The sequence below is a fragment of the Gorilla gorilla genome, chromosome 15 (assembly GCF_029281585.2).
Source record: "Gorilla gorilla gorilla isolate KB3781 chromosome 15, NHGRI_mGorGor1-v2.1_pri, whole genome shotgun sequence".
NCBI classification, from domain to species: Eukaryota; Metazoa; Chordata; class Mammalia; order Primates; family Hominidae; genus Gorilla; species Gorilla gorilla.
The window spans coordinates 121,851,977-121,908,547 of NC_073239.2; the positions used below are offsets into that span (position 1 = coordinate 121,851,977).

The 56,571-nt window shown below is 58.5% G+C and overlaps 1 protein-coding gene across 5 annotated transcripts; it reads left to right on the forward strand.

Annotated features, from left to right (window-relative positions):
- Positions 1-13,712: 13,712 nt before the first annotated feature.
- On the forward strand, positions 13,713-44,774 carry CEP170B (centrosomal protein 170B). Of its 5 annotated transcripts, none has more exons than XM_055361719.2 (19): positions 13,713-13,810; positions 17,589-17,720; positions 25,154-25,243; positions 26,765-26,843; positions 27,323-27,381; positions 29,167-29,305; positions 31,570-31,674; positions 31,876-32,349; positions 32,672-33,390; positions 33,834-34,007; positions 34,505-34,595; positions 34,740-36,443; positions 37,981-38,224; positions 40,990-41,149; positions 41,537-41,680; positions 41,775-41,863; positions 42,311-42,404; positions 42,563-42,614; positions 42,737-44,774. In XM_055361719.2, exons 2-19 carry the CDS (start codon positions 17,616-17,618, stop codon positions 42,982-42,984), a joined length of 4,770 nt encoding a protein of 1,589 aa, XP_055217694.2. In that variant the 5' UTR covers positions 13,713-13,810; positions 17,589-17,615; the 3' UTR covers positions 42,985-44,774. The 5 variants fall into 5 exon arrangements, with proteins under 5 accessions (XP_055217694.2, XP_018865564.4, XP_018865563.4 ...); XM_019010019.4 differs by lacking the exon at positions 13,713-13,810 and adding an exon at positions 14,443-14,661 and having other exon boundaries at positions 38,086-38,224; XM_019010018.4 differs by lacking the exon at positions 13,713-13,810 and adding an exon at positions 14,468-14,661.
- The last annotated feature ends 11,797 nt before the right edge of the window (positions 44,775-56,571 follow it).

Here is a 56,571-nt window from a genome sequence, read left to right on the forward strand (position 1 = left end):
CACCACCCACCATTTCCATGCTCCATCTCCACCATCCATCACTACCATTCATCTCTGCTGTCCATCACCACCCTCCATTTCCACCCTGCATCTCCACCCTCCATTTCCACTGTCCATCTCCACTGTCCATTACCACCATTTATCTCCACCCTCTATCACCACTCACCATCTCCACCCTCCATCCACCCTCCATCTCCATCCTCCATCACCACCCACCATTTCCATCCTCCATCTCCACCATCCATCACAACCATTCATCCCTACTGTCCATCACCACCCTCCATTTCCACCCTGCATCTCCACCCTCCATCACCACCTTCCATCTCCACCCTCCATCACCACTGTCCATCACCACCCTCCATCACCACCCTCCATCTCCACCCTTCATCACCACCATTTATCTCCACCATCCATCACCACCTTCCATCTCCACCCTCCATCACCACTGTCCATCACCACCCTCCATCATCACCCACCATCTCCACCCTCCATCACCACCCTCTATCACCACCATCTATCTCCACCCTCCATCTACCCTTCATCTCCATCCTCCATCACCACCAACTATTTTTACCCTCCATCTCCACCATCCATCACCACCCTCCATCTCCACCCTCCATCACCAACCTCCTTCACCACCCACCATCTCCACCCTCCATCTCCACTGTCCATCACTACCCTCCACCCTCCATCACCGCCATCCATCACCACCCTCCAACTCCACCCTTCAACTCCACTATCCATGTCCACCACCCATCACCACCCTCTATCTCCACTGTCCATCACCACCCTCTATCTCCAGCATCCATGTCCACTGTCCATCACCACCTTCTATCTCCACTGTCCATCACTACCCTCTATCTCCACTGTCCATCACCACCCTCTATCTCCACTGTCCATCACCACCCTCTATCTCCACTGTCCATCACCACCCTCTATCTCCACTGTCCATCACCACCCTCTATCTCCACTGTCCATGTCCACTGTCCATCACTACCCTCCATCTCCACTGTCCACGTCCACCGTCCATCACTACCCTCTATCTCCACTGCCCATGTCCACCATCCATCACTACCCTCTGTCTCCACTGTCCATGTCCACCATCCATCACTACCCTCCGTCTCCACTGTCCATGTCCACCATCCATCACTACCCTCTATCTCCACCGTCCATCACCACCCTCTGTCTCCACTGTCCATGTCCACCGTCCATCACCACCCTCTATCTCCACTATCCATGTCCACCGTCTATCACTACCCTCTATCTCCACTGTCCATGTCCACTGTCCATCACTACCCTCTATCTCCACTGTCCATGTCCACCGTCCATCACCACCCTCTATCTCCACTGTCCATCACCACCCTCTATCTCCAGCGTCCATCACCACCCTCTGTCTCCACTGTCCATGTCCACTGTTCATCACCCCGTCTCCACTGTCCACGTCCACCGTCCATCACCACCCTGTATCTCCACTGTCCATGTCCATTGTCCATCACCCCCTCTGTCTCCACTGTCCATGTCCACCGTCCATCACCACCCTGTATCTCCACTGTCCATGTCCATTGTCCATCACCCCCTCTGTCTCCACTGTCCATGTCCACCGTCCATCACCACCCTCTATCTCCACCGTCCATCACCACCCTCTATCTCCACCGTCCATCACCACCCTCTATCTCCACTGTCCATGTCCATTGTCCATCACCACCCTGTCTCCACTGTCCATGTCCACTGTCCATCACCACCCTCTGTCTCCCCTGTCCATCAGTACCCTCTATCTCCACTGTCCATCACCACCCTCTATCTCCACTGTCCATCACCACCCTCTATCTCCACTGTCCATCACCACCCTCTATCTCCACTGTCCGTGTCCACCGTCCATCACCACCCTCTATCTCCACCGTCCGTGTCCACCGTCCATCACCACCCTCTGTCTCCACCGTCCATGTCCACTGTCCATGTCCACCGTCTATCACCACCCTCTATCTCCACTGTCCATGTCCACCATCCATCACCACCCTCTATCTCCACTGTCCATGTCCACTGTCCATCACTACCCTCTATCTCCACTGTCCATCACCACCCTCTATCTCCACTGTCCATGTCCACCGTCCATCACCACCCTCTATCTCCACTGTCCATCACCACCCTCTATCTCCACTGTCCATGTCCACCTTCCATCTCCACCCTCCATCTCCATCCTCCATCTCCACCGTCCATCACCACCATTCATCTCCACCATCCATCACCACCCTCCATCACCACCTTCCATCTCCACCCTTCATCCACTCTCCATCTCCATCCTCCATCCACTCTCCATCTCCATCCTCCATCTCCACCGTCCATCACCACCATTCATCTCCACCCTCCATCATCACCCTCCGTCTCCACCCTCCATCTCCATCCTCCATCACCACCCACCATTTCCACGCTCCATCTCCACCATCCATCACCACCATTCATCTCCGCTGTCCATCACCACCATCCATTTCGACCGTCTATCTCCACTGTCCATTACCACCATTTATCTCCACCCTCCATCACCACTCACCATCTCCACCCTCCATCCACCCTCCATCTCCATCCTCCATCACCACCATCCATCACCACCCTCCATCACTATCTTCCATCTCCACCCTTCATCCACCCTCCATCTCTATCCTCCATCTCCACCGTCCATCACCACCATTCATCTCCACCATTCATCTCCACCATCTATCACCACTCTCCATCACCACCCTCCATCTCCATCCTCCATCACCACCCACCATTTCCATGCTCCATCTCCACCATCCATCACTACCATTCATCTCCGCTGTCCATCACCACCCTCCATTTCCACCCTGCATCTCCACCCTCCATTTCCACCCTGCATCTCCACCCTCCATTTCCACTGTCCATCTCCACTGTCCATTACCACCATTTATCTCCACCCTCTATCACCACTCACCATCTCCACCCTCCATCCACCCTCCATCTCCATCCTCCATCACCACCCACCATTTCCACCCTCCATCTCCACCATCCATCACAACCATTCATCACTGCTGTCCATCACCACCCTCCATTTCCACCCTGCATCTCCACCCTCCATCACCACCCTCCATCTCCACCCTTCATCCACCCTCCATCTCCACCCCCCATCACCACCCTCCATCTCCACCCTCCATCTCCACCCCCCATCACCACCCTCCATCTCCACCATCTATCACCACTCTCCATCACCACCCTCCATCTCCATCCTCCATCACCACCCACCATTTCCATGCTCCATCTCCACCATCCATCACTACCATTCATCTCTGCTGTCCATCACCACCCTCCATTTCCACCCTGCATCTCCACCCTCCATTTCCACTGTCCATCTCCACTGTCCATTACCACCATTTATCTCCACCCTCTATCACCACTCACCATCTCCACCCTCCATCCACCCTCCATCTCCATCCTCCATCACCACCCACCATTTCCATCCTCCATCTCCACCATCCATCACAACCATTCATCCCTACTGTCCATCACCACCCTCCATTTCCACCCTGCATCTCCACCCTCCATCACCACCTTCCATCTCCACCCTCCATCACCACTGTCCATCACCACCCTCCATCACCACCCTCCATCTCCACCCTTCATCACCACCATTTATCTCCACCATCCATCACCACCTTCCATCTCCACCCTCCATCACCACTGTCCATCACCACCCTCCATCATCACCCACCATCTCCACCCTCCATCACCACCCTCTATCACCACCATCTATCTCCACCCTCCATCTACCCTTCATCTCCATCCTCCATCACCACCAACTATTTTTACCCTCCATCTCCACCATCCATCACCACCCTCCATCTCCACCCTCCATCACCAACCTCCTTCACCACCCACCATCTCCACCCTCCATCTCCACTGTCCATCACTACCCTCCACCCTCCATCACCGCCATCCATCACCACCCTCCAACTCCACCCTTCAACTCCACTATCCATGTCCACCACCCATCACCACCCTCTATCTCCACTGTCCATCACCACCCTCTATCTCCAGCATCCATGTCCACTGTCCATCACCACCTTCTATCTCCACTGTCCATCACTACCCTCTATCTCCACTGTCCATCACCACCCTCTATCTCCACTGTCCATCACCACCCTCTATCTCCACTGTCCATCACCACCCTCTATCTCCACTGTCCATCACCACCCTCTATCTCCACTGTCCATGTCCACTGTCCATCACTACCCTCCATCTCCACTGTCCACGTCCACCGTCCATCACTACCCTCTATCTCCACTGCCCATGTCCACCATCCATCACTACCCTCTGTCTCCACTGTCCATGTCCACCATCCATCACTACCCTCCGTCTCCACTGTCCATGTCCACCATCCATCACTACCCTCTATCTCCACCGTCCATCACCACCCTCTGTCTCCACTGTCCATGTCCACCGTCCATCACCACCCTCTATCTCCACTATCCATGTCCACCGTCTATCACTACCCTCTATCTCCACTGTCCATGTCCACTGTCCATCACTACCCTCTATCTCCACTGTCCATGTCCACCGTCCATCACCACCCTCTATCTCCACTGTCCATCACCACCCTCTATCTCCAGCGTCCATCACCACCCTCTGTCTCCACTGTCCATGTCCACTGTTCATCACCCCGTCTCCACTGTCCACGTCCACCGTCCATCACCACCCTGTATCTCCACTGTCCATGTCCATTGTCCATCACCCCCTCTGTCTCCACTGTCCATGTCCACCGTCCATCACCACCCTGTATCTCCACTGTCCATGTCCATTGTCCATCACCCCCTCTGTCTCCACTGTCCATGTCCACCGTCCATCACCACCCTCTATCTCCACCGTCCATCACCACCCTCTATCTCCACCGTCCATCACCACCCTCTATCTCCACTGTCCATGTCCATTGTCCATCACCACCCTGTCTCCACTGTCCATGTCCACTGTCCATCACCACCCTCTGTCTCCCCTGTCCATCAGTACCCTCTATCTCCACTGTCCATCACCACCCTCTATCTCCACTGTCCATCACCACCCTCTATCTCCACTGTCCATCACCACCCTCTATCTCCACTGTCCGTGTCCACCGTCCATCACCACCCTCTATCTCCACCGTCCGTGTCCACCGTCCATCACCACCCTCTGTCTCCACCGTCCATGTCCACTGTCCATGTCCACCGTCTATCACCACCCTCTATCTCCACTGTCCATGTCCACCATCCATCACCACCCTCTATCTCCACTGTCCATGTCCACTGTCCATCACTACCCTCTATCTCCACTGTCCATCACCACCCTCTATCTCCACTGTCCATGTCCACCGTCCATCACCACCCTCTATCTCCACTGTCCATCACCACCCTCTATCTCCACTGTCCATGTCCACCTTCCATCTCCACCCTCCATCTCCATCCTCCATCTCCACCGTCCATCACCACCATTCATCTCCACCATCCATCACCACCCTCCATCACCACCTTCCATCTCCACCCTTCATCCACTCTCCATCTCCATCCTCCATCCACTCTCCATCTCCATCCTCCATCTCCACCGTCCATCACCACCATTCATCTCCACCCTCCATCATCACCCTCCGTCTCCACCCTCCATCTCCATCCTCCATCACCACCCACCATTTCCACGCTCCATCTCCACCATCCATCACCACCATTCATCTCCGCTGTCCATCACCACCATCCATTTCGACCGTCTATCTCCACTGTCCATTACCACCATTTATCTCCACCCTCCATCACCACTCACCATCTCCACCCTCCATCCACCCTCCATCTCCATCCTCCATCACCACCATCCATCACCACCCTCCATCACTATCTTCCATCTCCACCCTTCATCCACCCTCCATCTCTATCCTCCATCTCCACCGTCCATCACCACCATTCATCTCCACCATTCATCTCCACCATCTATCACCACTCTCCATCACCACCCTCCATCTCCATCCTCCATCACCACCCACCATTTCCATGCTCCATCTCCACCATCCATCACTACCATTCATCTCCGCTGTCCATCACCACCCTCCATTTCCACCCTGCATCTCCACCCTCCATTTCCACCCTGCATCTCCACCCTCCATTTCCACTGTCCATCTCCACTGTCCATTACCACCATTTATCTCCACCCTCTATCACCACTCACCATCTCCACCCTCCATCCACCCTCCATCTCCATCCTCCATCACCACCCACCATTTCCACCCTCCATCTCCACCATCCATCACAACCATTCATCACTGCTGTCCATCACCACCCTCCATTTCCACCCTGCATCTCCACCCTCCATCACCACCCTCCATCTCCACCCTTCATCCACCCTCCATCTCCACCCCCCATCACCACCCTCCATCTCCACCCTCCATCTCCACCCCCCATCACCACCCTCCATCTCCACCATCTATCACCACTCTCCATCACCACCCTCCATCTCCATCCTCCATCACCACCCACCATTTCCATGCTCCATCTCCACCATCCATCACTACCATTCATCTCTGCTGTCCATCACCACCCTCCATTTCCACCCTGCATCTCCACCCTCCATTTCCACTGTCCATCTCCACTGTCCATTACCACCATTTATCTCCACCCTCTATCACCACTCACCATCTCCACCCTCCATCCACCCTCCATCTCCATCCTCCATCACCACCCACCATTTCCATCCTCCATCTCCACCATCCATCACAACCATTCATCCCTACTGTCCATCACCACCCTCCATTTCCACCCTGCATCTCCACCCTCCATCACCACCTTCCATCTCCACCCTCCATCACCACTGTCCATCACCACCCTCCATCACCACCCTCCATCTCCACCCTTCATCACCACCATTTATCTCCACCATCCATCACCACCTTCCATCTCCACCCTCCATCACCACTGTCCATCACCACCCTCCATCATCACCCACCATCTCCACCCTCCATCACCACCCTCTATCACCACCATCTATCTCCACCCTCCATCTACCCTTCATCTCCATCCTCCATCACCACCAACTATTTTTACCCTCCATCTCCACCATCCATCACCACCCTCCATCTCCACCCTCCATCACCAACCTCCTTCACCACCCACCATCTCCACCCTCCATCTCCACTGTCCATCACTACCCTCCACCCTCCATCACCGCCATCCATCACCACCCTCCAACTCCACCCTTCAACTCCACTATCCATGTCCACCACCCATCACCACCCTCTATCTCCACTGTCCATCACCACCCTCTATCTCCAGCATCCATGTCCACTGTCCATCACCACCTTCTATCTCCACTGTCCATCACTACCCTCTATCTCCACTGTCCATCACCACCCTCTATCTCCACTGTCCATCACCACCCTCTATCTCCACTGTCCATCACCACCCTCTATCTCCACTGTCCATCACCACCCTCTATCTCCACTGTCCATGTCCACTGTCCATCACTACCCTCCATCTCCACTGTCCACGTCCACCGTCCATCACTACCCTCTATCTCCACTGCCCATGTCCACCATCCATCACTACCCTCTGTCTCCACTGTCCATGTCCACCATCCATCACTACCCTCCGTCTCCACTGTCCATGTCCACCATCCATCACTACCCTCTATCTCCACCGTCCATCACCACCCTCTGTCTCCACTGTCCATGTCCACCGTCCATCACCACCCTCTATCTCCACTATCCATGTCCACCGTCTATCACTACCCTCTATCTCCACTGTCCATGTCCACTGTCCATCACTACCCTCTATCTCCACTGTCCATGTCCACCGTCCATCACCACCCTCTATCTCCACTGTCCATCACCACCCTCTATCTCCAGCATCCATCACCACCCTCTGTCTCCACTGTCCATGTCCACTGTTCATCACCCCGTCTCCACTGTCCACGTCCACCGTCCATCACCACCCTGTATCTCCACTGTCCATGTCCATTGTCCATCACCCCCTCTGTCTCCACTGTCCATGTCCACCGTCCATCACCACCCTGTATCTCCACTGTCCATGTCCATTGTCCATCACCCCCTCTGTCTCCACTGTCCATGTCCACCGTCCATCACCACCCTCTATCTCCACCGTCCATCACCACCCTCTATCTCCACCGTCCATCACCACCCTCTATCTCCACTGTCCATGTCCATTGTCCATCACCACCCTGTCTCCACTGTCCATGTCCACTGTCCATCACCACCCTCTGTCTCCCCTGTCCATCAGTACCCTCTATCTCCACTGTCCATCACCACCCTCTATCTCCACTGTCCATCACCACCCTCTATCTCCACTGTCCATCACCACCCTCTATCTCCACTGTCCGTGTCCACCGTCCATCACCACCCTCTATCTCCACCGTCCGTGTCCACCGTCCATCACCACCCTCTGTCTCCACCGTCCATGTCCACTGTCCATGTCCACCGTCTATCACCACCCTCTATCTCCACTGTCCATGTCCACCATCCATCACCACCCTCTATCTCCACTGTCCATGTCCACTGTCCATCACTACCCTCTATCTCCACTGTCCATCACCACCCTCTATCTCCACTGTCCATGTCCACCGTCCATCACCACCCTCTATCTCCACTGTCCATCACCACCCTCTATCTCCACTGTCCATGTCCACCTTCCATCTCCACCCTCCATCTCCATCCTCCATCTCCACCGTCCATCACCACCATTCATCTCCACCATCCATCACCACCCTCCATCACCACCTTCCATCTCCACCCTTCATCCACTCTCCATCTCCATCCTCCATCCACTCTCCATCTCCATCCTCCATCTCCACCGTCCATCACCACCATTCATCTCCACCCTCCATCATCACCCTCCGTCTCCACCCTCCATCTCCATCCTCCATCACCACCCACCATTTCCACGCTCCATCTCCACCATCCATCACCACCATTCATCTCCGCTGTCCATCACCACCATCCATTTCGACCGTCTATCTCCACTGTCCATTACCACCATTTATCTCCACCCTCCATCACCACTCACCATCTCCACCCTCCATCCACCCTCCATCTCCATCCTCCATCACCACCATCCATCACCACCCTCCATCACTATCTTCCATCTCCACCCTTCATCCACCCTCCATCTCTATCCTCCATCTCCACCGTCCATCACCACCATTCATCTCCACCATTCATCTCCACCATCTATCACCACTCTCCATCACCACCCTCCATCTCCATCCTCCATCACCACCCACCATTTCCATGCTCCATCTCCACCATCCATCACTACCATTCATCTCCGCTGTCCATCACCACCCTCCATTTCCACCCTGCATCTCCACCCTCCATTTCCACCCTGCATCTCCACCCTCCATTTCCACTGTCCATCTCCACTGTCCATTACCACCATTTATCTCCACCCTCTATCACCACTCACCATCTCCACCCTCCATCCACCCTCCATCTCCATCCTCCATCACCACCCACCATTTCCACCCTCCATCTCCACCATCCATCACAACCATTCATCACCACTGTCCATCACCACCCTCCATCTCCACCCTTCATCACCACCATTTATCTCCACCATCCATCACCACCCTCCATCATCACCCACCATCTCCACCCTCCATCACCACCCTCTATCACCACCATCTATCTCCACCCTCCATCTACCCTCCATCTCCATCCTCCATCACCGCCAACTATTTTTACTCTCCATCTCCACCATTCCATCACCACCCTCCATCTCCACCCTCCATCACCAACCTCCTTCACCACCCACCATCTCCACCCTCCATCTCCACTGTCCATCACTACCCTCCACCCTCCATCACCACCCTCCATCTCCACCCTTCATCACCGCCATCCATCACCACCCTCCAACTCCACCCTTCAACTCCACTATCCATGTCCACCATCCATCACCACCCTCTATCTCCACTGTCCATCACCACCCTCTATCTCCAGCATCCATGTCCACTGTCCATCACCACCTTCTATCTCCACTGTCCATCACTACCCTCTATCTCCACTGTCCATCACCACCCTCTATCTCCAGCATCCATGTCCACTGTCCATCACCACCTTCTATCTCCACTGTCCATCACTACCCTCTATCTCCACTGTCCATCACCACCCTCTATCTCCACTGTCCATCACCACCCTCTATCTCCACTGTCCATGTCCACTGTCCATCACTACCCTCCATCTCCACTGTCCATGTCCACCGTCCATCACTACCCTCTATCTCCACTGCCCATGTCCACCGTCCATCACTACCCTCTATCTCCACTGCCCATGTCCACCGTCCATCACTACCCTCTATCTCCACTGCCCATGTCCACCGTCCATCACTACCCTCTGTCTCCACTGCCCATGTCCACCGTCCATCACTACCCTCCGTCTCCACTGTCCATGTCCACCATCCATCACTACCCTCTATCTCCACCATCCATCACCACCCTCTGTCTCCACTGTCCATGTCCACCGTCCATCACCACCCTCTATCTCCACTATCCATGTCCACCGTCTATCACTGCCCTCTATCTCCACTGTCCATGTCCACTGTCCATCACTACCCTCTATCTCCACTGTCCATGTCCACCGTCCATCACCACCCTCTATCTCCAGCGTCCATCACCACCCTCTGTCTCCACTGTCCATGTCCACTGTTCATCACCCTGTCTCCACTGTCCATGTCCACCGTCCATCACCACCCTCTATCTCCACTGTCCATGTCCATTGTCCATCACCACCCTCTGTCTCCACTGTCCATGTCCACTGTCCATCACCACCCTCTGTCTCCACTGTCCATCAGTACCCTCTATCTCTACTGTCCATCACCACCCTCTATCTCCACTGTCCATCACCACCCTCTATCTCCACTGTCCATCACCACCCTCTATCTCCACTGTCCATCACCACCCTCTATCTCCACTGTCTGTGTCCACCGTCCATCACCACCCTCTATCTCCACCGTCCGTGTCCACTGTCCATCACCACCCTCTGTCTCCACCGTCCATGTCCACTGTCCATGTCCACCGTCTATCACCACCCTCTATCTCCACTGTCCATGTCCACCATCCATCGCCACCCTCTATCTCCACTGTCCATCACCACCCTCTTTCTCCACTGTCCATCACCACCCTCTATCTCCACTGTCCATGTCCACCGTCCATCACCACCCTCTATCTCCACCGTCCGTGTCCACTGTCCATCACTACCCTCTGTCTCCACCGTCCATGTCCACTGTCCATGTCCACCGTCTATCACCACCCTCTATCTCCACTGTCCATGTCCACCATCCATCGCCACCCTCTATCTCCACTGTCCATCACCACCCTCTTTCTCCACTGTCCATGTCCACCGTCCATCACCACCCTCTATCTCCACTGTCCATGTCCATCATCCATCACCACCCTCTATCTCCACTGTCCATCACCACCCTTTATCTCCACTGTCCATGTCCACTGTCCATCACCACCCTCTATCTGCACTGTCCATCACCACCCTCTATCTCCACTGTCCATGTCCACTGTCCATCACCACCCTCTATCTCCACTGTCCATCACCGCCCCCTATCTCCACCATCCATCACCACCCTCTATCTCCACTGTCCATGTCCACCAGCCATCACCACCCTCTATCTCCACTGTCCACGTCCGCTGTCCACATCCAATATCCATTTATACCATCCATCACCACCATCCATGTCCATTGCCCATCTCCAATGTCCATCATCACCACCATCCATCTCCAGAACTTTTACCTCTTCCCAAATTTCAAGTCTGTATTCATTAAACAGTCACTCCTCATGCTCCTCCTGTCAGCTACTATCTCTATGAAAGTGACTACTGTAGGGACCTCACATAAGTGGGATTGTATGGTACGTGTTCTTCTGTGACTGGCTTATTTAACTCAGCATAATATCCTCAGGGTCCATCCAAGTTGCAGCCAGTACTGGAATTTCTTTCCTTTTTAAGACTGAATACTATTCCATTTTGTGTGTGTGTATCTCAGTGCAGCAGGACTCTGATACCCCCCCTCCTCACCAAGACTGGTTTGCCAGGACTGCATCTGCCCAGTCCCAGCGGGTGGGAGGTGGGATCTCACTGTGGTTTTGCTTTGCATTTCCTGGAGGATGCTGGACATTTCCCATGTACTTGCTGGCCAGTGTGTGTCTTCTATGGAGACGTGTCTATTCATTCTCCTGGCACCTTTAGTTTCCTAAGGGCTTTGGAATCATCATGGAGCTACTTTTACTGGGGATCATTCGATATATGGATCAATTTGGGGGCATTGGGGACTCACTCCTTCTTGGTTTTCCTTTCCGGGTCTCCTCTGTGGGTTCCTGGCTTAGTTTGAGTTGTCCTCTCTACCCCTCCAATTCCCTACCCCCACTCTGTGGCTCCAAGCATTGCCCACACTTGCCCCCCGGCTCGGTCCTGGGCTCCCAAATGCCACGGGACAACTGGCCCAAGTGTGCTCAGGTCTCTCCACCTCTCAACTGCCGACCTCCACAGCTGCAGCTGCTCTCCTGGCCTAGCTTCCCAGCCAAGTGACAGCCACGCGCACTGACCAGTGCAGGCAGAGCACTGGGCACCAGCCTTGCCTCCCCCCCACGTCGATAAAGTCAAGGGTCCTGGCAAAAGAAAGAAAAGCACAAATAGAGAAAACGACTTTTGTGAAGGGTCATTTACCAAGGTGTGAACAAGGAGCAGGCCAAGCCAAGAAGGTAGAGAAGCCCTGGGTAGGGCAGGAAAGGATGGGCAGGGCTGGGGCCTCTGAGGGACACGTCTGGCTCCAGCTGGGAGGAAGCCTGGGAAATTCCTAAGTTCACCTGGAAGCAGGTGTGGTGGGGCCGGAGGGGCAGACCCAGAACATCCAGTCCCTCCCTGCCACCTACCCACCCACACAATTGGGCAGCCAGTTCGTGCCCACTCTTCCTCCCAAATTTCCTTCTCTCTCCTTCCTCTGCTTCCACCCCCCACCCAGCCCAGGGCCTGTGGTCGGATGCCTGGTTGCTCCCTCCAGGCATGTTTTGCCATCCACTGACTTTGACACCCGGAGCTCTCTCTTTCAAACCCTCATCGGAGCAGATCTCAGCCAGCATCAACTCACATTATCCTTGGGAAGAAATACAGGCACCCGGATCACCTGGCTGCAGGTCCCTCCCCTGGCCTCCCTCCTCCCCAGCCTTGCAATCCAAGCTCCTGCCGGAGGGTCTTTCCTGGGAGCCAGCCCGGGGTGCTCACTGCCCTGCTCTCTCCCTAGGCAAGTGAGTTTCCACCAGGTGCTTGGGGTGGGGCTCCCGCCATACTCAAGGGCGCCTCTTGACTCCCTCTGAACTCGCAATCCCGCCCCAGTGTCTGGCACAAGGGCTCTGCTGGGGCTGAGATCCGTGAAGGCAGATGCGGAGAGGCGCCACTGGATTGCGAGCAGGCCCAGGTGCGGGGCCAGGTGGGCGTTGTCGCAGCCGGGAATGCCCAGCCGCTCCAGCTGCCCACAGGACAAAGCCCAGGGTTCCCCGGCCGGGCGCACGCCTTCCACATTCTCCCTCACCTCCACGCCTTCGCTCACTGCGTTCCCCAACACCTGGAATGCAGCAATGCCCTTCGGGCACGCTGCCCCGCCCCCACGTTGATCCCTTCCCCTAGCTTGGCTCCAGGGACACCGGATACGCCTATTGTAGCACCCGGCAAGGAGCGAGCAGTCCGCGAGAACTTACCCTAGGAACCCCGAGCGCCTCCGTAGTTCCCAACCCCACCCCCACCCCTCGGCCAGGTCAGGTCCACTGTGGGCGTCCAGGTAAGACGGCGTCGATGCCCACCACCCTCGCCCCCAGCTCAGCCCAGAGCGCCCGGGGTCAGAGGTGGAGCTGTCGGACATACGCCCAGTCTGGCCAGGCTCGGAAGGGAACATCTGGGCGCGGCCTCTGGAACTCACCCTGACTCCTTCACCGTCCGCTCCTCTTTTTGGCTTCCGGGGCCAAAGGTTGGGGACTCGGGGCGCGGCTGGAGCCTACAGCTCCCGGAGCGTAGTTAAGCGTTAACCCGCTGGCCCTGGGCCTGGGCGCGGGGCTGCTGTGCGCACCCGGTTCCGCCCGTCAAGCTGGGGCCGGACCGGGAGGCGAAGCGGGTGGCGGTGCCGAGACGGGAGGGCATGGGGTCTGCGCCGGGTGCGAGATGAGCCGGGGAGGCCAGCAGGGCCTGGGCAGGGGGGGAAGGTGGGCCTGGGGCAGGGGCGGGATGGCGGCCCGCCAAGCCTCTGCCGACCGGACCACGCGCGGGGCTGCCGGGGCGCGCTCACCTGGCGGCCACGGACTCGCCCTAACCTGGTTTCCGGCGGGGCGGCGCGGGGTGCGGCGCGGCCAGGCGGGGGCGGGGCGGGCGGGGGCGTGCCCGGGGCGGGGCGTTCCGGGGGCGGGGCTGGGCCTCCCGCAGACGTCAGGGACCCGCGCGCGAGGCCGCCGGCGGCCGCTCTGCCGTGGGCTCGGCCCGGGCTGCCACGAGCGTGCGGGCCTCGCCGGGCATGTCCTAGGCGGCGGCCCCGCCCAGCGCTCGGCCGGGCGGGCGGGCGCGAGGGCCGGGACCGAGCCGGGCCGAGCTAGGGAACAAGCCGGGGACTAAGGCGAGCCGGAGACCGAGCCCGAACAGCAGGTAGGACGCGCCGGCCCAGCGCTGGCCGCGGCCCGGGCCTCCCATCGCCCGCACCTGCACGGCTGTGGGGCCTCACGGGGCGCGGGGTCCCGGCCGAGGCCGGACAAAGGCGCGGGGGTTGGGGGCCGCCCGGCGCACCTGGTCAGGCGGGTCCCCGCCGCCGCGGAGGCGGCCCTGGTCTGCGCCAGGCCGGGAGGAGCCGCCCCGTTTCTACGCGGCCTGCGGAGGGGGCGGCAAGCCTGGGCACCCGCGTCCCCGCCCCGGCACCGGCTCGGCCATGGCCGCCCCCGGAGAGCGCTGATTCAGAAGGCGCCGCTCCCTCCCCCGCCGGGCCCGGCCGCCTCCCTCCTGGCCTGGTCTCTCCTCCCGCGGTCCCTCCCTCCGTCTTCCTCCTCCTCCCCTCTCTCCTCATTTCCCTTCGCCGCCGTCTCCCCGCTGTCCCTGCCTCTCCCGGCCTGTGCGCTCCTTCCACCGCCGGCCTGCCCCGCCCGGCTCGCTGCCCTTCCCTGCCCTGGGCCTAGCCACCTTTCCCCGCCTCACCTCTGACTGTGGCCCTTCTGGCCGGGGCGGCTGAGGGGACAAGTTTGGGGCGTTTATTATTCTTCCTCCTAGCAACGATGGCCAGCCCAGCCCCGAGGCAGCCGAAGGCCGTTTTGGAGCGTCGCGGGCTCCCAGGGCTTTTCAGGGTGGGCGGCCGGGGCAGTGGGTGGCCTGGCTCTGGCACAGCGGCACCACCAGGCTCTGGGGCTCGGCTTCATTTCGCCTTAAACAGGGACCGTGGACTCCTCAGGGCGGGTCGCGGCAGGTGATGGCAGAGTGTGAGGCCTAGGAGGGCTGGCTGGGGGCCGGAGGTGCAATGGTGGGGTAGGCCCTGCCCGATAGAGCACCCTGTGGTCTCCCCCAGCAGCCCTAGGGAGGGTGGGGCTGTAGAGGCCTCCTGGAGGCTTTGCTCTCTGGGGCTGCAGGGTCATCGAAGTGCCAGCCCCTTGGCCTCCAGTGCCTGCCTGTCTGGCTGGAGCCTGGGTGCGTGGCTTAGGAAGGGCAGGGCCCCCAGAGTGAGAGGGTCCTGGCTGCCTGGAGCTGCCTTCTCCTGGTGAGGATTTTTCTACATCTTCCCACCTCCCTGCCCAAGGTGAGGGTTTACCATGGGGCACGTGGTCACTTGGGCATTCATGCTAGCTGGAGCTGGGTGTTGGTTTTCCCTGCTGCTCACCGAAGGGAGCTGAGATCTGGTGAAGAGCCTCAAAGCTGAAGACCTTGGGCGTGAGCACTGGGCAAAGTAGGGACAAGGAGCCACTCACTCCTCTGCCTGGCACCCTCATGTGGTGTGGCCCTGCCCTCAGGATGCACTCAGCCTGGCAGCCTCCCCTTCTCCTCTCCTCCACTGGGCCTCAGCTGCTGTCATCCCTGTCCTGGGTTATTGTCCTCACTTCTTGACTGGCCTCCTGAGTCACAGCCCCATGTCCACTCAGGAGCTCTGGGGCCGGCCTCACAGGTATGTGGCTTGGAGACCCCCGCAGAGCCCTTGCTTGGACCCCGCATGTGGCATCTTGCTCAGCTCTCCTTCTCAGTTTTTGAATAAGGGTACCGCGTTTTCTTTTTGTGCTGGGCCCTGCAGTGATGGAGCCAGTGCTGGGCCCTTTAGGGACTTCATCCCCTTCCAGGACTAGCCACAGGACTCCCAGGGGTGTGTGAGGCCCTCCATCCCTCTGCCCTGTCCCTCTGCCCTGGTGGCACCGGCTGTTCCCTCTGCCTGGAATGCAGTCCCACAAGCGTTCATGGGCTCACTTCCACCCCTGTCCTGCTGAGCCTGGAGGCTGCCTCCCAGTGAGCCCCCATCCCCGCCCTGCCTCTGTGTTCCCTGTATCCCTCTTTGCACCTTCTTATAAGCCGTTTCTGTTCTCTGTGCCTGCCCCCTGCTGAAGGGAGCCCCAGGATTCTGAGACTCTGTGTCTTGGTCACAGCTGGCTTAGCCCAGGCCACCCAGCCCATAGCAGCACTAAGGATGTGCTGGGCAGTGGGGTGGAGTGCCCAGGACATGTGTGCTGGCATGCTCCGGGCTTGCAGGGTGCACGCTGGCTGGGTATAGGGCTGCCCAGGGTTGGGTCTTGGGGTGACATCAGCCCTGGCCATTACTCAGGCTGTCCCTGTTACCCCCCAGGCTGCCACGGGGCTCCCTGCCTGTCTGCACCAGCCCCTGACCACACCAGCCCCTCATACCACCCCCTCTTTGTTGATGTCACTGGGACTATGGACACCAAAGCCTCACTTCCCTCTTGGGCACTGAAGGGGCTGCCTGATGCTGTCCTTGCACCGTGCCCACCAAAGGACATTTGGCCTCCTCTCGGTGGTGGACATATTGATGACTCAGGGCCCCTGTCTCCAGCTCTGTCCCTGCTGCCCCTCACCCCAGGCCCTGCCTGGGGCTCAGTCTCAGAGTGTCCTGCTGCGGGGAGTGGGTCCTCTTGTTCAGTGTATGTCCTGGGGTGGGTCTGGTGCTGTGGACCTGGCATCATGGGGACCCTGATGGGCTATGCTGGGTCCTACCTATGAGCTGCTCCTGATGGGTCACGTGGATGTGGGGTCACTTACAGGCAGTGCAGCCAGTGTCCCCGTGAACTTCAACCCCTGACACCTGGAAGATAGAGGAGATTAGGTGTGCTGGGGCCTGGAGGATAAGGGAGAACCAGGAAGCCTTTTCCAAGGATGGACGTGATGGGAAAGGCGGGTCACGAGGGCAAAGGCCTGGCAATGGGACTCGGGGCCATACTCAGGGAGGGCGGGTGGCCTGATGAGGCTGGAGCCCAGCTTCTCCGGAAGCTGCCAGCTTCCCTTAGAGGGACAGGATCTGGGCTGGGCCTTGGATGTGTCCAGGGGGCTAAGGACCAGGCCAGGGAGCCCCACTCTAACAATCCCGTCTTCCCCAGGGCCAGACGGGCCCAGCCAGCACCAAGATGAGTGCCACGTCCTGGTTCCTGGTGAGCAGCAGCGGCGCCCGCCACCGGCTCCCTCGGGAGCTCATCTTCGTGGGGCGTGAGGAGTGTGAGCTCATGCTACAGGTTTGCAGGGGGCGCTTGGGGCCAGGAGGGTAGGGGGTAGACAGTCTGTCCCTGTGGAGGCCAGGAAGGTGCCCACCCCACTTGCTGCAGGCCACCCTGGCGAGGAGGCCGCCATGCAGCCCAGGCTGGGCCTCTTAACTTGGGTCCCGGATGCACCGAGGGCTCTGGGGCTCCCGTGGGTGCGTGCAGGGGTGTGTGTGTGCTCACAGGCTCGGGTCCCTGCCCCGTACGTATCCCTATCTCTGACAGGAGGGGGCTTAGGCTTTTGTCAGGTTCTCAAAGTTGTTGGGGTCCCTAGAAGCGTGAGTTGGCGTCCTTTTGCAGAGAGAGAGCTGAGGCCGGGCTTTGGAAGGTCCTGGAAAGCCGGTCTGTCTATATTCTTGTTGTCTGGGGGCCCCGCCTATGCTGTGAGTGCTGCCTGAGCGGGGGTCCCAGTATCTTGGTCCCAGCTGCACCCTGGTGAAGGCTAGTGCCTTTTGGCGGCCTCCAGGCATGAGGGGTTCTTCTCAGGGCATGAGAGCCTGCCGAGCACCGGCACTGACAATCGGAAGTTTCTCTGGCCCTGGTTTGAGGTCTGAGTTTGGCTTTGTGGGGCTTGCGATCTGGCTGTTTGAGAACAAAGAGCAGGGGTGGTGAGCTAACCCCATAGGCCCATCCTGGCCTGATGTCCTTCCTCTACCCCGCGTGCCTGTGAACGAGTTGGGCTCCCTGTCCTGGCCCATCCCCCAGCGTGGCACGTGGGCCCCTGACCCAGGTGGATGGCACTGTCCAGTCTAGCCGAGGGGCCTGCAGGTGCAGGGAGCTGCCCTGCCCACTCGGACGTTGCCTCCTGGATGCAACGTGCTACTGCCGCACATGCCCGGGCCATGCCAGGCTCTGATGAGGTGGGCAGGCCTCAGGCTGTGGTGAGAGGTCCTGGCCATGTGCACATTCCCTGGGGCAGACAGTGTTTGTCTGCCTCTACCCTGGGCAGCCCCACCCAATATTGCTGCATGTGTCCTGCTGTGGTGGGAAGGTTTGTGTCCCCTGCAATTCGGAGGTTGAAGCTTCATTTCCAGCGTGGTAGCTTCAAGAGATGGGGCCTTTGGGAGGTGAGCAGGGCGTGAGGCTTTGCCCTTGGGAATGGGAACAGGGACCTTAAAAAGAGGCCGGAGGAAGCTGGCTCACCCCTTCTGCCCAGTGGGGACACAGCATTCAAGATACCATCCTTGAAGCAGAGACAGGGCCCTCTCCAGACACCAAATTGGCCGGCGCCTAGATCTCGGGCTTCCAGCCTCCAGAACCGTGAGCAATACATTTGTGCCATTTCCACGTTACTCAGGAGTTTTGTTACAGCAGCTGGGATGGACTAAGTCCAGACACCCCAGCTTCTCCCCAGGCGTCCTCTGATCCTCTTGTCTGGACCCTGCAGGTCTCTCACCTTGTGGTTGGTTGTTCCGGCTCTGAAGTTCTTTAATCTGGAACATTCTCTCCCTTTTTTATCTTTTCTTTATGTCTTTGGTAGTGGGAGAGAGTCGGTGGCTGGGGGCAGGAGTCGGCAAATGTTTTCTACAAAGGGCCTGGTAAAGATTTTAGGTTTTATGGACCGCAAAGTATCCACTGCAGCCCAGGCCTGTGGCCGTGGTGAGGGGCAGCCAGGGAGCGAGCGTGGGCGACCGAGGCGGGCGCGGCAGCACCTGCACTTCATTTATGGATGTTGAAGTATCAATTTCCCATAATTTTCATGTGTCATGAAATAGCCTTTTGATGATTTGCAATCATTTAAAAGTGTAAAGATCATTCTTAGCTCTCAAGCCATCTAAAGACAGGCGGCAGGCCATAGGCCACGCCCCACATACCCCACTGCCTCATGGGGCCACAGCTGTATTTGGCGGGTTGCTCCCATGGTCTGCGTGCAGGGGTGGCATCAGTGATGGCCGCGCTCCTCTACCTAGGGTGGCTAGGAGGGCTTCTTGGAGGCGGCGGCACTTTGGAGCCTCTGGAAGAAGCCAGAGTCAGCCTGCGGGCAGGGGACTGGTGTGGGTGCTCTTCCTGCCCCACCCCTGCACCAGGCCTGCTCTGCCTGCTTCTCCCTGGGGTAGGGGAAAAGTGCTGGGGGCAGGGTGCTCAGGGTGAGTTTGGGGTCCGATTCCAAGTTTCTGCACCTGTCCATGGGGCCCTGAGCAGGTCGGGAGTGTTGGGGGCTTCCCAGCTCTCCTCAGTGACCACCCCTGGCCTGGGTGGGCCTGCATTTCTACCCCTCGCTGTCGTGGGTGGTGTTGTCATTGTAAGATGTATCTCCATGGGGAAACTGAGGCTCAGGGAGGCCTTGCAGGTGTGGCGAGTGTGGGAAGGCTGTCTGCCTCCCGGTGCCCCTGCAGCGGCCTCCTACGTGCCCACCGCTGCCCCCTGCCGGCCTCTGTCACCCCTCACTCCCTGTGCAGCTGCCCTAGAGGCTTCTCACCCCCACCCTACAGCCCCATGTCCAGCCCCTTGGCCCCTCTGTTGCCCCCACCTGAGGATGTTTGCACCTGCCGCCCCTCCCTGCAGCAACTTCCTTGGCACCTGCGCCAGGACCCCCGCCCTCTCAGCTCATGCTCAGGGGCCCTTTCCGAATGCTGCTTCTTCCCCGAGGCCCTATCCACCTCTGCTCAGACGATCCACATGCTGCCTGGAGCCTGCTCTGTCCTCGGCTTCCAGCCTCCTACTGGATATGGCTGCCGCACTGGGGCCTCTCAGAGGCATCCCAAGCTCGGTGGCTGAACCAAACCTGTCACCCTCCGTCCCTTCCACCCGGGGTCCCCGCCAGGGTCCCCTTCCCTCTGCTCAGTGCCACCCCCACCCCCACCCCACGCACAGACAGGAATGCAGGCCTCCACTGGACCCAGCCTCTCCCCACACCTGCCCTGGCTCTCCGGACCTGGCTCACACCCACCTTCCTGCCCTGGAACCTCCACACCCTGTCCCAGCGACCCCTCCACAGTCCTTGCTTTCAGCGCCACATCTTTCCATTGGGCAGGGTGCCAAGCAGAGACCCTGCCCTCCCTTGGCATCCACTGCAGAGAGGGGCCAGCAAGGTGTCCAGGGTCCAGTCCTGTGTAAAGAAGGTGGTACTGGGGACTGGGTGGTCAGCAGACACCTGCCTATGTTGTGCTGAGGCCCAAAGAGCCGCAGCAGCAGGAGTTGGGGCCGGTGAGGAGGGGGAGGCTGTGGGAGGACAGAGCTGAGCGGGGGCTATGGGGATGGGACGTGGTGGGGAGACAAGCAGAGTGGGCGGCCCGAGGCCTGGGCTTTCACTAGGCAAGAGGGGCGGTAGCTTGGACCACAGCGGGTAGACGGGTAGGGGAGTTGTGTTCCAGGCAGAGCTGCCACCCATGTGCTGTCTCACGGACCACGCTCTTCAGGGCCCTGCCTTTGCTCCCCACAGTGTCCTTGTGCCCAGTGCAAGCCTGGCACAGAGCTGGTGCCCAGCGAACAGGCGTTAAATGACGCAGGAACGTGGACCCAGGCAGGACTTCCTGCTGTGGCTCTCACTGCTGTGGTGGCCCAGGCTGTGGTACAGGGTGTGCGTGTGTGTGCCGTGTGTGTGCCGTGGGTGTGCGTGTGTGTGCGTGTGTGTGCCGTGTGTCGTGTGTGTGCCGTGGGTGTGCCGTGGGTGTGCGTGTGTGCGTGTGTGTGCCGTGTGTGTGCCGTGTGTGTGAGCCGTGTGTAAGCCATGTGTGTGCGTGTGTGCCGTGTGTGTCGTGTGTGTGCCGTGGGTGTGCATGTGTAAGTGTACATGTGCATACATGTGCATGTCTGTAGGTGCACACATCTGTGTGTGTTGTGTGCATGTGTGTGCTGCATGTCTGTGGGGAGGTGTCCTCCGTGAGAGCATGTGACAGCTGGGATTTGCACTCTCGCGTGCTGACCCAGAGACGACAGCCTGAGCAGGCCCTGGCCCTCTGTGCCCAGTGCATCGAGCCGGTCTGCTGTGGGTGCCTGTGGCCGCCAATGGGGAACTCGGGTGAGCTGGCAGGAGGGTGTGCCCAGAGCCCTGGCTGCTGCTACTGCCACTCAGCACAGCTGGGCCAGGGTGTTGCCCCAGAGGGCATCAGACGTGAACTTTGGGAACATCTTTATTCTGTTTTAAAGTGAGCACAAATTATTAGACACTTTCCCCAAAATCCATGTGTTTGGGGCATCTTCCGGCCATGTCACACATCTGTGTTTGCCTGGCTGTTTCTGTACCGAGTTCCTTCCACAGGCCCGGGTTTCTGTTGTTTTAAGTCTTGAGCCCTGGGCCGGAGGCCACTTCTCATTGGTGGCTGGAGGCTTGGCCAAGTGAGGGGCTGCTTCTGGTTGGAGAGGGGAGTTTCTGGAAGGGGGTTCCCCATGTATCTGCAGCGCTTCCTGCAGTCTGGGGAGGGGCTTGGCAGGAGCAGGTCTGGTGAGAAAGCCCTGGCTGGGGGTGGAGGCTCGGTCCTGGGAGTGGGCAGGGCAGCTGCGCTCAGGGTGTTAACAGGGTTCTATGGGGGGACTCTGTGCTGAGTCAAAGGAGCCAGAAGCTGGGGTGGGCTGGCTGGGGTGGGGAAGGTGGGTGCAGGCAGGGGAGGGGGCTTGGACTGAAGGTGAGACCCAGGCCTGGGCAAGGATGCGGTGTGCCCAGAGCTGGCAGAGTCATCTGCCTGAAGCCTGACTGTGGCCTGGGTGGGGTAAGGAAGGTTTGGAGAGGCTTTGGGGCCTGCGGGAAAGGGGGCTGTGGAGAGAGAGGCTGACCGAGGGCTGCCGAGAGGAAGAGCAGTGTTGCTGGAGCCTGTGGTGGAGAGGGGCTTGGTGGGTGAGCCCTCCAGGGAAGGCCTGGAGCGGGGCTCAGAGGACCTGGAAGGTGTGCAGAGTTGTGTCCAGCAGGAGCCCTCAAGGCCCAGCGAGTCTGAGGCTAGGGGAGCAGCAGGGAGGCATCCAGGCTGGAAACCCCTCCAGGGTTTCCACTCCTCAGCAGAGATGACATCCAAGTCACCCGCCCTCAGCTACCTCAGCCCTTTCCAGAGGGGACGGGGCAGTAGCTCCTTCCTTTATGCCCCTGCTGGACCCCATCCCCTGGGGAGGTCTCATGCTGGCAGGGAGGGTCCGAGCCCGGCCCCAGGCCTCAGTGCTTCCTTTCTCTGAGACAGCAGCAGGTCCCCCTGGCCCCGTGGAGCCCATGTGTTGGGCGGGCTGAGGTGGGGATGCTGCCCTGTGCACAGGACAGGGTGCGGGAGTAGGTGAGCCCCAACCCCCTGAGGGAGATCCAGGCCTCCCAGCTTCCAGGCTGCACTCTCAGGCAGGGATCCTGGGGCCTGGCCCTCAGGGCTGCCCACGGGGCAGTTAGTGGCCTGAGGTGTCTCCAACAGCCATCCTAGAGTTGGGGAGGGGGCCTCAGGACGGGCTTCTTGGAGGAGGTGAGTGCTGGGGGTCGCCTGTGTCTGGAGGCCTTCAGGGACAGGTAGGAAGTGCAATGGAGGAGGTGATGTCTGGCATCACCCACCCTGGCCAGGATCCTCCCCCAACCCCTCCGGCAGAGACTGCCACTGGGGTGGCCAGGAGCCATGTAGCTGTGGGTGCCAGCTTCAGAGAAGGAATTTGAACAGGGTGGACCTGGAGGTGGGTGGTGGCTGTCAAGGTCAGACCCACTCTACCAGAGACCTGTGGCTTTGGCTGGCAGGGGAGCTGGCACCAGGAGCCCCACCAGGATCCGCCTTCCCAGGGAGGGCATGTGGGGCAGGTGGAGCCGCTTACCTGGTTTCTGGGAAACCATGGGCTGTGTCTGGGCAGGCAGCTCAGGGATGGCTGCACCCAGGACCCTACTCTCCCCTTTAAACCTCCCTGGCACCCCTGCCCACTTCCTGGGGGGACCCAGGGTCCTGACAGGAGGGGTGGGCTCCTCGCCACCCTCCACTGTAGTCCCTGTCCCCGGTCCTCCACTGCAGTCCTCCCCTGAGTCCTCCACTGCAGTCCTCCCCTGAGTCCTCCACTGCAGTCCTCCCCCTGGTCCTCCACTGCAGTCCCCCCCAACCCCCACCCCCGGTCCTCCACTGCAGCGCCACCACCGTGGCTTGAGCCAGGCACCCAGGGCTTCTGAGTGCCCACTGCTGGGTGGCAGTGGCACTAGCCTGAGGCTGGCTCTCAGGCCTGCTGGCCACCATGAGCCCCACCCAGCTGCAGCTTCCCTGCCCTGGCGCCTCTGCGGAGGCCTCAGTCAAGCTGGGCCATCAGAGCCCTTGCCCCCAACTAGCCCCTGCTGTGTGATCTCCGCTCTGAGTTAGGAAGGAGGCCCTGCCCTGAGGGTTTCTAGCCCTTGCCCAGGGGTGCTGGGGAAGGCCCCACACTGGTGTTTCAGGACGGTGCCCTGTGGTGGGGCAGTGATGGCCAGCGGCCAGGGTGGCCTGCACGTGGCAGGCTGAGAGTGACCAGCCTGAGGGGCCCAGGCTCTCACTTGGGAGACTGAGAAGCCGTGCTGGCACTCAGGAGGGACGTCCAGCTCCTAGTCGTGTGGGTTGCAGGCCGTCCTGTCCCAGGGCTGGGGGACTTCCTTCAGGCCCATTGCTGCCTGTGGAAGCTGGCCTGGTGTCTTGTGGGTGCGCTGCCTGGATGGTCCCTAGGTGGTGGCGAGGGTCACACGCTGTCTGGGCCAGGACTCGGTGACTTCCCTGGGTCGGCTGGTTCTGCTGGCCTTTCCTGGGGCTGGATCCCCAGGCCTGTGGCTCCTGAGGTTTGGGGGCAGGAGGGATGGAGCCACCACCCAGAGCCCCAGGCAGCACAGGGTGCTGTGTGGAGTGGAGGCCGGGTGGGCAGTAGCCGTGCTCGCAGCGCTTAAGCAAGTAGAAAGTAACTCGCCTCTGCCTCCGTCTCCCCATGCCCCAGTGGGGCAGTGATGGGGGCTTGGCTGTGGCCTTATGATTGGACAACTGGGCTTGACCTTGTGAGGGCACTGGCGCACCTGTCCTCCGGGGGGGTGGTCCTGGGTGGACTAGTGGCCCAGAAAGGGTCGGCAGCACTTGGAGTGGGAGCACCAAAGGTGTGGACACTGGCTGAGAGTTGTGTGTGTTCTTGTGGGGCTGGGCCAGGAGTGGGGGAGGGCTCCCTGAGACAAGCCCCCTCACCGCCAGCCTGGCTGCCGCCACCTGACCTTGGAAGGGAGCAGCGTGTGCCAGATGACCAGAGGGCTCCCAGCACTCCCACGGCCCAGCGGGGAGCATCTCTGGGGAGGGCGGTCATGAGGGGAGGCCTGGGGCAGCAGCAGAGGGTGGGGGACGTGGCCCTGGCATCTTGGCGAATCCTGCTCTGGAGACAGGGTGGGCACAGCTCTGTGGTCAGAGGCCTGGCGGCCACTGCTAGTCTTGTGCTGGGGCAGGGGATGGAGCAGGGGTGCCTCTGCCTCTTGGGTGTCACCTCCTCCCCTGGAGCACCTGAGGGCCGGCTGTGTGTCTCTCCAGTCCCGCAGCGTGGACAAGCAGCATGCCGTCATCAACTACGACCAGGACAGGGACGAGCACTGGGTGAAGGACCTGGGCAGCCTCAATGGGGTGAGTGTGAGAGGCCCTGGCCTGGCCTTTTAACAGCTCGACCCTTCAGCCCTGGCCCCTCCCTCTCAGTTCTGGCTCCTCCCCCAGTCATAGCCCCTCCCTGTCAGCCCTGGCCCCTCCCTCTCAGTTCTGGCTCCTCCCCCAGCCATAGCCCCTCCCTCTCAGCCCTGTCCCCTCTCTCCCCACTCTGGCTCCTCCCCCAGCCCTGGCCCCTCCCTCTCAGCCCTGGCCCCTCCCCCAGCCCTGGCCCCTCTCCAAAATCTGGCCCCTCTCCCAGATCAGGCTCCATCCCCAACTACAGAGGCCCCCAGGCCTCCCCAGAAGGCTCCCCCTGGCAGGGTCTCAGGCCGCCAAGGATCAGGCTGCTCTCAGGGAGAGTGGACCCTGCAGATGGGAAGGGAAGCACCAGGCTGGGGGAATGGGACCCCTGAAATGGAAGGAGCTATGCTTGGGTACCCAGTCTGGGTATGGGTGGGGCCATGTGATCCTTTCTTCTGTAAGTTGGGGGTGGCAGGGGCAGGAAGGTAACCAGGAGGGAACCCCTGGCTGCAAGAGCAGGGTTGGGGGTCAGGTGAAAGGAATGGGGTATGGGGTGGAAGCAGGCAGGAAGGCTGGAGGCCCCTCTCTGGGGGCGTGTGTCTGTCCCTGAGGTCCCTGTCTGGATGTCTTTGTCTGTTGCTGAGCTTGGCGGACTCCAACTTGTCCTGGGACACTCTATCTTTACTGCACTCTGCAGTCCTGAGCTGGGGGGCCCTAGCAGCCCCTCAGCAGCCCCTCAAGGAGCTCCGGCCAGGGGGTCTCAGGCTGCTGGGGTCTGTCCTGAGCTCCCTCCTCCCGCAGCATGCCTGTCTGATGAAGCGGCTGTCCCTGAATGGCTGCACAGCAAGTGGCCGCTCCTCTGCCTGTGTGGGCTGCGTCACCCACATGGGCTTTGAGAGGGTCCCTGGGGCTGTTGGCCTGGGTTGCATGGCACCGTCCCAGTCCGTGCTCCTGGGCCCTGCATGGCTGGCTGTGATGCCCACAGACCTGCCTCCCACCTGCCTGTGGGACTGATGCATCAACACTCCTGCCAGTAGGCAGCCTGGAGGGGGGTATCAGACCCTCTGAGGCCTGACCCTTGGCCAAGGGCCACCACAGGGCAGGCCTGCCTCGACTGTTCCCAAGGGCTCATGGGGCCAAGGTGGGGGCTGGGGCCAGCACGAGGCTGTATGGGTGAGAGGAAGCATCTCTTGGAGTCCACTTCACAAAGATGCTCAAAGAGTTCTGTTCTGGAGGGTTCCATCATGGTCCCTGCAGTGCTGGGTGGGCCCCAGTGTCTGGGTGCCCCTGCCATGGCTGTGGAACTTGAGGCTGGTGCCTGGGACAGTGCTGCACAGGCCATCACTCGCCGTGGGTTCCAGAGAGTTGGTGCCCCTGCGGCCCTGCCCACAGCCACCCACCCGCTCAGCCCCACCACCCTGCGGCCGTGCTCACAGCCACCCACCCGCGCAGCTCCCCACCCCGCCACCTGTTTTCCTGCAGACGTTTGTGAATGACATGCGCATCCCGGACCAGAAGTACGTCACGCTGAAGCTCAACGATGTCATCCGCTTCGGCTACGATATCCTGCCCCTGAGCGTCCCTCCTCCTGGGCTTCTTCTCAGTCCCCAGGACCACAGTCACCCTGTTACTCCAGAAGCAGGGCTGTCACTGCTGGGGCTGCTGGGTAACAGAGCACCGAGGATGACCCTAGGGCTGGGCTCCACCTGCTGATGGAGCATCCCAAGGAATGCCAGTCCCTGCAGCCCGGCCCCCCGTGGACACCCTGGCCACGGGTACCTGCTGCTTGCCCACCCACCCAGCCTGAGGTCACATGGGGCCTGGGGAACTGGTGACCACTCCCTAGGACCCCGAGTCCTGGCCCGACCTTGGGACTGTCTGAGCACATGGGTGGGCATGGCTGTGCCTCCCCGGGAAGAAAGAGGCCCCTCCTCTGCCTGCCTCGATGGGCCCTTGAGCTGGCACACCTGTTGCTGGGCGTGGACTTCAGCGCTGGGCTCCTGGCTCTTCTGCTCTGTGTTCGCCTTAACACGTGTCCACATTCCAACATGTATGTGCTGGAGCGTGTGCAGCACCGAGTCCCGGAGGAGGCACTCAAGGTTAGTGCTGGCCAAGCCCGGGTGGCTCAGCCACGAGGGCTCAGCCCCCCATCCTCCCCACCATGCTCCCGCTGCCATCTCCCCAGCAAACACTCACCAGGCCTCTGGGGCGCCCTGTTCAGGCTGCGGGTGCCATGAGTCAGGCCAGCCTGTCCTGCCCTGCCAGATGGCCCAGTCCGGCAGGTGGGAAGGTAGTCATTACCCCCAGCCTGCTGCAGTGACAGATGGCGGGGGCACCGGGACGCGGGTGCCACTGTTGTGGATGCAGCAGGATCCGGGCTCTGGGAGGGGCCTGGGAGGAGCCGGGCTGCATGGTCAGCCTGCTGGAGCTCCTGGGCTTTCGGAGCTGCATCGCTGGGCACTGGCGGGTTTAGCTGTGGCTCACAGAACAAACGGCTCATTGGGTGAGCTGGGTGGCCAGAGCCCAGGAAGCTGCTGGGGTCACCCTGCAGGAGAGTGCGGCGGGGCTGAGGCGGGGGCCAGCAGCCTCCCCGGGAGCAGAGGGCCCCGTTCAGAGGGCCAGGAGGGTATAGAGCCCCTGAGCCCCCCAGCATCTTTTTGGGAGTGTCTCTCAGGTTAAGCAGCTTTGGGGTCTCATAAGGGGCTTTAGATTCTCTGACGTTACAGTTATTTGTAATCTTCGAAGCTGAAGGGATTAAGAGTCTCTAGACAGAGTGTTTAGGGTTTCTGAGGCTGGGGAATTTGGTCTCTCTGTGAGTGAGATATTTAGGGTTCCTTAGGCTCGGGGGATTTGAGGATCTACGTGTTAGAGGATTTGGCGTTCCTCTGGGTGAAGGGATTTGAGGTCTCTGAAGCTGAGGTGCTTTGGGGTCTCATGCCCAGGGGATTAAGTTCGCTCCAGGTTAACGGATTTGAGTCCTTCAAGGTGGCAGGATTTGGGGTCACTTCAGGCTGAGAGGATTTGTTGCTTCTTAGGGTGAGGGGATCTGAGGTCTCCCAGGCTGAAATCTGAAGGTCTTAGGCTGAGGGTTTATAAGGGTTTTATGCTGCACAACCAAGGCCCCCCGAGTTCCTGTCAGTCTCTCCGATCTCCTCCCGCACTGCCCGCCCTGGCCGGGTGCCCTCTCGGAGCCCCTCAGGAGGTAAAAGCTGCCCCCAGCATGTTGATGAGGCCGCCAGCAGGGGGTGGCCAGAGGCAGGAAGGAAGGGTGCTGGAGGCCAACGGTGGCAGCCTTCAGGGGTGGGCATCCTTGCGTGCCCTTTCCCCGGTGTGCTGGCGACACGCACAGCCGGGGCCCCTGTGGGGGGCGTGAGGGTCCTAGGTGGGAACGGCGTCTCCTCGCCCTCACTTGTTCATGTGGGAGTTGTGGAGCACAGATTCAGGGCCCTGTTCAGAGCTCCCCAGGAGCCCTTTGGGGCCAGGGCGCTTAGCCCATTCCTCGGATGATCTCCGAGCAGCCTGGGGTCCCCCAGCCTGCAAGGGGCAGGGCCTAAGGGAGTCAGGTTCTGTCTGATGGCACAAGCGGCCCTGCTGCCCATCCCAGGGCCCCCACTCTGATGATCGCAGCCTGCTCTGTCCTGCCCCACCCAAGCAGGCCCCTGCTTCCCCTGGAAGCTGCCCCTCCCCAGGCTTGAGCTGGACCCCGAGCTGTGTTACCTGGGCAGGCTGGGGCTCTGTCTGCTCTTTTGGGGAGCATTAGGGAGAGCTTGTGACATGCAAAGTCATAGCTGGGCCCTCTGGATGGAGAGGAGAGGCTGGGCCCACCCTGGTGGGTTCCTCCTGAGGCTGGGCCCAGTACCTCACCCCGCCTGGCCTGCCCACAGCATGAAAAGTACACCAGCCAGCTGCAGGTGAGCGTGAAGGGTTTGGCACCCAAGAAGAGCGAGGCACTGCCGGAACACACACCATACTGCGAGGCCTCGAACCCCAGGCCGGAGAAGGGGGACCGGAGACCAGGAACAGGTAGGCCCAGGCAGTGCGGATGGGGTGAGCACACAGGGCCACTGCCAGGCCCTCTGCCCCGCACCTGCCTCTCTGCACCCCTTAACCCTGTGCATGCATATACCATGTACACCCATACCCCTCACCCTTTGCACACACCTACCCCTGCACATGCACACCCCTCACCCATTGTGCACACCTACCCTTGCACACCCACATTCCTCACCCATTGCACACACCTACCCGTGCATGCCTGCACCCCTCACTTCTGTACACACCTACCCATGCATGCCTGCATCTTCGTTATACACACCCTACTCATGCACACCCACACCACTCACCCCTGTGCACACCTACCCATACATGCCCATAGCTCTCACTGCTGTGCACAGACCTATCCATGCACACCCATAGTGCTCACCCCTGTGCACTCACACCCCCACCCCTGTACACACATCTACCTGTGCACACCCACATCCCTCACCTCTCACCCCACACACACAGCTACCCATGCACACCCACACTGCTCACCCCTGTGCACAGCTACCTGTGCACGCCTGCACCCCTTGAGCCCACAGTTCTTGTAGGGTTGGTGGGCCACCAGCTGGGCACCCTCTGTCCCCAGTGGTGAGAGGCAGGTGATGGGGGCGGTGAGGCTATGCTCCCTAATATCAGGCATTTGGACTGGATTCTGCAGACCGAGCCAGCAGGGCTCAGGGGTTGGTGGTTTCTGATGAAACCTGATTTGTGCCTTTGGCAGTCAGTGCAGCGGGTAGGCAGAAGTCTGGGAGGAGGACAGCTGCACGAGGGTCCGCATGGGTCCGGTGGGCACAAGGGGAGGGGAAGGAGCGAGAGTGAGAAAGTGCCTGGTGGGGTGTGGAGGGGTCGGGGTGGGGTATCCAAGCCTGAGGCCCCAGACTTGAGTTCTGATTAGACAGGGGTGTATCCAGGGATCAGGCTCTCAACTCCCACCTTGGTCCAGGAGGGGTCACCCTGCCGCCCCCAGCTTTGGCCCCATGTCTGCTGTGTTCTGCCGTCAGCCCACACATCTGTGTTGTACAGCCGCAGCTGCCGGTGTCTGGTTGGGATGCAGGTCCGCCCAGAATGGAAGACCGCTGGGGACTGGGAAGCTTTCCAGAAAGCCATCTGAGCTCCCCAGAGCACCTGTCAGTGTCCAGACTGTGAAACACATGCAGCTGGTGACAGCCAGTGTGGGGCTGTCCCGGAGGTCATGACAGGTGCAGCCAGCTGGGCAGCCTGGCTCCTTGGCTCCGTTAGAGCAAGGGCAGCACATTGTGGGGACCAAGGAGGGGTTCAGGGCTGGCAGCAGATGGGGACTGCCTGGTAGCAGATGCCCCTGCCTCAGCAGCCCCTGGGTGTGACCCTCGGTCAAGAGTGAGTCCCCAGGGAGGGGTAAGGCGTGTGTGACACATCTCAGGGGCCCTGCATCCCCAGCGCAGTGCGCACATGGTTCCTGACAGGTGACTGGCCTCAGACCCTCTGGCCCCCCAGCAGTGTAAGCAACTGGGGGCCATGACGCAGAGGCCCCCTGGGCTCCGGCAAGGATGGAAAGAGCTTGGGTGGAGGGCCCAGGAAGGAGACTGTGGTCATGAGGGCCAGCGCCCTGACCTGAGGGCACTGGACACTGCTTCTGTTCACTGCTGCCATCAGGAAGGGCTGGGCTGCCGGCTTCTCAGAGGGAGTCAGGAGTGAGATTCCATCTGAAATATACAATTTCATTCCTGGTCATTAAGGCAAACAAACTAAAATGCCGCAGGGACCATGTAGATTGCAGTGGCTGCCCACCCCCAGGGCCACCCATTTGTGGCCTGAACCATTTACCAGCCTTGGAGGTGTCTGGACCCAGGTGTGGGCTCCCCCTGGCCTCCTGCCCTCTGTTGGATGGGCTCTGGGTTCGGGAAGGCGGGGGCAGGGTTGCAGGACGGAGGTGGGGGGCCCCCACCCTGCCCCAGGGGATGAGCCTCTGAGTATGTCAGAGGGGAGAGAGGAGGGGCCAGGCAGGGAGGAGGGGCCAGGCAGGCAGGGAGCCTCTAAGCACTTGTGGGAGGAGGCGGGGCCAGGCAGGGAGGGGCCAGTGAGCCACCTCGGAACTCAAGGTAGTCAACATTCCCCACAGAGGCAGGGCCCTGGGCTGCCACAGGGCCAAGCTGGGAGGTGATGCCAGGGCCTGCCCCAGAGTCCAGCCTCTCCTGGGCTGCGAGTTCTCTGCTTTTCACACTGGGGGCCCCAGCAACACAGGGTCTGAACTCTCGCTCCCTCCACAGAGGCAGCCTCTTACCGCACACCCCTGTATGGGCAGCCCTCCTGGTGGGGTGAGGACGATGGTAGCACGCTGCCTGACGCCCAGCGCCAGGGAGAGCCCTACCCAGGTTGGTCTTGGGGCCAGGCTGGTGAGACCCTGAGGGCTCCCAGAGGGTGGTGTGTGAAGGGGATGGCCTGGGCTTGAGGAGCCCACTCCGGGGGACATGGGGCCTGTCTCCCCTCTTGGGTGGAGTGGATGGTCCTGGCTGAGGAGGGTGGTGGCAGGTGGTTGCCCCGAGGCCCGGTCTGAAGACATCTTCCCACACCAGAGCGTCCCAAGGGGCCGGTGCAGCAGGACGGGGAGCTCCACGGCTTCCGCGCCCCTGCTGAGCCTCAGGGCTGCTCGTTCCGGCGGGAGCCCAGCTACTTCGAGATCCCCACGAAGGAGACCCCGCAGCCATCGCAGCCCCCCGAGGTGCCGGCACACGAGATGCCCACGAAGGATGCAGAGGCAGGTGGGGGCGGAGCGGCCCCTGTGGTGCAGAGCCACGCCTCCTTCACCATCGAGTTTGATGACTGCAGCCCTGGCAAGATGAAGATCAAGGACCATATCACCAAGTTTTCCCTGCGCCAGCGGCGGCCTCCGGGCAAGGAGGCCACACCTGGCGAGATGGTGTCGGCTGAGACCAAGGTGGCCGACTGGCTGGTGCAGAATGACCCGAGCCTGCTGCACCGGGTTGGCCCTGGGGATGACCGCCACAGCACCAAGAGCGACCTGCCTGTCCACACCCGCACCCTGAAGGGTGAGTGCCCAGCTGGCGGCCGTGCCAGTCCCGGGACAGTCAGGGGACCGGGCTTTGGCTGGGTCTGCACTGTTGCCATGCAGAGGGGCCCATTCAGCTGGGTTGACTTCCCATTTTTCAGTTAATTGCCTAAGAGCCACCTGCCTGGTCAGGAGTCCGGTCCTGCGTCTTCCCGTTGCACTTCTTTGCCCTGCGTTGGGGGGCCCTGAGGGCTGGGGTGCTTTGTCAACTCAGCTCAGGCATGGGGTGATGAGGCTGCCTGAGATCGACCGCTGTTTCCTTTCTCTCGGCCTGACAAGGTGGGGTCCCCTGTCTCCCCCAGGCCACAAGCACGAGGACGGCACGCAGAGTGACTCAGAGGACCCCCTGGCCAAGGCGGCCTCGGCCGCCGGGGTGCCCTTGGAGGCCAGCGGGGAGCAGGTGCGGCTGCAGAGGCAGATCAAGCGGGACCCCCAGGAGCTACTACATAACCAGCAGGCCTTTGTCATCGAGTTCTTCGACGAGGACACGCCCCGAAAGAAGCGCTCCCAGTCCTTCACACACAGCCCGTCCGGGGACCCCAAGGCCGACAAGCGCCGTGGCCCAACGCCGGCCGATAGGGACCGCCCCAGTGTCCCAGCCCCAGTCCAGGCAGGGGGCCGCAGCTCAGGGCCACAGAGGGCCGGCTCGCTCAAGCGGGAGAAGACAGAGGAACGGCTGGGCAGCCCCTCGCCCGCCTCCCGAACCCCTGCCCGCCCCTTTGGAAGCGTGGGGCGCCGCTCCCGCCTGGCCCAGGACTTCATGGCCCAGTGTCTGCGGGAGAGCTCCCCGGCCGCCCGGCCCAGCCCCGAGAAGGTTCCTCCGGTGCTGCCCGCTCCCCTGACACCCCGTGGGACCAGCCCCGTGGGCCCCCCGACCCCACCGCCCGCCCCCACAGACCCCCAGCTGACCAAGGCACGGAAACAGGAGGAGGACGACAGCCTCAGTGACGCAGGGACATACACCATCGAGACTGAGGCGCAGGACACGGAGGTGGAGGAGGCCCGGAAGATGATCGACCAGGTGCGGCCCAGCGGCGAGTGAGAGCCCTCGTGGGGAACAGGGGGTGGAGGTGATGCCGGGGGTGGCGAGTGAGAGCACACTCGTGGGGAACGGGGGGTGGAGGCGATGCCGGGGGTGGCGAGTGAGAGCCCTCATGGGGAACGGGGGGTAGAGATGGGCGGACGTTGTCCTGCTCCGGCCCAGCCCTGGCTCCTGCCTCTGGCCCAGCTGGGCAGGAGGGAGCCTGGTGTGCTGCCCATAGCCCCACCCCTCCCCTTCCCAGGGCTGGGTTCGTATCCCATCCGCATGTCCTGCTGACAGCCAGGCTGCATGTCCCGGCCACCAGCCGCTCTGGCCAACCAGGTCCCTGCTCTCCCCGTGGCCTGGGGGTGGCCGGTGTCAGTGGAGGGTTGGGAGGTGGGCTTCTCTGACCCTCGGTGCCTGGGACCATTTCCTCTTGGCAGGTCTTTGGGGTGTTGGAGTCCCCTGAACTCTCCAGGGCATCTTCGGCCACCTTCCGCCCGGTCATCAGAGGGGACAGAGATGAGTCTGATGATGGGGGCGTGGCCCAGCGGATGGCGCTACTGCAGGAGTTTGCGTCCCGGCCACTGGGTGCGGCCCCCCAGGTGGAGCACCAGGTACAAGCACAGACGGCCACCCCAAGGAGGGGCTGGGCAGGAAGAGGGCAGCATCCAAGCCGGACCTGGGGTCAGCGGGCCCCCCATGGGGCGAGACTGGACTTTCCTCTGAGGGACGCGCTCAGAGGAGGGTGGGCTGGGGCTTCCATGAGGAGGGATCGAGGCCAGGTGCCAGGCCCACTGTTGATTTGAGGTCCTGGGCAAAACGGGCTCTGAGGTCAGGACAGGGCCACGGCTGCTCTGCCAACCTGGAACTGAGTTCTGTGAGGCTGCCTGGGCTGGGCAGGCAGGGGGTCGCATTGGAGCAAGTCCAGGCGAGGCAACTGGGATCCCTGGCTGCCTTTGCAGGGGCACGCTCGCTCATGCGGCAGGCCCAGGGTGGCGTGCATGCCTGGGGCTGGTGTTGGCTGCTCTGGATGCCCCTCCTGTTCCCTGCCACCCCCTGCTCCTCGCCGTTGGGCTTGCGTGTGGAAACACTCCCACCCTCCTCTCCACAGGGCCTCCCGGTGCCGGGCTCCCCTGGGGGTCAGAAGTGGGTGTCCCGCTGGGCCAGCCTGGCTGACAGCTACTCAGACCCGGGCCTCACAGGTAAGTGGCTCCAGTGCTGTGGGGGAGTCGGGCCAGGCCGGGGCGGGCCTCAGGCCACTGACCACGGACACAGGCTGCCTCTTCCTGTGTGTGGAGGGCCTGCAGACCAGCGGCCTTCTAACCGGCTGCCTTTGTGCTCCACAGAGGATGGCCTGGGACGTAGAGGTGGGGAGCCGGAGGGGTCCCTGCCTGTGCGCACGCGGCGACGGCTCCCTCAGCTGCCCAGTGAGAGGGCTGACAGCCCTGCGGGCCCAGAGAGCAGCAGGAGGAGTGGGCCTGGGCCACCGGAGCTGGGCAGTGAGCAGCCCAGCCGCCTCTTCGGCCAGGAGGAGTTGGATCCTGACAGCCTCAGCGATGCCAGTGGGTCGGACGGGGGCCGAGGCCCCGAGCCAGGGGTGGAGCCACAGGACAGCAGACGCAGGAGCCCCCAGGAGGGGCCCACGTGGAGCAGGGGTCAGCGCTCACCAAGGGCCCCCGGGGAGCCAACTCCCACCTCTTTCTTCATTGGGGACCAGAATGGGGACGCTGTGTTACCTAGGAAACCGCTTGCGGCTCCAGGGGATGGGGAGGGCCTAGGGCAGACAGCCCAGCCCAGCCCCCCAGCACGGGATGGAGTCTATGTCAGTGCCAATGGGAGAATGGTCATCCAGCTACGGCCTGGACGGTCCCCAGAACCCGACGGCCCTGCCCCAGCCTTTCTCCGGCAAGAGAGCTTCACTAAGGAGCCAGCCAGTGGTCCCCCAGCGCCCGGCAAGCCCCCCCACATCTCCAGCCACCCGCTTCTACAGGACCTGGCTGCTACCCGGGCTGCACGCATGGACTTCCACTCCCAGGACACCCACCTGATCTTGAAGGAGACGGAGACGGCCCTGGCGGCCCTGGAGGCCCGACTCCTCTCCAATTCTGTGGATGCCGAGTGTGAGGGGGGCAGCACCCCGAGGCTGCCGGAGGATGCCCTGTCTGGGGACTCGGACGTGGACACAGCCAGCACCGTCAGCCTGCGTAGTGGCAAGAGCGGGCCCAGCCCCACAACCCACCAGCCTCTGCGGGCACAGAAGGAGATGTCGCCATCCCCACCAGCTGCACAGGACCCAGGAGGCACCGCCCTGGGCAGTGCCCATGAGCAGTCCTCAGAGAGGCAGCATCACCCACTTGGCCCAACGGACATGGGCTGTGGAGAGCCGGTACGGCGCTCAGCCATAAGGCGTGGGCACAGGCCCCGAGGGTCCCTGGATTGGCCCAGTGAGGAGCGTGGCCCTGTCCTCGCCCACCTACCCGGCTCAGATGTGATGGCCTCCAACCATGAAACCCCTGAGGCCACCGGGGCAGGACGGCTAGGGTCTCGCCGGAAACCAGCGGCCCCACTGCCATCCCCGGCTGCCCGGGAGGAGCAGAGCCGTAGCTCAGCCAGCTCCCAGAAGGGGCCACAGGCCTTGACCCGCTCCAACAGCCTGTCCACCCCTCGCCCCACACGGGCCTCCCGGCTGAGGCGGGCCCGGCTGGGGGACGCTTCAGACACTGAGGCTGCGGATGGTGAGCGGGGGTCCCTGGGCAACCCTGAGCCTGTGGGCCGGCCAGCTGCTGAGCAGGCCAAGAAGCTGTCACGCTTGGACATCCTGGCCATGCCCCGGAAGCGGGCCGGCTCCTTCACAGGGACTAGTGACCCCGAGGCAGCCCCTGCCCGCACCAGCTTCTCTGGTCGCAGTGTGGAGTTGTGCTGTGCCAGCCGCAAGCCCACCATGGCCGAAGCACGGGCTGTCGCCAGGAAGGCTGCCAACACAGCCACCACCACGGGTCCCCGCCAGCCCTTCAGCAGGGCCCGCTCGGGCAGTGCCCGATACACCTCCAGTGAGTGCCAGGGCGGGTGGGAGGCCAGGGCCAAGACAGGGCTGCCAGTGGGTCTGCAGCATCTTGGATGCCAGCTGAGTGCTGGCCGTGGGCCCCTGGTCCTGGCACGAGAGGAGCCTCTGTTCCCAAAGCTGGGGTAGATGTGTTGCTGGACTCACGTGCACACACACACGTGCATGGGCCGAGGGCAGGGCCCGTAGTCCCCTGGTGTGGGTAGAACACCCTGACCGTCTCTGGCGTGGAGAGGGCCTTCCATCCCCCAGGGTGTGCCTCAGGGCCCCGAAGCCCAGGCTGGCCCTCCCCACTCTTCCTGTACTCCTGGCTCAGGCCCCTGGTGCCTTTGGGTCCCCACGCCATCTGCCCATGGGCCTGAGGCCCTAGGCCTGGGGAGGGCTGTCCCATGGATCTCTGCCGCAGTACTGTGGCTCAGTGAAGGGTGCCAAGTACACCTGTGCCCTCCGCTGGTAGCTGCTCTAACACCCTTCTGAGCCCGCAGGCCCCATGACCAGGGACGGAGGGAGGGCTGTGAGCAGAGCCCTGCCCTGTCCCCCAGATGTCCATGGGCACAGCAAGTGGGGATGGTCCTCTGTGGCCACCAGAGCTGGCCTCCTACCTGGGGTGGCCGGACATCCGCGTCTGCAGAGCGGGGCCCACCCCGCCCGCCGAGGCAGCTGAGCTGTCCTGCGAGTGGATTGGTTTGAGGCCAAGGTGCTGCTGCTACTGCCTTCTGCCCTGTGCACCCACCTACCCACCCACGATCCCAGTGGAGCCTCTTTCCTGACTCCCAGCATCCTCCCACAGCCCCACCCCAACTGCTGGCTGTACTGGGCAGGCCCTGCGTATGGCTGGAGGCTGGGGCAGGGTTCGCTGGAGGAAGGGGTGGGGCGGGGCCAAGGGTCACCCCTGCTTGGTGGAGCCTGCTGTCCCTACCCGACGTGGTGCACTGGTGGTGTTTGACCCAAGCATGCGGCTCGCCATCATCCCCCGCTACAGTGCAGGAGCGCAGCTGCTGCCGGGCTTAGAGCAGGGGCTGGTGAGGAGGCCAGGACTCTGCCTAGGAGGGCGGAACCTGAAGCTTTGGGTCTGACAAACTCAAGCAGGCAGCAGGGAGGGACTGCAGTGGCCTTGCTTGGGCTCTGACTGGTCCTTGCCTGTCTGTGTGGTCCAGCCTGGGCCGCAGCAGGTCCTGGTGGGGAGGTTTACTCTGTTTTGGGGTCTGCCAGGCACTGCTTTCCCACCACCTGTAAGGGGGTTTCCCACCTAATCAGCTGCAGACTGCTCCCGGGTTGCAGCCACTGGCCTGGGAGCACCAGGCCGCCTTCCCCGCATGTGCCCCTGGGCTGGTGGGGGCCTTGTGGCCCCTGGAGCTCAGCAGCTGTTGATGTTTCAGTGAAGGGCTACTGGGTGGGGTCACCAGCCTCGACGCTGCCCAGCCCTGCAGCACTGAGCCCTCTCCCAGACGGACCCTGGGACTGCCACAGGGTGCTGAGTGCTGCTTTGTTCTGTTCTTGCTTCTAAAACCAATTCACTCACCAAGACACGAGGCGCCGGCAGCAGGGCTCGGATTACACGTCCACCTCTGAGGAGGAGTACGGCTCCCGCCACGGCTCCCCCAAACACACACGCTCCCACACCTCAACAGCCACTCAGACCCCGAGGGCTGGCAGCTCCAGCCGGGCTCGTTCCCGGGCCCCCGGCCCCCGGGACACGGACGACGATGAGGAGGAGCCTGACCCTTATGGTTTCATCGTGCAGACGGCAGAGATTGCGGAGATTGCCAGGTGAGTAGCCCATTCAGAGTAAATCCACTGGGTGCCAGTGCCTTTTCTTGAGTGAGAGCACCCTGAGGGCAGGGACCAGGCTGGGAGCTGCCTTCTTGAGTGGATAGATGGTATGGCAGATGGCTGGCTAGCTGGATGGATGGACGAATGGATGGATGGATGGATGGATGGATGGATATGAGGGTGGGTGGGTGGGTGGATGGATGGATAGGAGGGTGGGTGGGTGGGTGGATGGATGGATGGATGGGCAGGTGGGCGGGTAGATGGATAGGTTGCTGGGTGGGTAGATGGGTGGATGGCTGGGTGGGTAGGTGGGTGGGTGGATGGATGGATGGGAGGGTGGGTGGGTGGATGGATGGATGGATGGATGGGTGGGTAGGTGGGTGGGTGAGTGGGTGGATGGATGGATGGATGAATAGGAGGGTGGGTGTGTGGATGGATGGATGGATGGATGGGTGAGTGGATGGATGGATGGATGAGTGGATGGATGGATGGATGGATGGGCGAGTGGGTGGGTGGGTGGATGGATGGATGGGTGAGTGGATGGATGGATGGATGAGTGGATGGATGGATGGATGGATGGGCGAGTGGGTGGGTGGGTGGATGGATGGATGGATGAGTGTGTGGATGGATGGATGGATGGATGAGTGGGTGGGTGGATGGATGGATGAGTGGATAGATGGATGGATGGATGGATGGATGAGTGTGTGGATGGATGGATGGATGGATGAGTGTGTGGATGGATGGATGGATGGATGAGTGTGTGGGTGGATGGATGGATGGATGGGTGGATAGATGGATGGATGGATGGATGGATGGATGGATGGATGGATGGATGGATGGATGGGTGAGTGGATGGATGGATGGATGGGTGAGTGAGTGGGTTGATGGAGGGGTGGGTGGATGCAGATCTTCCCAGGAGGTGAGACCTCCAGTACAAGGAGGGCCTCCTCAAAGGTTTTTATTAGAAATGAACTCCCTCACATGGTCATTCAGTAACAGGGCCCTCTCCAGGCCAGGCGCTGGGGAGGATGGGGTAGGGAGTTGGGTGGGAGTGAGAGTGGTCTTTGCCAAGCAGTGGTCAGTACTGCAAAGGCAGTCCCTGAAAGGCTGTGGGGCAGGCAGGGGGGGTCCCAGGACCAGGGTGGATGGCAAGTGTTTGTTGTGGAGGATGCTGAGCTTGAAGCCCATGAGGGACCTGGAAGGAGGTGGCCAGGAGCAGGCAGCCCTAAGAGAGTGGCCCACACTGGGGTGGAGGCGCAGGCACCTGAGGCTGTGAGCAGCATGAAGTTGGTGGGGAGGACCTGGGGGGCTTGGAAGGATGGGGACTGGGGACAGGGCTCTTGGGATGCTTGAGGTATTGGGGGAGCATAGGGAAGAAGGCTGCCATCAGCGGAGGAGGCTGGCACAGGGCTAGGACTCTGGACAGAGACACTGCACCTGGCTGAGAAGGGGGTGGGTGCTTCCAGGCCTGACAGCAGAAGGGGACGTGGGGGGCCCATGTAGGTTTCTGGAGTTCTCTGCCTTCCACGGTGGGTGAGCTGGAGCATGCCATGTGCCGGGGGCAGGAGGCCAGGGAGTGCTGGGCGGGGGCCTGAGGGCCAGGGGCATGTGCCAGTTGGTGTCACCCAGAGGTGGAGGGAGGGCTTCCATGTTTTGTCTTGATGTGGAAGGGTGGACCCAGCTAGGACCCAGTCCTGAGTGGGGCCAGGGCAGCCAGTGGGATGTGCAAGGCCATCTGGGCAGAGGGTGCTGGGGGTGTTTCTCCGGTCGTGCCAGTGTCTGGCGAGGGTTGTGGTGCCGCTGGAGGTAGGGGTAGGGGGAGGGCCCTCAGGGTGGTCTGTTCCCTGGGTGACTGCCAGTGTGGGGGCTGAGGAGGCTTGGGGTGGGGCCTGTCCCCATGAGGATGGGTGGTTGGCAGTGACAGGGAGCCTAGGTCCCCACGGCCTGGGCTGAAGGCCTAAGTGGGGCAGGACCTGCTGGTGGCCCAGGTGCTTAAGGGGCCGGCAGGACAGCTGACGAGTCTGTGCGCTCCAGCAGAGGGCTGGGAGCTGCTCACGGGCCCGGCAGGCCCCTGTCCTCGCTGGGAAGTGTCTGTTACCTCGGCAGGGTGGAGGCCTGTGCCCCCTGGGCACATCCTAGGGGGACTGAGCTGGCCAGGCTTGAGCAGGGGGCTAGGCTGAGCTGCCATTGGCCTCACTGGCCTGCAAGGGGTCCCCTGCCTCTCTGGATCTGCCTGCCCCACCCTCTGCCCAGCCCCCACCCTCTGCCCAGCCCCCACCCTCAGTGTGAGGAGTGCCAGGCTCTAGTTTCTGTGGCCTCAGCCCACTCCCTTCCTTGCCTCAGTTTCTCTGCCTGCAGAGCTGGGCGCCCGTGGCACCCACACGTTCTATGACTGAGTCCCATCCATCCCATTTGGGACCCGAAGCTGTGATGCTGGCCCTGGAGGGCCGGAGAGAGAGGAGGTGTGGCCTGCCCCAGAGCCAGCAAGGGTTTCTGTGCACCCTTCTTTTCAGGCTCCGTCCCAGCCCCCCACCATCCCTCCTTGTGGCTGTGGGGAGTTTGGCCTCCCTTTGGGGCCGTGGCCAGTGCCTGTGTAACCAGTGGCTAGGCCGGTGTTTGGGGCCAGGCTGGGGAGCACCTCCCCCAGGCCCCACCTCTGGCCAGCAGCTGCCTGGGAGCTGGGAGGGGCTTTGAGGCCTGTCTGGCCCCTGCTGCCCCGACTTCCTCTGTGCAGAACCTGCCGTCTTTCCTGCCGGCTGCAGGCTGAGCCAGACGCTGGTGAAGGACGTGGCCATCCTAGCCCAGGAGATCCACGATGTGGCTGGGGACGGTGACACACTGGGCTCCTCGGAGCCTGCCCACAGCGCCTCCCTCAGCACCATGCCCAGCACCCCCGCCTCGACCATCTCTGCCCGGGAGGAGGTGAGCCCCAGGCTTTCTGAGGCCCCTGTGCCAGAGCCACCCTCGAGGAGGGTCAGGCCAGGTCCCCACAGCCCTTTGCATGCCTCGGCTGAGGCCCTGCTGCGCATCCCCACTTGGCGAGCTGGAACATGTCCCCCTGGGTCAGCGCCCCAAATGGCTACCGGAGAGCTCGAGGCCTGGGGCGCTCGCGGCACCTGAGTCAAGCCTGACTGTGCCGTCATCCCCAGCCCAGCTGCCTCCACGGCGGGGCAGGGGCACAGGAGGGACCTTGCACAGACGGAAGGTGGGTGTGCTCTGTCCACCTTCCGGGCCGGAGCAGGGAGGTGCAGCCACAGCCTGGCAGGAGCCTCTGCCCGGGGCCCACGGTGCCGGCCCTGCCTCTTGCAGCTGGTGCAGCGCATCCCCGAGGCCAGCCTCAACTTCCAGAAGGTGCCGCCCGGCTCGCTGAACTCTCGGGACTTTGACCAGAACATGAACGACAGCTGTGAGGACGCCCTGGCCAATAAGACGCGGCCTCGGAACCGAGAGGAGGCACGGTGCCCACTACCGCCACGGAGCTGGGTGTGGGGGGAGCAGGGGCGGGGCTCCTCGAGGGCAGGGCCATGCTGAGGCCGGGCTCTTGCAGGTGATCTTCGATAACCTGATGCTGAACCCGGTGTCCCAGCTGTCGCAGGCCATCCGTGAGAACACAGAGCACCTTGCCGAGAAGATGAAGTGAGTCGGCTTCCTGACTGAGGTGGACGCCCAGACACCAGCACGGCTGCATGAGCTGAGACTCAGGCCTGGCTGAATCCCTCAAGGGCAGTGGTTTCATGGGTACTCGTGTGCACCTGTGGAGCAGCCCTCCCGTGTGCACGTGTATGTGGCTCCCAGCAGGCAGACCCTGAACTCAAGAGGAGCCAGCGCCTCCAGGAAGGCCCTTCCTCCCCTTCTCCCCTAGCCCTCATCCCGGGCCCAGCCCTCCCCACCGCCGACTGTCAGGCACAGATGGGACTTTGGTGCCTGTCAGCCCAGATCATGCATCAGGCCTCAGTTTCCCCCTTAGGCCCAGGTGGGCTGGGATGAACTTCACCATGGCAGAGGAGGTCTGGGAGAATTGTGCCTCAGCTCTGTCATCTCTGTCCTTGTCCCCCCATTTCTGCCTCCCCCTACCTCGGACAGGATCCTCTTTCAGAACACAGGGAGAGCCTGGGAGGACCTGGAAGCCAGGATCAATGCCGAGAACGAGGTGCCCATCCTGAAGACATCTAACAAGGTGAGTGTCGGGGCCCCATGCCCCTTGGCCCGCCCCCAGCCAACCTGGCTTTGCCTGGCTGGCCCCAAACCTTGTCCCAGCTCCTGCACACAGAGCCCCGGGGCAGGGCTGCAGCCCGTCAGAAGTTGACTCCACCTCCCTTCCTGCCACGTTTCCAGGAAATCAGCTCCATCTTGAAGGAACTGAGGCGGGTGCAGAAACAGCTGGAAGGTGAGTGTGGCCCAAGCCTGGGGCAGCAAGGGAGGCTGGCAGGGCCTTATGGGGAACCCTGACTCACAGGGTGGGAGCAGGTGAACTGGATCCGCAGCCTGACCCTCCCTCCCTACCTCCAGTTATCAACGCCATCGTGGACCCCAGTGGGAGCCTGGACCTGCTCACAGGAAACAGGAGCTTGGCCAGCTCTGCACAGCCGGGGCTGGGGAAGGGCCGCGTGGCTGCCCAGAGCCCACCCTCACCCGCCTCAGCCGAGGCCCTGCTGCCAGCCCTGCCCCTGAGGAATTTCCCACAGCGGGCCAGCTGTGGGCCTCCCAGCCTCCCGGACCCCACCTTCCTCCCTGATGCCGAGAGGTTCCTGATCTAGGCCCCAGACCTGGCCAGGCCAGCCTCCCTGTGCGTGTGCGTCTCTGCCTTCCGTCCGCCGCACGCCCGCCTGCCTGGCCGCAGGTGGTTCTCCCTGAAGACCCCCACATGTGCCATATCCCTGTGGGCGGGTGCCTCCCACGCCCTTGCCCCCTTGTCAGCTCCCAGCCAGCACCCTACTCACCCTGTCCAGCCCCATGGCCACCCCCACCCCTGCCTCGCCCCCTATAGGCCTCTGGGCCCAGCTCCTGGCCAGGCTGCTGCCAAGGTCAAGCCCTCAAGGGCATTACCCCACCTCCTCTTCATCACTGTTATTTCTGTCTTTAGCTTTAAAGGAAAGAGTTGTTGGTGCCATTGCAGGTGCCCCCTCCAGGCCTGACTGGCTCTGCCAGGCACTAACCTGCCATATCCCTTTGTGCTGGCCTGCGGCCAGGCAGAGGAAGAGAGGTCGACTGTGGGGTCATTTGGTGCCAAACATGGAGGTGGGCAGGCTCACCTGTTCCTGGGACTGTCTGAGGTGGCAGGGCACTTGCCCTGGTGGCTCCCACCTGACCCCAGGCCTTTTATAGGCAGGAGCCCCACTGCTTCCAGCCTTTGGTGCCAACACAGTTGCCAAACCCACTGAGCTTGGGGCTGCCCCGTGGAGCCCTCCTTGGTATGGACCAGGGGCTTGTTGAGAGCTGAGCCATGCACACAGGTGCAGACACCCCCCCACTCCCATGCACACGGCTAGTCCAGGCGCCTCCATGCTGCACCGTGAGGACTGCAGGGCATGTCCCCGTGAGGGGCTATGGGCCTCTGTACTTGGGCTTCCAAGGGCCTGGGTGCAGCCGGGTGCGTGGCAGCCCTTCTGGCGGGGGTGAGCGCACGACCAAAGTCACTGGAAGCCGGGTTTCTGGAAGCTGGCAGCTTGGCCTGCACCACACGCCCTCCCCTTTTGGCTTCACGCCATCAGGCCTCAAGTGGGCATGGGGGCAGGGACGGGCCCAGGAACTGTTGTTTTCTCAGGATTCTTTCAGCTGGGAACATGGCAGGTGAGCAGAGCTTGGTCCCTCTGCCGTGGCCCCTGCTGGGGCAGCCCGTGTTGCCGGAGCCTCTAAGCCAAAGAGCCCGTTGGCCGTGGTTGGTGGGGGTGGACGTGGGGGTGTCCCACCTGGACCAGACTGGCGTGGGTGAGCTCCACCCCCTGCCTGGCATTGGTATGAGAGTCGGACCTGGACAGGGCCAGCTGCTGGGGGAGCGGCACTAGGGACTGGAGGCTGGAAGCGGGTGGTGTGTGTCCCCTGTTTACTTTTAGCTGATCTGGGGTTGGGTGTACGGGTTCTGTTCCTCTGAGCCCTGCGGCCCACCTGATGTTTACGTGTGTGTGTGAGGGGGGGCGGGGGTGGCAGGTGTCCCCCCCTGGTCCCCGCCCCAAGAGCCTGCTGTCTGTATGGAGGAGGTGCTAGTCCGGTCCACCGGGCTGCTGCCCACCCCTGCATGCCCCAGTTGCCCACCCCGCCTGCCCCTGGACATGAAGTGGTCACGCTTCATCCACGGCTCCTTCCCACCCCTTGGCAGTGGCTGTGCAATGTTTTAGGTTCACAAGTTCCTGCTCCTCCCCACACTGAGCTCCTTTGTTCCTCCCCCTCCAGCCTTTGCCTGGGAACTGGTCCTTGTTTGCCGGGCTTCTCGGAGGGTTCACTGTACATTCGTTCTCAGGTGGTCTTGTGGCTGTCTTTCGGAAAATGGTTATTTTATATGATTTGTCATGGAATTTGTTCTAATAAATCATTCTTCTATCACATGGCAGCACGCTGGAGCCTGTCACCTTGGCCTTGTTTATCCTTGGTGTTCGGGGTGGGTGGGGCCCTGCACATAGGACAGACCAGGGGTGGCTGCAATTCAGAGATGCTGCCACCAGGGGGCGGCCTGGGCTAGAAAGCAGCATTTCCAGATGTTTACTCCTAAAAAAACAGAAGAGTTAATTTATGAAAACAGTTCAGTGAGACAGCATCCGAGAGCGCTGTTTTTGTTTGTTTGTTTGTTTGTTTGTTTTTGAGACGGAGTCTCACTCTGTCTCCCAGGCTGGAGTGCAGTGGCAGGATCTCGGCTCACTGCCAAGCTCTGCCTCCCGGGTTCACGCCATTCTCCTGCCTCAGCCTCCTGAGTAGGTGGGACTACAGTCGCCCGCCACCACGCCCGGCTAATTTTTTTTGTATTTTTAGTAGAGACGGGGTTTCACCATGTTAGCCAGGATGGTCTCGATCTCCTGACCTCGTGATCCGCCCACCTCGGCCTCCCGAAGTGCTGGGATTACAGGCGGGAGCCACTGCGCCCAGCCGAGAGCACTGTTTAAAACCCTGCTCATCCTGCATAAAAATAGGCAGTAAGCAGGCACACAGTCGCCGCGTGGTGAGCGCCACCTCCCGCCCCAGTTCCTTCTCCCTGCTAGGGCTTCGGAGGACACCCACTGCCCGTTGTTACATCACGTCACTGGCACCCATCACACCCGGGTTGTTGGAGGTGTCAGAGGTCACTGTCCACTTCCAGCTACAGGGCAGGCCCCACGGTACTGATGTGTTGTTGGGCTGCCAGGCTACCAGGCAGTGGCTCAGGTCCTCAGCGAGGCTGACCTTGAGACCCTGGCGGGAGTAGCAGGGCGGGCTTCTTACCTCCGCAGCCCAGCCGTCTGGCTGCTCCGAGCCCCTTGTCCTTCCACTCCCTGCGGTGGCCGTGGAGAGGACAGAGGACATCGCCAGATGTTCCTGGGTGGACTGCCTTTATGATGCCACCCTCCCCTGCCCTTGGGGATGCATTTGAGTTTGCAAGGGGGTGGTTGAGCCGAGCGGCCTGCCGAGAACTTGAGGACAGGGCTCCACAGGCCTCATGCAGCCACTCGGGGCCTCCATGCCTTGTCTTGCCATCTGAACCATCTGAACGCCACTCCCGGGGCCACACTGGAGGTGGTCACCGCTGGCCTGGCCCCCTTAACGGGAGGCCACAGGGAGGACTGTGGGTGAGGCCAGGTAGTGAGACCTTAGTCTGGGCAGCAGACTCCTGAGGGCCTTCTGAGCGGGGTCCCTTAACGGGCCTTCCCAGAGACCCAGGGCCTGCTGGAAAGTCAGCCTGAACAGACATCCCAGGGCCCACGGCTGTGGAAGTGCCGTGGTGGGGCTGTGGAAGCCCTAGGGTGGGGCTGGGCCCAACGGGCCAGTGGGCGGTGATTTGGTTTGGTGGGTTCAACATTCCAGGACCTCCCTAAGGAGTTCGAGCTTTTCTTGTTCCTTGTCTAGTTAGAGTGAGGAGGGCTTTGACTGGGAGTGAGGGCACAGGGGCTGCGGGAGGAGGCGGTGGAGGGCAGATGGGCCGTGTGGAAAGGCCGGAGGCTGAAGGGGCTGGGTCCCCGGCGGAGGGGCAGAGAGGGCCAAGGACATGCCCAGCTCCTGGCCCAAGTGGCCCAGATGTGGGGACAGTGGGTGAGATGCTCAGGTGACAGTTGGGGATGCAGTCAGGGAGCTGGAGCTGAGGAGAGAGATCCCTGCGGGACAGAGGGGAGCTCAGGGGCTCAGGGCCTGCTTTGGGTCTTGGGTCATTTGCAGGAGTGAGTGAAGCACACATGTGGTTTGTGTCCAATTAATCTTGCTAGTGACAAATATAAGAAATCATTAGACAGAAAGAAGCCCGCACCTTTTCCATGCAAAAATTAATGGCTTTTTCAGAGAAATTTTTCAGAAAAATTCAAAGAAATGATGGCCAAACATTCAAATTATGACAAAAAAGACAGTAAACTGTTTTTACTCTCAAATATAATAAAATTTTACTGAGAAGGCTGTCATGATTTAGCTTGAAGAAGAACTTAAAATCATGCCACAGGCCATTTCTCCTTTTGGCCGTGAGTAACGGGGTACAGGATGGATTTGCCTTCTCACCTTGAACAGTGAGAAAATGACAAAATACGTGAAACGGCAGTTTTCAGACACTGGACAGCAGGCAGCACAGGACCGTGATGTCAAGAAAGGAAAGCAATGAGGTGAGCCTGACCGCCCGCCTTGCTCACAGCATAGCTTGCAGGCCAAAGGGCGGAGCGGCTCCCACAGGGTTTGGTGATGTTGCCGAGTTGAGGCCCAGATCAGAGTTTGGGGAGGCCAAAGCAACTGGAATTTGCAGAGTGAAGCAGCGGTGAGGAGAGCACCACACACAGAGCCCCAGCGCCGGCAGAGGACCCCCTGCACACACGGGAGGAAGCCAGGGGAGGCAGGAAAACCACCCGCAGAACGCTGGAGCCGAGCATGCCTCGGATGTGATACAGGCCTGGAAATGCTTGCACCCCCACTGGCTGGGGGAGAAAGGCTCGTGGTGCACAGGCCACTGGATGGTCCTCAGAAGGGAACTGCCGATGAGTAGGGCACCATCAGCCCACAGCCCTGCCTCCCGTCCTGCTGCAAAGCTTGGGTCTGGTTTTCTCACTGTCCGAGGTGAGAAGGCAAACCCATCCTGTACTCCTGTCACTCACGGCCAGAAGTAGCCTGTGGCATAATTTTAAGTTCTTCCTTAAGCTATCAATTATAAGGCAATTTCTTTCTTTCTTTCTTTCTTTTTTTTTTTTTTTTTTGGAGATGGAGTCTCGCTGAGTGCAGTGGTGTGATCTTGGCTCACTGCAACCTTCTCCTCCCGGGTTCAAGCAATTCTCCTGCCTCAGCCTCCCGAGTAGCTGGGATTACAGGCATGTGCCACCACACCTGGCTAATTTTTGTATTTTTAGTAAAGACGGAGGTTTTGCCATGTTGGCCAGGCTGGTCTCCAACTCCTGACCTCAGGCAATCCGCCTGCCTCAGCCTCCCAAAGTGCTGGGATTACAGGCGTGAGCCACAGCGCCTGGCTGGGAATTTCTTAGTAAATTAGGCTACCTGAAAACTAGGAACCTCTATTCATCCAAAGACACCTGAAGAGAGTGAAAAGGACAAATAATTTGGACTCAAAATGTATAGTAACTATTACAAGTCAGAGAAAAAAGATGGGCAACCCAATAAAGAGCAGGGAAAGTGAACAGGTGCATTGCAGGAGGGTGTCCAAGTGACCAAACACCTTTACGAAAACATGCCCAATATCATTTGTCAAAAAAAGAGAAGTGCAAATTAAAACCATAATGAGATACAACCATACCTACCAAGGTAGCTAAAACTAGAATCCTTGGCTTGGCAGGTGAGAGTATAGTGGTTCAACTATTTTGGAAAAAGTGGCAGAATTTACCAACGCTATACATATGCCTACCTAGGACCCAGCAGTTCTACTCCCAGCTTTATACCCAAGAGAAACAAGTGCATTCAGCCCTTCAAAGGCATGTCCAAGACTGCTTATAGCAGCTGTATGGGTAAAATCTCCACATGGAAAGCAACCTCATGGCCCTCGACAACAGAATGGGTGAATAACATCTGGTATGTTTGAGCCCTGGGCTAGGACATGGCAAAGGAAAAAAAAATGACTACACTTCATAAAACATGGATGACTCTCCAGACATCGCAATGAGCAAAAGTAGCCAGACACCAAAGTCTACATGCCGTAGGATTTCAAAAGCAGGAAAAAGCGATCCATGATAGCAGAAATCACAACACTGGTTACCTCTTGTGGGGAAGGTATTAACTAAGATGTTCAAGGAAATGTCTTCCACCTGTCTCCAAAAAAAAAAAAAAAAAAGGCCAGGCATGGTGGCTCACACCTGTGGTCCCAGGCTTCCAGGTAATAGATGGATTCAGGGATTTTCTGGTTGCCAGTTGATTGAAAGAGTTATCTGAAGACCTGGAATCAGGCCGGGAGCAGTGGCTCACGTCTGTAATCCCAGCACTTTGGGAGGCCGAGGCGGCTGGGATCACCTGAGGTCAGGAGTTGGAGACTAGCCTGAACTGGTGAAACCCCATCTCTACTAAAAATAAAAAAAAATAGCCAGGCGCGGTGGTGTGTACCTGTAGTCCCAGCTACTCTGAGGGTGGAGGCACAAGAATTGCTTGAACCTGGGAGGCAGAGGTTGCAGTGAGCTGAGATCGCACCGCTGCACTCCAGCCTGAGAGAGAGAGCAAGACTCTGTCTCCTAAAATAAAATAAATAAATTTGGTCACTCTACATATGTATGTTATACTGCAATACAAATTTGAAAAAAATAAGGATAGAAAATATCTAATAGCATCAAATAGTTCCTAATATCCTCTTGTCTTTCTCGCCTCTGCAGGAGACGCTGACGCTCTCATTTTCACTCCTGATGTTGGTGATTTGTGCCTTTTCTCGCTCTTGTTTCAGTCTTGCTGTGGTTTGCCAGTTTCAATACTCTTCTCATAAAACCAACTTTTTGGTTTTACATATTTTCTGTTACCTGTTTATTGTTTTCTCTTTCATTGATTTCTGCTGTTCGTTTTAATTTTCTTTTTGTTTGTTAGCTTTTTTCTTTTCTTCCCTATCTGGGGTTTCTTTCCTACTCCTTTCTTTCCTTCGTGACATGGACAGTCACTGATTTTTCTGCGAATCTTCTTTTCTAATATACAGATTTAAAGCTATACATTTCCTTCTAAACATAATTTTAGCTGATCCCGTAAGGTTTGATATATTTTCATCACTATTTAGGTAAAACAATTTCTAGTGTTTTGTGATTTCTTTCTTGGCCTGTCAGTTATATAGATGTGTATTGTTAAATTACCAAACATTTGAGAATTTTCTGATTAGTCTTTCGTTATTGATTTGTAGCCTCTTTTCACTATGGTCAGAATATATGCTTAAAATTATTTCAGTCACTTGAAATGTATAGAGAATGCCTTACGGCCCAGTATATGGACACTTTTGATAATTATTACAGGTGCCCTTGAAGAGAATATGTAAACTTCCAATTTTTTTTGGAGAGGTGTTATTTTTTGTCAGTTTGACCAACTTCATAATTTATGTTCAAATAATCTATATCCATATGAATTTTCTTCCATCTGCTTATTCTACTAGTTACTGAAAGGACTGTGTTGAAGTCGCCGCCGTGATAGCAGATCTCTCTATTTCTCTTTTCAGTTCTGTAGGTTTTTATTTTGTTTTATTTTATTTTATTTTTTGAGACGGAGCTGCACTCTGTAGCCCAGGCTGGAGTGCAGTGGTGTGATCTTGGCTCACTGCAAACTCCACCTCCTGGGTTCAAACCATTCTTCTGCCTCAGTCTCCCGAGTAGCTGGGATTACAGACTCCCACCACCACGCCTGGCTAATTAAAAACCCCGTCTTTTTAAATAGAGATGGGGTTTCACCATGTTGGTCAAGCTGGTCTCGAACTCCTGACTGCAAGTGATCTCCTGCCTTGGCCTCCCAAAGTGCTGGGATTACAGGTGTGAGCCACTGCGCCAGGCCTATAAGTTTTTCTTTATGTATTTTGAAGCTATGCTATTAGGTGCATACAATTTAGAATTATTAACTTCCCAGTCGATGAGCCCTCTTATCATTATGAAGTCTTCGTTATCTCTAGTTATTTTTTTATCTGAAGTCCATTTTGTCTCATATTATTATAGTTCTGCCAGCTTTTTATCTAGTTAATGTTATCATGATTTATTTTTTCCATCCTTTTATTTATTTATTTAAACCAACTCACTTCAAAGAATTTCTATCCTTTTAACGAAATTTTTGTGGGGCTTGTTTTAAAATATTCAGTCTGACAATATTTCTTTTAATTGGAGTATTTTTAGTATACATCTATTATATTTATCAATGTACTTAGGTTTAAATCTGCTATATTACAACTGCTATTTGTTCTTTTTTCTCCCTTTTTTTTCCTTTTTTAGGATTAATTAAAATTTTATTTTACATCCTCCGATTTGCTTGTTAGTCATACTTTTACGGTACTAGTAGCAATTACCCAAACAATTATAAAATTAATCCTTCACTAATTATGGTCTAATGAAAATTGTTCTTTTTACTACTTTCTGGCAATTATACAATTATAATTATAAAATCATTTACAATTATAAAATGTAATTATAAAATTCATCCTTCACTTACCAGGGCCTAATGTAAATGTGTACTTTTATCACTTCCTGGACAATGTAAAGACCTTCTAACGCTTTATTTATTTATTTATTTTTTGAGACAGAGTCTCGCTCTGTCGCCCAGGCTGGAGTGCAGTGGTGTGAACTCGGCTCACTGCAACCTCTGCCTCCTGGGTTCAAGCAATTCTCCTGCCCCAGCCTCCGGAGGAGCTGGGGCTACAGGCATGTGTCACCATGCCCAGCTATTTATTTTTATTTTTATTTTTAGTAGAGATGGGATCTCACCATGTTGGTCAGGCTAGTCTTGAACTCCTGACCTCAAAGGATCCACCCGCCTTGGCCTCCCAAAGTGCTGGGATTACAAGTGTGAGCCACCATGCTCTGCCCTTCTAATGCTTTAAATCCATCGGCGTCTCCCCCACTTTTTGTGCTGTCATTCTCAGGCATTTCAGTTCTGCACAATATTAAACCACACAATAAATCATCTTATCATTTTCTACAGCCGGGGTGCATGGAAACGCACTGGCGTGTTTCTTCTCTGCTGCTCTTTCGTTCTTTCCCTCCTGCATTTCCATGTTTCCATCCAGGACTATTTTCCAAAGGCCTCCATTGTGATTTGTCTTGTTTATTAGTGCATGTTTGCTGTAAGGAATTCTCTCAATTCACTAGGGAGAGTGTCTGAAAATGGTTTTGTTTTGCCTTTCCCTTTCACTTGAAATAGCATCCCAAGTTGGCAGTTATTTTCCCTCGGTACTTAGAGAATGTTGTTCCATTGTCTTCTGGCTTTCAGTGCTTACATGGAGAAGTCAAGAGCCTCATTATTGCTTCTTTGAAGGTGGCATCTTATTTTTTCCTGGCTGTTATTTGTTTAATTTATTTTTATTTTTGTAGAGACAGGATCCTCCTGTCTCGGCCTCTCAAAGTGTTGGGATTACAAGCGTGAGCCACTGTGCCCCACCTCCTGTTACTGCTTTTCTCCTAGTTAGTGGGTTTTCAGTGGTTTTACTACAATGTGCTTAGGAGTATCTTTGTATTTCTCTATCTTGAAATGTGTAGCACTTCTTGCATACGCAATTGGTATGTCTTTCATTGGTTTTGGAAAAGTTGCACTCGTTTTCTCTTCAGATATTGTTCTGCCCCATTTGCAATCTCCCTTCTTGGATTTGAGTGACAGATGTGGTAGGCCTGTTGACTGCACCCTGTGTGTCTCTGATGCTATGTTCCATGCAGTTTTCTCTGCGTGCTTCAGTCTTCTGTCGGCTGCTGACCTCAATCGGTGCTTGTTAATCCTCTCTTCAGTTCTGTCCACTAGTAGTCTGTTAACCCATCTGTCACAGTCTTTACCTTGGTTATTGTATTCTTAGTTCTAGAGTTTCTATTTGATTTTTTCAAGATTTCATTTCTCTAGTGAAAATGTCCATCTCGCCGCTTATTTCTCAGAGCAGTCATCAGAGTCATTTCAAAGCTCCAACAGTTTCATCCCCTGCTTTTACACTTGGGTCTATATTTTTTTTAATGTGTCTGGTGACTCTTGGTTTAAAACGACAGACACTGTGACTAGGGAAAAAAAGTACAATCTCTGGATGATATTGTGGCCATCAGAGAGGACCCGCCCTGTCCTCTGCCACAGAGCAGGGACAGATCACCAGTCAAGTCAGGACTGAGCTGTCTAGGACAGGCTGTAGACATGGTAAGACTGGTTCCACCTCTTGTTTGCCCTCTGATTTACCTCTTTGTTGTGCTTCTAGGGCACACCCCTCTGGGGTCTCAACTGCAAGCCAGGAGAGTTTAGCAGCACCTCCCTCCTCCCTCCTCCTTTGAAGGAAGTCCTGGGCTCAATTTTGCTTCCCCCGAGCCATAATAGAGTGAAGTTTCACTGAACTCTTCAACCACTCAATGCTCAGCCTCTTAGCTGAGCTGAACGTGACTCTCATGTTAGGTGAGAATTAGCCACTGCCTCAAGAGGAAAACCAGCACAGGAAGTCCGGCTCTCTTCTCAGATCCTCTATTCTCTGAATAATTTCCACCCCAATCCTGGTGGTCCTGGCAGGGTTGAGAGCCAATGTCTATCTCCTGAGACTTGTGAGTTTGCCAGAATCTATTATGCATGTCTTTTCTGCCTCTTAGCAACCATCTTCTGCCCAGCTTCTCAGCCCCTCACCCTCACTGCTTAATCTCTACCCCTTGAAACAGCTAGAATTGTCAGCTAAAAGTAAAATCAAAATTAGACATCATTATAGGCAAGAAAGGGAAATCCCCATATGCCAGAAATGGAGTGGGAACCGCAAGCCAGGACGGGCAGGGAGCTGTCGCTGCAGGTGGGAACCATCAGCCAGGACGCGCAGGGAGCCGACGCTGCAGGTGGGAACCATCAGCCAGGACGGGCAGGGAGCTGTCGCTGCAGGTGGGAACCATCAGCCAGGACGCGCAGGGAGCTGACGCTGCAGGTGGGAACCGAGAGCCAGGACGGGCAGGGAGCTGTCGCTGCAGGTGGGAATCGCGAGCCAGGACGCGCAGGGAGCTGACGCTGCAGGTGGGAACCGCGAGCCAGGACGGGCAGGGAGCTGTCGCTGCAGGTGAGAACCGCGAGCCAGGACGGGCAGGGAGCTGACGCTGCAGGTGGGAACCGCGAGCCAGGACGCGCAGGGAGCTGACGCTGCAGGTGGGAACCGCGAGCCAGGACGCGCAGGGAGCTGACGCTGCAGGTGGGAACCGCGAGCCAGGACGGGCAGGGAGCTGTCGCTGCAGGTGGGAACCGCGAGCCAGGACGGGCAGGGAGCTGTCGCTGCAGGTGGGAACCGCGAGCCAGGACGGGCAGGGAGCTGACGCTGCAGGTGGGAACCGCGAGCCAGGACGCGCAGGGAGCTGACGCTGCAGGTGGGAACCATGAGCCAGGACCGGCAGGGAGCTGACACTGCAGTATCTCTGGGACGTTTATGGGCTCAGAAATAGCCCTACTGGCTAAGCACCCGAGATGTTCCAGCCACCCGGTCAGGGGATGAGGCCTTATGCTAGGAGAGGGGAGAGATGAAATTGAGAATCCTGCTCAGAGATGTGTGTTCAAAGGGCAGGGAAAGGGGCCAGATAAACTTGACTTGTGGCTCCAGTGAACAGGCAAGGAAACTTGTCTATCCCCTGACTGTGGGTGAGAAGGAAAATTCCACAGTGAGAAATTGAAACCTCAGGGAAAGTTGACCAACTAATTAACAGAGCTGAAGAAACAACTTGCAAATGGGAAGGTTGATCATCAGAAATTAGGCAGATGCAGGAATGAGATGAAGACATGTAAAATGTCAAAGGAGATTATGAGGCATGGAAGATAGAACGAAAATCTATTTAATGAGTTTTACAGCATGAGGATAAAGAAATAGGAGGAGTCGATATTCAAAGAGATAATGGCTGAGATCCTTACAGAAATAACCAAAAGCATAAATCCTTAAGTTTAAGCTGCACAAGTCCCAAGGAGAATGCATAAGAATAAATCTAACCTGGACACAGCATGTTGAAACTGCAGAACTCCAAAGACAAAGAGAAAACCTTAAAAGCAAACAGAGATAAGAGAAACTGTTTTCAAAGGAACAATAATTAGGTTGGTGCATATTTCTCCACAGCCACATTATGTTTCAGAAGTCAGTATCTTCAAATTGTAAGAATATAACAACCAATACCCAACTTAAGTATTATTCAAGAGTGAAGGAAGGAGCAGGACACAGTGACACATGCCTATAATCCCAGCACTTTGGGAGGCCAAGACGGGAGGATCACTTGAGCCCAGGAGTTCCAAACCAGCCTGGGCAACGTAGTGAGACCTTGTCTCTACAAAGAATAAAAAAATTAGCTGGACATTGTGGTGTGTGTCTGTAGTCCCAGCCACTCAGGAGGCTGAGGTGGAAGGATGGCTTGAGCCTGGAGGTCAAGGCTGTGCTGAGCCGGGATCACACCACTGTACTACAGCTTGGGTGACAGAGTAAGACCTTGTTTCCTAAAAAAAGAAAAAAGTGAAGGAGGAATAGCTATTTTCAGACAATAAAACCTGGCAATTTACCACTGTTAGAGCCATGATGAAAGAACCACTTAAGGATAACAAACTTTAGGAAGAAAAAACCCTTTAATTCAGAATTCAGAAGGAAGTTGGGGCATGCAAGAAGAAATAGTGAGTAAAGAAATTGGTAAATATGTGGTAAATCTAAATAATCATTGAATGTTAAAAAGTTATAATGGCTATGAAAGTTTATACCAAAAGGTAAAACTAAAATACTAAGGAATAAAAGCCAGAATCCCTCAGGAAGCAGTTGGAGCAAAACATTCTGAGCCCTTTTTGCAGTTCAAAAGGGTGGAGAGATGAAGTCTAGACTTCTGAAAGTCAAGTATCATGTTACAAATATAAACGTAGCCACTAACAGCACAGAAAGATAATGGGTTCTTTTCTGTCAGCTGTATCGTAGGTTCCCAGGAACCAGCAAGTATGATAAAACCTTTAAGCTTTCCTGTTCTGTCTCCTCATCTGCAACTGGTCCTACCATTCCTCCCCTAAGGTAACATGATTAAAGCAGGGAGAAGGACCACAGCCCTGAAAAGTTCTGCACTCTCAAAGGGAAAGGGAGAAGTGAACGTCTGGGAGACCCTGGAACAGCAGCTGCTGCCTGGCCATGCAGTGGCCTCCTTATCAAGGGGAGCTTCTGGATCTCAGGACTTAATATCAACTTGTTCTCCTATTAGCCTCATTTGGAACTGTTGAACCAGCGTCTTACCAAGCTACAGGCAGAGATGAAAGTGAGACCTCAGCCCACCTGGGTGTATCTCTCTTCAGTCTCCCCTTGTTTCACGTGGTCTCAGGGTTGACATTTATGTTACAGCTGACCATTAAAGAATCTAAGTAGGCCAGGTGCAGTGGCTCACACCTGTCATCCCAGCACTTTGGGAGGCTGAAGCAGGCAGATTGCTTGAGCCCAGGAGTTTGAGACCAGCCTGGGTGACATGACGAAACCCTGCCTCTACCAAAAAATATAAAAATTACCTGGCTGTGGTGGCACACACCTGTGGCCCCAGTGACACAGGAGGCTGAGACAGGAGGATCACTTGAGCCTGGGAGGTTGAGGCTGCAGTGAGCCGTGATCATGCCACTGCACTCCAGTCTGGGTGACAGAGTGAGACCCTGTCTCAAAAAAAAAAAAAATTAGAATCTGTAAGTAAAGAATTAGAGAAATTCATTCAAAGTTTTGTGGGTTGATGGTGAGCCCTGCAGAAGCAGAAAGGCAAGCATCTCCAATCCAGGGCCCTCAATGCTCCCATGCAGCAAAGCCTGGCAAATATGAGCTCACATCAAAAGTTGTTTGTTTGTTTGTTTGTTTGTTTGTTTTTGAGACAGAGTCTAGCTGTGTCATGCAGGCTGGAGTGCAGTGGTGTGATCTTGGCTCACTGCAAGCTCTGCCTCCCAGGTTCACGCCATTCTTCTGCCTCAGCCTCCCGAGTAGCTGGGACTACAGGCACCTGCCACCACGCCCGGCTAATTTTTTGTATTTTTAGTAGAGACAGGGTTTCACCGTGTTAGCCAGGATGGTCTTGATCTCCTGACCTCATGATCCGCCTGCCTTGGCCTCCTAA

Coding starts and splice junctions, on each gene's coding strand:
- CEP170B (XM_055361719.2), top strand. CDS start 17,616: ATGAGTGCCACGTCCTGGTTCCTGGTGAGCAGCAGCGGCGCCCGCCAC. Junction 29,306..31,569: donor GGACCGGAGACCAGGAACAG/GTAGGCCCAGGC, acceptor CTCCCTCCACAG/AGGCAGCCTCTTACCGCACA. Junction 42,405..42,562: donor TCCTGAAGACATCTAACAAG/GTGAGTGTCGGG, acceptor CCACGTTTCCAG/GAAATCAGCTCCATCTTGAA.